Below are 72,089 nucleotides of genomic sequence, written 5' to 3' on the forward strand. Positions count from 1 at the left end.
ATGCATACTGTGAGGCAATCTTTCTATACTTTATCATCTCAACATATCATCCATAGCAATTTTTGGGGTGCTGGGCAATGAGGGTTAACTGACTTGCCCAGGGTCACACAGTTAGTAAGTGTCAATTGTCTGTGGTCAGATTTGAACTCAGGTCCTTCTGAATCCAGGGCCGGGGCTTTATCTACTGTGCTACATAGCTGCCCCCCATAGCAATTCTTCCAAACATTTTCATCACTCCCCAAACCTACCAAGATTCTCCGTCCCTATCCTCTCAGCTGAGAAACTTACCTCATTTGTTACAAAAAATTTTAAGGTTATTCCTTCCCCCCTTCTTACTTTATCACTGTGTCATATGAATGAGTCCTTACTCCTTACCAATGAAAACTCCTGTTATTATTATTACATTCCATCATGGTTTTTCCAATAGATTGCCCTTTCATCCCTACTCTTCAGTGTCTCATTGTATTCTTCCTCCCTCTCTACTATATGCAAACACACAAGTCTCCCCCATTCTGAAAACCCCTCACCTATCACCACAAACTGGTGCCCAATATTTCTTCTGCTATTTTAGGCTAAAGTAATTAAGAAGACTATCTACAATATGTTCTTTCTCTTTCCTCCCACTCTCTTCTTACATTCTGGCTTCCACTCTCATCATTAAACCAAGACTGCTTTCTCCAAGGTTACTGATGATTTTTTACTGAAGACATTCAATGACCTTTACTCAATTCTCAGTCATTTTGACCTTTCTGCAGTGTTTCACACTGTTAATCACTTTCTTCTTGATATCTTGTTCTCTCTAGGCTTTTATGACACTGATCTTTTGTAATTTTTCTCCTACCTATCTGATCACTTCTCCATTTCTTTTGCTGGATGATCATTCAGGTCACACCTGCTAATAATGGGTATCCCACAAGGCCCTATTCTAAGCTCTCTTCTCTTCTCTTCTCTTCTCTTCTCTTCTCTTCTCTTCTCTTCTCTTCTCTTCTCTTCTCTTCTCTTCTCTTCTAATTCTTCCCTTGGCAATACCATCAGCTATCATGGAGTTATAATCATCTTTATGCCAATGAATTTAAAAAGCTTCTTATCTTGCCCTAACCTGTCTGCTGGCCTAGAATCTTATATATCCAGCTACCTTTCAATGTCTCAAACTGGAAGTCAAGTAGACATCTTAAATCCTTATCCTACCTAAATTTTCCATTTCTGTTGAGGGCAATATCACCTCTTGGTCTCCTAGGCACTCAAGCTTAGTGTCATCCTTGACTCTTCACTATGTCTCTTACTTTCCATCCTATATCAAGTCTCTTTACAAAGCCTGCCAATTTCACCTTTGCAACATCTCTTTAATATTTCCCTTTCTTTCCTCTGATATTGCCACCACACTGATACAGGCTCTCAACACCTCATGCCTGAAGTATTGTTATAGCCTGCTGGTGGTTCTCACTGCCTCAATTCTCTCCCCACTTGAATTCATCCTCAACTAATTAATCAAAGTGATTTTCCAAGATCACAAATCTTACCATGTCAATCTCCACTTAATAATCTCCAACACATTTTTACCCTCACTTTACCATGATGGTTCTCCTTTGCATCTCTTTTAAAAAAATTGTAAGTCATAGTTATTTTTTAATTAAAATTGCTTATGGTATGGGAACATTTAAATATGGGTGGCACTTATTTAGATCTATAGATACATTGGGCTGAAATTCAGAGCTAAGAATTACCTCCATTGGCAGACTTACTTATTGTTTATATTTTAAATTTATCTGAAGACAGGCTAATTATAGAGCAATGTTATCCTGCTATTCATCCATTATAAAATGTAAAGAAAGATCTGTATTATTTTCCTTCTTTAATTATAGTGGTATAACACAAGTGTTAGGAACTATTTATAATTAGGGTCACATACTAAGACTCATACTGCTTTTGCCTCATCTAACATACCCAGTATGAAATGTGATTTCTACTCAGGTTAACATTTATCTTCATGATATTTATTTTATTGTGGAATGTTGAAATATTTTCTTACTCTTTACATGAGATAACACCAAAGATCCAAGTATCATTGTAAAATAAATAGTAACTTTTATTGACTGTATAGTATTTTATAATTTAAAGAATATTAATTCATGGAAATAGAAACAAGTGACTTATGTATATTAGTCATATGATAAACTTTAAATATTGTCTCTTAGAAGGTGAATGAGGGAGATTTGTATATAGGATGAAACTTGGTGAGCAAAAGAAAACAAGCATGATTTCTTTTTCCTTACCAAAATTATTAACTTTTACAAGAAGGAGCTTTTCTTCTCTTAGATAAGTACTATCAAATGTGCATGTCTTTGTTACTCGTCTGAGAGGAATTTACTCATTAAATATGTATTAATTTATTCATCTTTTCAGTATTTATTGAGAACCTATTGTGTGCAAAATGTTGTGTCTAGGAATTTTTCTATCTACATAAATTTTATGATTTTGATTTTTGATACAACTACAACATATTTGAGTTAAGCATCCAATAGAATTCCTGTTCACATTATTAGACAAAGTGAGGTTCTCTATAAATTTAGAAAGAGGTCATATTACTATTCATTTTTTCAAATAAAGACTGAAATACAATTCTCCAGAGTTCCACTAAATCTTTCCTTCTTTCTGCAAGTCTGTCCTTGTCTTTATCCATTAAAATAAACCTGTACTCATGTGTTCTCTGATGGTTCATAGTCTGGTTTTATGAATGAATGGACTGATAGATATATTTCAATCATCTCAGGATTTTTGGATCCTAAATGAGGTAAAATAGGATCTTTTTGCTTATTTTAACATTTTGTATAATTCAAAGCAAAATATTAGTTGGGGGTAAAAACTTGAGGTGAAATATTTAGTATCTCAAATAAATTTATTATTTTGCCTGTCATACTACTCATTTAAAGGATCTAAGAGAAGTCACATATACTTACATATAAAAGTAGAATATCATTTGATTTTGTTTTATTTTTTTTCTTTTAAAGGTTTATAAAATGTTTTCTTTTTAATTCAAGAAAGGCAGGGATGGGGGTGGAGCCAAGATGGCAGAGAGGAAGCAGCAAGTTGCCTGAGCTCTCCTTCTGTTCCCTCAAAAAGAACATTAAATCAAGTCTCTGGACGGATTCTGAAACTACAGAACCTGCAAAGTGACAGAGAGACACAGTCCTCCAACCAGAGATAATTTAGAAGACTTCAGGAAAAGGTCGGTCTGACTTGGGCAAAAGGGAGGCCCAGTGCAGGGCAGCAATCCAGCGCCAAGGGGGGCAGGGCAAGTCAGCAGGAGCTGCGGGCCACAGCTGAAAAACTGAGGCCCCTGGAACCTGGTTCAAAAATCTGGTGGCCAAGAAGGACAGTGGAAAAACCTACCTGCACCGGCCAGGAGGGCCACGAACGGGTCAGGCGGGAATGGACGCCGGGAGCGGGAGCCTGGCTGGCCAAGCGTACCCAGACAGGAAGTGCAGGGTGGGGGATCTCCACACACCATAAAGACCTCAGAGTAAAAAACCAGTCACACAGCACCTATACCCCTGCACAAGAAGCCCAAAACAGGGACCCTGGTGCCCCCAGAGCAGACCTCAACTTAAAAAATAAATAAATAAGCTGCAATGATGAGTAAGAAGCAAAAAAGAGCCCTCTCCATTGAGAGCTTCTATATCAATAGGGAAGAAGCCAACACAAACTCAGATGAGGACAATACCCTCAAATTGCCTACATGTGAAGCCTCAGGAGGGAAGGTGAATTGGTCTCAAGAACAAAAAGCCTTCCTGGAAGAGCTCAAAAAGGATATTAAAAATCAATTGAGAGAGGTAGAAGAAAAAATGGGGAGAGAAATGAAAACAAAACAAGAAAACTATGAAAAAAGAATCAGCAGCTTGGAAAAGGAAGCACAAAGATTGACTGCAGAAAACAATTACTTAAAAAATTCATCGGCCAAATGGAAAAAAAAGTGCATAATTTCACCAAATGGAAAAAAAGGTGCATAATCTTACTGAAGAAAACAATGCCTTAAAAATTAAAATTGGACATATAAAATAAATCCACAGAAATCATCAGCATTTCTATACATGACCAACAAAGTCCAGCAGCAAGAGATAGAAAGAGAAATTCCATTTAAAGTAACAGTAGATAATATAAAATACTTGGGAGTCTACTTCCCAAGACAAACCCAGGAACTCTATGAACACAACTACCAAACACTCTTCACACAAATCAAATCAGATCTAAATAATTGGAAAGATATCAATTGCTCATGGATAGGCAGAGCTCATATAGTAAAAATGACAATACCGCCTAAATTAATTTACTTATTCAGTGCCATACCAATCAGACTACCTAAAAATTATTTTATGCAGCTAGAAAAAATAATAACAAAATTCATCTGGAAAAACAAAAAATCAAGAATATCCAGGGAAATAATGAAAAAAAATTCACAGGAAGGTGGGTTAGCGGTACTAAACCTGGAGCTTTACTAGAAAGCAGCAGTCATCAAAACTATTTGGTACTGGCTAAAAAATAGGGTGGTAGATCAATGGAATATGCTAGGCTCAGGAAATGCAGTAGTAAATGACACTAGTAATGTAGTATTTGATGAACCCAAAGACTACAGCTTCTGGGATAGGAACTCAGTATTTGACAAAAACTGCTGGGAAAACTGGAAGATAGTATGGCAGAAATTAGGCATAGACCAACATCTTACACCTTATACTAAAATAAGGTCAAAATGGATACATGATTTAGACAAGAGGTGATACCATAGGTAAATTAGGAGAGAAAGGAATAGTCTACCTATCAGGTCTTTGGAAAGGAAAACAGTTTTTGACCAAACAAGAGATAGAGTATATTATAAGATGCAAAATGGATTATTTTGATTACATTAAATTAAAAAATTTTGTACAAACAGAAGCAATGCTTCCAAAATTAGAAGGGAAGCAGAAAGCTGGGAAACAATTTTTATGGCCAGTAGTTCTGATAAAGGCCTCATTTCTAAAATATATAGGGAACTAAATCAAATTTATAAGAACCCAAGTCATTCCCCAATTGAGAAATGGTCAAAGGATATGAACAGGCAGTTTTCTGGTGAAGAAACCAAAGCTATCTATTCCCATATGAAAAAATGCTCTAAATCTCTAATGATTAGAGAGATGCAAATTTAAAAATCTCTGAGGTACCACCTGACAGCTATCAGATTGGCTAAAATGACAAAAAAGGAAAATAATAAATGTTGGAGAAGCTGTGGGAAAATTGGAACACTAATCCATTGTGGGTGGAGCTGTGTACTGATCCAAGCATTCTGGAGAGCAATTTGGAATTATGCCCAAAGGGCGATAAAGTTGTGCATGCCCTTTGACCCAGCAATACCACTTTGGGGTCTTTTTCCCAAAGAAATCATGGAAAGGGGAAAGGGACCCACATGTACAAAAATATTTATAGCTGCTCTCTACGTGGTGGCAAGGAATTGGAAGTTGAGGGGATGCCCATCAATTGGGGAATGGCTGGACAAGTTGTGATATATGAATACAATGGAATACTATTGTGCTGTAAGAAATGATGAGCAGGAGGAGTTCAGAGATACCTGTAGGGTCTTGGGTGGGCTGATGATGAGTGAGATGAGCAGAACCAGAAGAACATTGTACACAGTATCATCAACATTGAGTGTTGATCTACTGTGATGGACTATATTCTTCTCACCAATGCAATGGCACAGAAGAGTTCCAGAGAACTTGTGATGGAAGAGGATCTCCAAATCCAAGAAAAAAAAAAAGAACCGTGGGGTATAGATGCTAAATGAACCATACCATTTCTTTTGTTTTTGATGCTGTTGTTTTTTTCTATTTTGAGGTTTTTCATCATTGCTCTGATTTTTTCTCTTTTAACATGACTAATGCAGAAATATGTTTAATGTTATTATGTGTATATATATAACCTATATCAGATTACCTGCTGTCTAGGGGAGGGGGGAGGGAGGGGCGGGGGGGAGAAAAATCTGAAATTGTAAAGCTTGTATAAACAAAAGTTGAGAACTATCTTTACATGTAACGGAAACAAAATAAAATACTTTATTAATTAAAAAAAAGGCAGGGATTTAGGAGAATATAAACATTATAGTAGAGTTAGGAGGAACCTAGCACCCAGAACTTTTCTCAGAAATACACATAAGTAAGTGCACCCAAGTTCAGCTAAATCAGACATATTAGGAAGAGGAAAACTGATAAAACACATCACAAGTTAACTTTTTAAATTTTGAATAGAATTTTTGTTCCAAAATATATGTAAAATCAAAATTTTAACATCAATTTTTAAAAAACTTTGTGTTCCAACTTCTCTTACCCCTTCCATTCACACCCCCTAGCCACAAGAACTCAACGAATTCAAAATAAGTTAAACATGAGTAGTCATGGAAAAATTCCCATATTAGCTAGTTATGAGAGAAAACTGTCAAAAAACACAAACTTCAGATTAAGGAATTGTCAAAGAGGAAATGAAAAAAATTTAAAATATGTTCCATCTGTTTTCAGATACTATCAGTTCTTTCTCTGCAGATGGGCTGCAATCTTCATAAGTCTTTCAGGATTATATTGGATCATTGCCCTGCTGAAAATAACCACATGCTTCCCAAGAGATCATCCCCCACTATTGCTGTTATGTTGTATACATTACATTGCACTCTGCTTCCGTTCATGTAGGTCTTTCCAGGTTTTCCTGATAGTATCCTGTTCATCATAACCTTTATATAGTATGTTAAGCTTGACAGAGAATTTTCTTCATAACAGCCCAGCAAAGTAGGTACCATACATTTTGCCACTATAATCAATCATCATAACTATTTCCCTCCATCCCACTCCCTTCCCATGACATTTACTCTATCTTCTTTTTACCTATTCTTCCTCAAAAGTGTTTTACTTCTGACTATCCTCTCCCTCGCTCTGCATTCCCTTTTTTCACCCTTCCTTCCTTGTTCTCTTCCCATCCTATTTTCCAGCAGGGTTAAATAGATTGGTCCTCCCAATTGGGTATGAAAGCTATTCCCTCCATGAGCCCACTCAAATGAGATCAGGGTCCCTGAGCTAATTCTGTGTTCTAAATTTATCTTCCTCCCTCCCTCCTCAACCCTCCCTATGAGATCAAGCAATTCAATATGTCATAGTGTTGTAGTAATGCAGAACATCTTCATCTTCTTGAAAGTGTTTCCTTTTTATTGCTTTTTCCTCCAATCTGCCCTTTCCTCCCTCCCTTCTCCCCCCTTTTCTCCCTCCCCTCCCACAGGGCAAAAATATATTACTATACCTACTTGAGTATGTATGTTAGTCCTTCTTTGAGCCAATTCTGATGATATTAATGTTCATTCCCTCCCCAACTCCTTCCTCCTCTTCTACTCTTCTCCATAAGCTTTCTTCTTGTTTCCTTCATGTGAACTACCTCTCCCCAGACCATGTCTCCCCTTCTCCCTCCCCCAGTTTATGCCTCCTACACCTCAACCCTATTTTAATGATGTTATCATGGATTAGTTAGGTGGCACAGTGGACAAAGTGCCAGCCCTGGACCCAAGAGGCCCCAAGCCCAAATCTAGACCGAGACATAAGACACCCCACCCAGTCTGCCTTACAAAGAACAAAACATAAATGCTTTACAGATATCATCCCTTCATATTCACTTCAGCCCTGTCTTCTGTAAATGTCTTGTGAAGACTTTTTTATTTTGTTTTGTTTTGTTTTGTTTTTTGGTGAGGCAATTGGGGTTAAGTGACTTGCTTAGGGTCGCACAGCTAGCAATTGTCAAGTGTTTGAGGTCACATTTGAACTCAGGTTCTCCTGAGTCCAGGGCCGGTGCTCTATCCACTTCGCCACCCAGCTGCCTCTGAATTTCTTACTTAGATAGTTCTCATGATTCCAAAGTATTATCTTCCCATGTAGGAATGTAAACAGTTTGATCTTTCAATATCCCTCATGAAGTCTTTTTCCTGTTTACCTTTTTATGCTTCTCCAGGATCTTGTATTTGAAAGTCAAATTTTTTATTCAGTTCAGGTCTTTTCATCACAAATGATTGAAAGACCTATTTCTCATTGAAATCCCATGTTTTCCTCTGAAAGATGATGCTTAGTTTTTCTGGGTACATGATTTTTGGCTGAAGTCCCAGTTCCTTTGCCCACTGGAATATCATATTCCATGCACCTCGGTCCTTTAATGTAGAAGCTGCTAGATCTTGATTTATCCTTATTGGAGCTCCACAGTATTTGAATTCCTTTTTTCTAGCTGCTTGCAGTATTTTCTACTTGACCTGGGAGTTCTGGAATTTGGCTATAATATTCCTGGAGGTTTTCCTTTTGGGATCTCTTTCAGGAGGTGATTGGTGGATTCTTTCAATGTCTATTTTGCCTTCTGCTTCTAGAATATCAGGGCAGTTTTCCCTCACAATCTCTTGAAGGATGGTGTCTAAGATTTCTTTTTGGTCATGGTTTTCAGGTAGTCCAATGATTTTCAAATTATCTCTCCTAGATTTATTTTCCAGATCATCTGTTTTTCCAAGGAGATATTTTACATTGCCCTCTATTTTTTCATTCAATTAGATTTGCTTTACTGTATCTTGGTTTCACATAAGGTCACTAGCTTCCATTTGTTCAATCCTAATTCTTAGGCAGTTATTTTCATCAGACAGTTTTTTAATCTCCTTTTCCATTTGGCTTTTCAAAATGTTGACTTTTTTCTCATGACTCTCCTGCATCTCTCTCATTTCCCTTTCCACTCTTTCCTCCTTTTCTCTACATCTTCTTTCTATTTCTCCTACTTTCTCTTCAAAGTCCCTTTTGAGAGCTTCCATAGCATGAGACCAGTTCATATATTTTTCTTGGAAGTTTTGGATGTTGCAGCTTTGGCCCTGTTATTATCTTCTTCTTAGGTTGTATTGTGGTCTACCTTACCCCCAAAGAATTTTTCGATGGTCTTCTGCTTTCTCTGCCTACTCATCCTGGCTTACTATTTCTTGGCTTTTAACTCCTTCTTAAAGTATGGTGCTGCTTCCAGGACACACTGTTCAAGCTACAGCATGGCCCAGGGGATGGTTGGGTTTCTTCTAAGCCTGCCTGGCCTCACTTTCATTTGATTTTAAACTCTGCTCTGGGGGTGGGGGGTGGGGGGGCTGCTTCTCGGCTCCACTCCTGTTCTCAGCTTCAGAGGGTCTCAGGTGTTTTGGGTTGGGGGCGGGGGGGGGCAGGCTTTAATCTCACTTGGCCTGTTCTCAGGTCTGGAGATAACCTCAGGCCTACTTTACTAAGCAACCAACCAGCAAAGCTTTCTGTGGTGTGGTTCTCAGCTTCCAGTGAGATTGCTCCCCTGTTCCCCTCCCCACCTGGGTTTCCCACCACTCAGAATTTCTTCCTGGTTCCCTGCTGGGGTGGGACAGTCAAATCCTTCCCCAAGTCCACTGGTACCCCTGCACATAACACCCCTCAACCCCAGCAATCAGTTTCAGAAGACGCTGGTGCTGCAGCAGATTCAGAGGCACTGGGGCAAATTCTTCTGGTGGGTGTCTGGTGTGTTGCCTAGTGAAGGGAGCAGGTCAAAGAGAACATTGTACCCAATGATAGCAACATTATATCATCAATTGTGACAAACTTAGCTCTTCTCAGTAATATAATGATCCAAGACAATGCCAAAAGATTCATGATGGAAAGTGCTCTCCACATGCAGAAAAAGAATTATGGAGTTTCAATGCAGACCAAAGCATACCATTTTTGTTTTGTTGTTGTTGTTGTTGTGTTTGTTGTTTCTTTGTTTGCTTTTCTTGAGTATTTTTTTTTCTTTTTGTCCTGATTCTTCTTTCACAGAATGACTAATTTTGGCAATGCTCAAAAAGCTTGTACACATATAATGTCTCCCCATTCTTTTTACTTCAGTTTTCATAAGTACATGTAAGTATTTCTGGATACTATTCATGAGTATTTTTAAGGCAGTTAGGTGGCTTAGTGGATAGAGTGTTGGAAGTGGAATCAGAACGACCAGTTCAAATCTGGCCTCAGATACTTACTAGCTCTGTGATACTGGGCAAGTCTCTGTAGAGGGAAATGGCAAAGAACTTCAGTATTGTTGCCAAGAAAACATGACAGTTTTGGCATTTTATGGTCTGTAGGGTCACAAAGAGTCAGACATGAAACAGTTGTGATTTTTACCTGAATAAAGGTACCCATTCCAAATTATATTAAACCAGGCTTCGATTATGTCCATCGCTACTGCCACCTAGCCCGACTTTGCTTATATACAGGGAGAGAGAGAGAAAGAGAGAGAGAGCGAGAGAGAGAGTGAGAGAGAGAGAGCGAGAGAGAGAGAGCGAGAGAGAGAGAGAGCAAGAGAGAGAGAGAGAGAGGTATAGATTTAGGTATAGGTATACACATATGCACTCATGTATACATACATGTACAAATATACATATGCACACACATGTGTGTATGTATATATGTCTTCTTAGAGTGAAAAGACATTAGTTCATCTAGACAAACTATCTGCTCAATCCCCTTACAACATCCTAAAATAGTTCTTGCTCATTATACATAATTGTGTGTATATATGTCTGTACAATTCACATCATCTTGGCTCCAAGGCCAGTCTTTTCTTCATTATGCTCCACGGCTTCTGATAATAATGTGTTTCCTTAAAATTAGAAAAAATAACCCAAAACAAAACAACTGTTTTTCATATTTTAGATCACTGAAATAGAAACACAGGTGCTATTTATAGATAGCCAAAACTGTATTCCCTGTAAGTTTCTATCTACTACTCTAGATCTTCTTTCTTTAGCTAAATAGAAAAAGAAAATCTACAGAAATTCCTTTACCAAATGAATCCTTTAAGTATCTGATAATACATACATATTATGTTTCCTCTAAATCTCTTTTCTAGGCTAAGCTTTGCAGCTATTTCAACTCTTCCACTTGACATGTCTTTGAGTCAACATCCTTGATTGACTCTTTTTTGCTAATCCCAGTTTACAGACATTCTTCCTAAAATACTATGCAAAGAGCTCAGATGTTTTGTAATTAGTATAGGATACAGAATGCTAACCTGTTGTTAATGTTATACTTGTCAATTGTTCCAAAAACCTTCATTCTTCTGCTCAGACCTTACTCTGAAAGCAAATCATGGCATGGAGATGATTCTGGGTTGCTGAAGGTGGTTGTAACAAAATTTTGCCTCTAGCAGGCTGTAAAATCTTTTAATCTGGGCAGAAATGAATTGTATGACAATCTTTTCAGGACCTGCTTAGTTAAATTCTCATGTAGGATGGTTATCAGGAACTAATCATAGTACTAAAAACAATAATAAGATAACTAATAATTTTGTTATTCTAAAATAAACTTATGAAGAACCCTTACTAAAATTTAGAGGTGTTTCATATCTAAATCAATGGAGATAAGAAAAATATTACCAGTGTAGTCACGATCCTGGAGTAATGAAATAAGATTGAATTAGCTTTTTTGGCAGCTACATTTCCCTAGGAAATGCATTGAAACATTATATGCAGCTAAAGTTTTATTTTGCCATATGCTACAATCCACCAGCTCCACACTATACCAAATGTTTTCTCTTTCTTTCAACAGCATGCAAACAGGGTTGATTTGATTGTGGCAATTCACAAAATTTCAATAAAGATGGTCCTAGTCCCACATCTGCCATTTTCTAGCTGTTGACCTTCAACAATTACTTGTGTGGAGTAGGTTCTGATTTTTCTGGCATTTTTTGCAAAATTATAAAATAGATTGATTTATATGAATGGTTTTCATGATGATCTTTGGCAATATAATTGTCTACTTCATGAACCAAAATAGCTTAGCTCTTGAAATAAGATGCTCAGCCCTTCCTGGCTCAAAAAACAAATATGTATTGCTGCAATATTTCTTGGCCATTCTTTTCCCATCTTTTTGGATCATAATATTTGACTCTCTTGTTGGATTTAGTATAACAGGAAGCAGCCTAAGGAGAGTTATCGTGATACAGTGGGAGAGTGTGTGTGTGGGGCATCACACTTTATATTTCCAGACCTAGGCCTCAGTTCATTATGCTATTGCTGAAGTAGGAGCAGCACATAGCTTATGTAGGCCTGACTAATTTTCCTTAAGAGGTAAGGGGAAGTTCCCTTAGGATTAGCTTATCCCAGGGACTAAAGTTTCAATGATTGATGAAATAAAGGAACATTGATTATGGGAAAAAATATTATCTGAAGGGTTATCAGAGTACAAAAATCACAGAGAAAAATATTCTTGACCTAGAGTTTCCATTTGTAATGGTGACTATGAGTGAGCAGATAGAATAGTAATTCATCAGAATTTTGAATCCAGGAATTATAAGCTTTTTAACTTTATTCTGAGTAAGTACTTTTTATTGTGTCCTGTTGTCTACACGTGTTATGTTTCTTTCCAGCCCTAAGACTAAATAAGTTGGCTTATTGGAGTTATGTCTGACACAATATAGCTGCTTACTAACTATATTACTGTGGTCAAGAAACTTAATCCCTCTGAGTCTCAGTTTCCTCAGCTGGCAAAGATTAGGGAGTTAAACTAGATGGCCTTCAAGTTCCCTACTATCTATAAATCTTTGATCTTCAAGCTGTGATCCTGGTTTATATCTGTGATCCTACTAGGGAGTGTGTTGGCAAAGGTTGGCCAGAGAAACAGAAAAACCTAAAATAAAGAGATAGAGGGGGAGTAAAGTTGAGTCAAATAACTTAGTGTTAATTGCTGACCCTTTCAGTGAAAGGAAGGTACAGAAAATTCAAATCTAAATCACATGCAAACTATATGAGATTACTCACATTTATGTAACAGTTTAATGTTTACAGCATTCTTTCTTCACAACAAAACTTCATAGAGGAAATAAAATAATATTCACTTAATGTTACAAGAAGAAAACAGAAACATAAAGGCAAAATAACTTGGTCAAGGTCAAACAACTATAAATTAAGTAAAACAGCCAGAACTTAAACTGATATTTTTTGAGTTGTAATGTGCTTTCTCTTTCTCTTTATCACTTTTATCTTTTTCTCTTTCTCTTTTTTTCCACTTTTTTTCTTTCCCTTTTCTTATTATAACTTTAATTTCAATTGAATGCTGATGATGACTGAGGTTATGATGTAGCTTCAGAATTTAAGAGAGTACAGATACGCTTACTTTCCAGGACTAGATTTAGTAAGCATAATAGTATCTTCCACTAGCTTTATCTAAAGAAACTCACTATCAAAGAGAATTCCTCCTCCCATGCATTCTGAATTGGAAATCTCCCTGTTGGTAATAAAAACAAAACAAAAACAACAAACAAACAAAACGCAAACAAAATAAAACTTTAGTAAACATGCTTCTCATGGGTTATAATGCATTTGCATTAATAATCAAAGAGCCAGGAGAGCAAAACACGATGTAAAGGGGTAAGGAAAGACATTAAATGAACAGAGCTCCTGACACAATTACCCCAAAAGAGCAAAAAAAACAAATCCAAAACCTGATGTGGCAAAACCCATAAAAGAGAGGCTGAGATTATTATACAGCCAAAGACAGTTTAGAAAGGGCCATGCTGAACTGCAAGCAGAGCCAAACCCCATGATCCACACCAACAGCCCAGGCAGACTGCACAGAGAAACTTAAATTCAAGGCTCTGAATCAGCTGTAGCACTGGCATCTTCTGGCACTTGGTTATGGTCAGGTGAGAGGCCTGAACAGGGACTAGGGGGAAAATACAGGGGTGTCTGCAGGGACCTAAGGAAGAATTTGGCTATCCACCCCAGTGGCAAATCACAAGAAATCTGAATGGTGGGATGCCCAGGTGGGGGAGGAGCGAAGGCTCATCTGAGTTAAAAAACCACAGCACCAAAATTTTGCTGGTTGATTAATTAGCAAGTTGGCTTGAGGTTATCTTTGAACCAGAGAACAGGCCAGGACAGAGAAAAACCTGCCCCTTCCTCAAACTGAAACACCTGGAACCCTCTGAAGCTTGGGACAGTGTAACTTGGAAGTAGGTCCCCACCTAAAAGAAGGAATTAAAAATCAAGGAAAAGATGGCCAAAATGAGCAAGCAAAGAAGTTGAGAACTATATAAAGTTTCTTTAGTGACAAGGAAGATCAAGGTTCACCCTCAAAGAGGACAGCCACTTCAGGGCACCTATATTCAAAACTTCCAAGAAAAATATGAATTGATCTCAGACCATGGAAGCCACTCACAAGCGACTTTGAAGAGAAAGTAGGAGAAAAAAAAAGGAAACAGAAATGAGACCAATGCAAGAGAGTCATGAGAAAAATAGTCAACAACTTGAAAAGCCAAATGGAAAAGGAGGTAAAAATGTTCTCAGAAGAACATAAGTGCCTAAGATTTAGGATAGAACAAATGGAAGCTAGTGACTTTACGAGTAACCAAGAAGACAGTAAAGTAAATCCAAATAAATGAAACAATAGAGGGCAATATGATATATCTCCTTGGAAAAAAACAACTAATCTGGAAAATAGATCCAGGAAAGATAAATTGAAAATGTTTGGACTACCTGAAACCATGACCAAAATAAGAGTTTAGACAGCATATTCAAAGAAGTTGTCAGGGAAAAAAATGCCCTGATATTCTAGAAGCAGAAGGTAAAATAGAAATGAAAAAATCTACTGATCACTCCTCAAAGGGATCCCAAAAGAAAGGGCTCATCAATATTATAGCCAAATTTCACAGCTCCCAGTTGAAGGATAAAATATTGTAAGCAGCAAGAAAAAAAGGAATGCAATACTGTGAGCTACCATATGGGAAAAAAGAAGATTTAGCAGCATCTGCATTAAAGGACCTTAGGGGATGGAATATGATATTCCAGGGGGCAAAGGCACTGGGACTACAGCCAAGAATCACATACCCAGCAAAATTGAGTATAGCCTTTCAGAGGAAAAAATGGGGTTTCAATGAGAAAGAGGACTTGCAGGCATTTGTGATGAAAAGACATGAACTTAATAGAAAATTTGATGTTCAAATACAAGACCATAGAGAAGTATGAAAAGATACACAGGAAAATAAATCATTAGGGATATTAACAGATTAAACTCTTTACATTCTTACATGGGAAGATAATACTTCTAACTCATAAGAACTTTCTCAGTATTAGGGTTGCTGAAAAGGAATACACTTAGACAGAGGACACAGGTCTGAACTGAATATGAAGGTATGATATCTATAAAGCATTTATGTTTGGTTTATCCTTGCTTTTGGTCAGGCAGGTAGGGTGGGGTGGCTGAAGTCTGGGCTGGATTTGGGCCCAGGGCCTCCTGGCCCAGGGCTGGTGCTTTGTCCCCTGTGCCACCTAGCTAACCCATGATGAAACCTTTAAATAAATTAAAGGGTAAGAGGAATGCACTGTGAGAAAGGAAAAATGGAGAGTTAGACTGAGGGAAAGTAGGTCACATAAAAGAAATAAGAAAAAGCTTGTGAAGGGGAAGAGAAAAGGGGGAAGGAATTGGTTACTGAAGTGAACCTTACTATCATCCCAATTGGCTCAAAGAGGAATAACATACATACTCAAATGTGAATAGTAATATATTTTGCCCAGGAGGAAAGTGGAGGGGAAGGAGATAAATGGGGGAGAGAGGGGAAGAAGGAACGCCTGACTGGGGGAGGGAGCAGTAAAAATCCAAACACTTTGGGGAAGGTGAAGATGTTTTGCATAACTGTATATGTATGACTTATATTGAATTGCTTGATATCAGGTAGAGCTGAAGAGGGAGGGAGGGAGGAAGAAATTTAGAACACGTAATTAGTTCAAAGACCTTAACCTCATCTCAGTTGGCTCAAGAAGGGAATAACATGAACACCCAATTGGGATGGTAATCTATCTAACCCTACAGCAAAGTAGGAGGGGAAGAGGATAAGGAGGAAGAGTGAAATAAGGAAGGCAGAGCAGGGGAGGGTGCAGTCAGAAAGCAAAACACTTTTGAGGATGAACAGAGTAAAATAATATAGAAAATAGAGTAAATATCATGGGAGGGAATAGGATGGAAGAAAACAGTTATGATTATTGAATATAATGAAAAAAAAGCAGAGCCAAGATGGGAGAGAGAAGCTAGGAATTTGACTGAGTTCTGCCAAGTTTCTCTCAAAGAATAACATTAAACCAAGCCACTAAATTGATTCTGTCATTCAGAAATGACAGACCTACAAAAGACAAAGAAACACAATCTTCCAACCTAAGATAATTAGAAGACTTCAGGAAAGGTCAGTTTCACTCAGGCAAAAGGAGAGCACGGCAAAGCTCAGACCATGTAGCACCGCACGGAGGGTGTCTGGTCAAGTCAGCAGGAAGCTTAGGCCACAGAGGAGCAATTGAGGCCCCCTCTATCCTGGCTCAGCAAGCTGATGGAGCAGTGGGCCCATTGTGAGTTGCAACAGCATCAGCAGAAAGGGCAGGCTACCAGTTGGAGGAACAACTACAGGAGAGGCACAACTGGCTTGGCCATCCCAGTACCTGGAGCCAGCCCAGGGACCCAAGCCCAGGGTAGTGAGGGATGCACAACTCACAGAGCCTCAGCGTAAAAAGCCAATGACAGGCCCTTCAAACCCCCCCCACCCAGCACAAGACAATGGCAACAGTCCACTCTTGTGCCCCTAGGAATAAACCTCAACTTAAAAGCATAAGTCAAATATGAGTAATAAAAAGATGATGCTCTTACCATGGAGAGCTTCTGTCTCAGGAGAGAAGTGCTAAACACAAATAAGATGAGGAAAATTCTCTCAATTGGCTACATGTGAAGCCTCAAGAGGGAAGATAAATAGTCTAAAGATCAAAAAAGCCTTCTTGGAAGAGCTCAAAAAGGTTTTTGAAAATCAGTTGAGGGGTGCTAGATGGCACAGTGGTTAAAGCACTGGCCCTGGACTTCAGGACGTTACCTGAGTTCAAAATCTGGCCTCAGACACTGACACTACTAGCTGTGTGACCTTGGGCAGTCCCTTAATCCCATTGCTACAAAATAAATCAATGAGAGAGGTAAAATACAAACTTGGGGGCTGAAAATGAAAGCAACACAAGAAACTTATGAAAAAAGAATCAGCAGCTTGGAAAAGGAAGCACATAGATTAAGGGAAGAAAAAACTCCTTAAAAATTCATTGGGGGCAGCTAAGTGGCACAGTGATATAGTACTGGTCCTGCATTCAGGAGGACCTGAATTCAAATACAGCATGAGACACTTGAAGTTACTAGCTGTGTGATTCTGGGCAAGTCATTTAACCCCCATTGCCCCCCACCCCCATATATATATATATCTATATATATTATATATATATATATATATATATATGTGTGTGTGTGTGTGTGTGTGTGTATATATGTATTACATGTATACATATGCATGTATATATACATATCTATACACAAACACACACATATATACATATATACATATATATATATACATACATTATATATAATTTGACTAAATGGAAAGGGCAGGTGCAAAGAATTACTGAAAAAACAAACAAACAATCGGCTTAAAATTTTGATTAGGGACAGATATGAAGTTTAATGAAATGATGAGGAAAGCAGGAATCACTCAAAAGGAATCCAAAGAATGAAAAAAATAGAAGAAATGATGAAATACCTCATTGGAAAGGACAAGTGGTCTGGGAAAATAGCTCCAAGGAGAGACAATTTGAGAATTATGTACTACCTGAAGACATGATCAGAAAAGAGTCTAGGACACAGTCTTCCGGAAATTATCAAAGAGTATTGCCCTCATATTGTGGAATTAGAGGATAAAATCACCAATGAAAGAATCCACTGATCAACTCCTGAATGAGACCTCAAAAGGAAAACTCCAAAAAATATTGTAGCCAAATTCCAGAATTATCAGGTGAAGGCGAAAATACTCCAAGCAGCCAGAAAGAAGCAAAATCATGTGATTATCTCAATAGATACAGAGAAAACTTTTGACAAAATAAAGCACCGATTCCTATTAAAAACACTAGAGAGTGTTGGAATAGGTGGACCTTTCCTTAAAATAATAAGCAGTATCTACCTAAAGCTATCAGAAAGCATTCTATGTAACGGAGATAAGTTAGAGACATTCCCAATAAGATCAGGGTGAAACAGGGATGTCCATTATCACCTCTATTATTTGTTATTGTACTAGAAATGTTAGCTTCAGCAATCAGAGAAGAAAAATGAATTAAAGGAATTAGAATAGGCAAGGAGGAAACAAAACTATCAGTCTTTGCAGATGATATGATGATATACTTAGAGAATCCTAGAGAATGAATTAAAATTACTTGAAACAATTAACAACTTTAGCAAAGTAGCAGGATAGAAAATAAATCCCCATAAACCACCAGCACCTCTATACAGACCAACAAAGTCCAGCGCAAGAGATAGAAAGAGAAATTCCATTTTAAGTAATGGTAGATAATATAAAATACTTGGGAGGTCTACTTGCCAATACTAACCCAAGAACTCTATGAACACAATTACAAAACACTTTTCACACAAATCAAATCAGATCCAAATAACTGGAAAGATATCAATTGCTCATGGATCGGCCACAGCTAATATAGTAAACATGACAATTCTATCTAAATTAATTTACTTATAAGTGCCATACAATCAGACTACATAAAATTATTTTATAGAGCTAGAAAAATAATAACAAACTTATTCTAGAAAAAAAAAAAGCCAAGAATATCAAGGGGGACTAATGAAAAGAAAATGCACAGGAAGGTAGGCTAGCTTACCAATCTGAAGCTTTACTATAAAGTGGAAGTCATCAAAACTATCTGCACTGGCTAAGAAATAGAGTGGAGGATCAATGGAATAGGCTAGGCACAGGAGACACAGTAGTAAATGACATTAGTAATGTAGTGTTTTATAAACCCAAAGACTCCAGCTTCTGGAATAGGAACTCAGTATTTGACAAAAACTGCTGGGAACAACTGGAAGATAGTATGGCAGAAATTAGGCATAGACCAACATCTTACACCTTATACTAAAATAAAGTCAAAATGGGTACATGATTTAGAAACATAAGAGGTGATACCATAGGTAATTAGGAGAGGAAGGAATAGTCTACCTTTCGGATCTTTGGAAACGAAACAGTTTATGACCAAACAAGAGATAGAGAATATTATGAAATGCAAAACTGGATGATTTTGATTACATTAAATCAAAAAGGTTTTGTAATGCATCCAAAATTAGAAGGAATGCAGAAAGTTGGGAAACAATTTTTGTAGCCAGTACTTCTGATAAAGGCCTCATTTCCAAAATATATAGGGAACTAAATCAAATTGATAAGAATCCATCATTCCCGAATTGAGAAATGGTCAAAGTATATGAACAGGAAGTTTCTGATGAAGAAATCAAGCTATCTATTTCCACATGATGCTCTAAATCACTATGATTAGAAAGATGCCAATTAAACAACTCTGAGGTTACCACCTGATACCTATCAGATTTGCTAAATGACAAAAAGGAAGATAATAAATGTTGGAGGAGCTGTGGGACAAATGGAACACTAATGCATTGCTGCTGGAGCTGTGAACTTATCCAACCATTCTGGAGAGCAATTGGAATTATGCCCAAAGCTGTGCATACCTTTGACCCAACAATACCACTTTTGGGTTCTTTTTCCCAAGGAGATCATAGAAAAGGGAAAAGGACCGACATGTTCAAAATATTTATAGCTGCTCTTTTTGTGATGGCAAGGAAATGGAAATTGAGGGGTTGCCATCAGTTGGGGACATGGCTGAACAAGTTGTGGTATATGAATGTAATGGAATTCTATTGTTCTGTACGAAATAATGAGCTGGAGGAGTTCAGAGAAACCTGGAAAGACTTGCATGAACTGATAATGAGTGAGATGAGCAGAACATTATACAGAGTATCATCAACAATCTGTTGATAATCGTAATAGGACTGGATTCTTCTCACCAGTACGATGACACAAGAAAGTCTCCAGGGGACTCATGATAGAAAAGGCTCTCCAAATCCAGAAAAAAAGAACTGTGGAATATGGATGCTGATTGAACCATACTATTTCCATAATCTTTCTTTTTGTTTTTGGTGCTATTGTTTTTCTGTTTTAAGGTTTTTCCTTATTGCTCTGATTCTTGTCTTATAGCATGACTGATGAAGAAATATGTTTAATGTTGTTATGTTTATGTATATAAACATGTGTGTGTATATATATATATATATGTGTGTGTGTGTGTGTGTGTGTGTGTGTGTGTGTGTGTGTCCAGTGTTTAAGGAATGGGGGGAGGGAAGGGAGGGAGGAAGAAAAATTTGAAATGGAAATCTATATATAAACAAATGCTAAAAACTATCTCTACATATAACTGGAAAAATAATAAAATACTTTTATTTCAAAAAAGCAAATGTTGAAAACTGTCTCTACATGTAACGAAAACTAATAAAATACTTATATAAAAAAAAACAGTGGCAAAAGCATGGTACCTTTTTGCTGGGATATTGTGTAGAAAATTCTTTGGTCAAGTTTAAGGTATATATAAAAGTTATGATGAACTATGCTCTAAGAAAACCTGGAAAGACCTCCATGAACGAATCAGAGTGAACTGTACAGTATACAAATTAATAGCAACAGTGGTAAGATGATCTGCTGGGAAGGACGTGGTTATTCTCAGCAATGCAATTGATGCAATATAACTCTGAAGGAGTTTATGAAAATTGGAATCCATTTATAGAGAAAGAACTGATGGTATCTGAATACAGATGAATTAAACTTAAAGCATATTTTTATGTTGACAAAAAATTGAAGATTCATCAATATGGTATGTTTCTTTGTCAAGGACTTTATGATTTTTACTAATGCGTGGAAAATTTTTGTTATCATTTTGTCTGTAAAAATGATTTTACTTTATGAAATGAAGTACCTTTAATATAGTCAGCCAACAGTAAGTGAAGTCTCATCTTGTATGTATTTTATACCTTTTAGTTAAGTGTATGATGATCAGGATCAATCAATTAACCCATATGTGTTTACTTAGGTGACTACTGTGTGCATTGTACTGGTTTAGGTACTGAGGATTCAAAGACAATGATGTAAGAATTCCTTCACTCAAAAAGTTTGTAAATCACTAGGGGAAACCAATATTCCGGAAACTAAAATAAGTTCAGGGACCAGGAACATACTTCATCCACAAAGTGTCCTTTGAGCAAACTGTTGCGAAAAACAATGGATCTAAGAAATGAGAGTAATGTGGAAGTGCATTACCAGCATGGAGGGCCATAGTGAAAGGCATGGAATAGAGAAAGAAAGAAAGAAAGAAAGAAAGAAGAAAGAAAAGAAAAGAAAGAAAGAAAAGAAAGAAAGAAAGAAAGAAAGATAAAAAGAAAGAAGAAAGAAAGAAGAGGAAAGAAAGAAACAAACAAAAATGAAAAAAGAATGAAGTGAGGAAGGTAGGACAGAAAGAAAGAAGGTTAAAAAGAAAGAGAATAGAAAGAGTGAAGAAACACTTCATATATAACAAAGTCCGTGAATATATTGACACATGATAAAGGAATATTCTGATCCTGTTATGTTTGCATGTTTTAGAATAAATAGCATTCCTGATATTTTCTGATTCTCAAGGAAAAACTTCTATTGGCCTTAGTGAAAGGAGATTTTTATGCAATGAAAGGCAAAGGACCTAAAAAAGAAAGAAAGCAAATATGAATGGTAGTATCCACTGCTGATTTTCTCTTTCTCTTTAAAATTTTTTCATTACATTTTCTTTCTGTCAACAAACTTCACTTCCTCCTTCACTTCTACCTCTTCAGGTAATGACCTTTAATGAAAAAATGAGGTCATTTGTTATGAAATCCTCTCTTCTACTTTTTTTTCTCCAACTCAAAAACCCTAACTCCTTCTACTCTTTCTGCTTTCCCTCAGGCTCTTGAAACAGGTGTCCTTTCTCTTTGCAAGAAACCCGTTTTTTTAAATGTGGCTTTTGATTCCTTCACCTCTTATCTTTCCAGCAGTCAGTAGTCAATAAACATTTAAGAACCTACAAATGTCATGCACCATGCTATGGATTTGGGAATACACACACGCACACACACACACACACACACACACAAAGTAAATTTTACAGGAAGTGACAGTGAAATGCGGACGAAAATATGCAAACAACTATGAACAAACAAGCTATAAAGAAGTTACATTGGCAATAATCAGTGAAGAAAAACACTAGAATAAGGGTGCTTGGGAAAGACATCCCATGGAAGGCAGGAATTTTAGATCATATTGAAGCAAGTCAGGGATGCTAGGAAAGCAGAGACAAAAAGGGGAAGTATTTTGTACATGGAATAACCAGTAAAAAAACAAAAACAAAAAACCCTCCAGAGTCAGGAAATAGAATATCTTGTATGAAATACAGTAAGGAGGTGTGATGAAAAAGGTATGAGGAGCTTCAAATATCAATAGAGGCTTTTATATTTGACACTGAAAGTGATAGGGAACAGTAAGTTTTATTGAGTAGAGGCGTGACATGGTCATAACTGTGATTTAGGAAGACCACTAAATCAGTAGGCCTTGTTGGCAGATTGAATATAGGGGAAGGTGAGAAAGGGGACTTTGTTGATGGTACCTAGATTACATACAAGGGATTTGGGAAAGTGACAAGTGACCTTAATAATAATAGGGAAAAGGGGACAGCTTGGTGGCGCAATGAAATAGAGCACCAGCCCCTTGATCGAGGAGGACCTGAGTTCAAATCTGACCTCAGATCCTTGAGATTTACTAGCTGTGTGGACCGTAGGCAAGTCACTTAACCCCATTTGCCTCACCAATAATAATAATAATAATAACAATAACAATAATAAAAATAATAATAATAAAGAAAATTAGGAAGCAGGTAGATTGGGCAGAAAAATAATGAGTTTAGTTTTTGGTCATGTTCAGATTAAGATGACTTATAGGACATCCAGACAAGATGATCAACATCCTTGGAGATTGAGTGTGTCTGGAGATCAGAGAGAAGTTAGGTCTGGAAAAATAAACTTGACATAATTTGTAGAGAACTGATTGGGCCATCAAGGATAAATTATAGAGGGTTGAGGAAGGTTCTTAGAAGACCTGCCTGAAGTGATGAAGATTTAGCAAATGAGGCTGAAAAAGAAGAGATAATAGTTATAACAAGAAAGACTACTTCATGAAAACCTAGAGAGAAGCAAATGTCAAGAAGAGTTGTAGTCAACAATTTCAAAGGCTACAGAGAGGTAAAAAAGCCATAAGCCACAGAAAAGGTAAAGAATTTGGCAATTAAGAGATACTAATCACTTTAGAGAAAGCAGTTTAAGGTGAATGATGAGACTGGGAACCCGACTGTACAACTTTATTTTATAATTTAAAAAATATATTTATTTTTAATTTTTGGAATGAAGAAAGCTTTGTATAATAATAATAATTTTAAAAGATGATTAGACATGAAACTGATATCTATTATGTGTAAATTATATTGCTTTTAATTACATCATAGTCATGTAAGTGTGTGTATATGTATGTATGTGTGTGTGTATATATCTATGTATATGTATGCACCCATGATATATGTGTGTATGCATATGCATGGAATATCACTCTAGATTCAAAGAACCTAGATAGACTCAAATAATCATATTCAAATTAGGATGTGTACTACTAAGGAGATGTACAAGATAATTCACTGAGGTGTGAATTAACCTAGCTTATTTGCTTGCTTTCACAATACAGTGACATATTGCAATTTGCATGTGTAAAGAAGAGTAGATTTGAGTCATATTTTAACCAAACTAATATTAACAAAAAAGAAAGTGACTTTAAGAACGTCCGTAAAAAGTACAGGTAAAAGGTAATAGTGATGATTTAAGATGAAGAAATAAAAATAAGATATAGAAGTTGACACTTTACTACATATGTAAACATTTAATTAGCCAAATGAAACTTAAAATATAGAATAGGCATATTATAAACAAAATATTTGGAAACATGTCCATCCTCATAGGATTTTGTTGGCAAAAATAATGTGTCACCAGTAAAATTTAAAAACTAAATTATTCACTCAAAACACTCTTGCAAACAGAAGTGTCTAATTTCTTTACATTTTCTTTTTTTAATGAAATGTTTTAGCAAGTTTTCAACCCATTTTTATGAACATTAAAGTACAACAGTTCATGCTTAAATTGTAAAAAACAACTAGAGGGTTGCATATTTTCTAGTAAAATTTCACCAAACATATTTGCAATTTTTAAATTAGGTTGAAAAACAATATCATGAGTTAGTACGTCCAGAAATGATGGATCTATGTATTGTAGAAATATTTTGACCTACTAGCTTAATTTTGGGGGCTAAATTGACTGGGGTACTTAATCTGGGACTGTGACTATTTGGTTATCTGACTGATGTTAACTTAGTATGGGCCATTTATAAAGTTCCACCACTCTGCTCCCAAATTGATAAGCTAAAGATTAAGAAGCCTCTTAACTAAATAATCAAAGCAGAGTTTATTTATGAGATACTATTTAAAATTTAGAATACAGGGAAATAAACTGTACAACCTGACTGCATTGTGGTGCGTCTCTTTCCACTGCATCTCTTTCCACCTACTGTGCGGAACTTCTTTAATAAAATAAGGGCCTTAGCTGCTTCTTGCCTTAGGGCACTCAGGTACTGTATTCTAACTTCTGAGCCCCTTTTACTTTGTAAATCCCCTTGATTCTAACTTTCCCCTCCTTACTGCCGCTGAACCCCTATGTTTCTTTCTCACCAACCTTCTGTCTGTCTGCTCCGTCAGTCTGCCCTCTGACTCTCTTTTCTCTGCTCCTAGTCCTTCTCGTCTTGTCCTTCATCCTTGTAGCCCCATGTCTGTCTTCTCCAACCTTTGCCATCTCTTCAGCAGCCTCTTGACCTCTTCTTGTCCATCTTCTTCATCGTCCTCTCTAAGTCTAGCACCCAGGTCTATATATACCTTTTCTTCTCTTCACTCAATCTCAGGGCTTCCTGAGCCCGAACAGACAAAGCTAATCCTCCAGCCAGGTCTGCAGCTGGGGTGGGGGGGAGCTTGCACTAGAGCCTCACGTGCCCCAGCACAGACCCCAGCACAGGCCACACCAGAGTCCAGCATCTCTCAGATACCTCCGCTTAGGGAGGAGGGAGCTGGGGCCTTCTTCCCCACAGCTGTCTGACCCTGCATCTTGCACAGCCCATGGGGCTTTCTGGCTCAGCTGAAGCAGAGGGGGAGGGGCAACAGCCCCTCCCACACAGAAGAGACCCTGAGAGCCTTAGGCTTTCCAATCTCAGCCCAAAGGCAGGTTCCCCAAATCAAAATAAATTTCCACAGTATCCATTCAGATACATGTATCTTTATATGACATATTTTTCATCTATGACATACATTAAAATTATGTACTGAAATGAAAATTTGGAAACCAGATTTTTCAACTTGCTGTGTCAAAGTAGTATGTATTTCCAAATAATGAAACATAATAATCATGAGTAAAATTTTATATCACTAAGGATTATAAAAAAGAAATTCATATACCTTATATTAGTCACAGTGATCTCATGTTAGATAAACATAGTAAATCTTTATTTATTTTTACTTGACCCTTTTCATGTCTTTTGTTTGTTTTATCAAATACTTATTATTTTATTATGTATTTACATTAGTAATTAGACATGATTACATAAATCCGTTAATTTCAAGAATAAAAGCTCTCAATGTTATAGAGATGAGTGTAACATCTAATCACAGTCTAAGTGGTCTTAGCATTGTTCTGAATCAAATAGATGAAATTGAATAAGGGACAACTGAAAAGCTTTTTAATTTTTTAATTTAGGTTCAAAATCTTGGTTTCTCAAAGGCTAACTGGAAAGTGACATTACAGAGAAGTTTATCTGACAACCATCTGCGCTTTTTATATGCTGTAAATTGAATATGAGTCAATCAGTTGGCTTTACAACCAAACAAAAACTAATATATTCTAGATTGCCTTAAGAGACAACTTTGAGAAAACAAGAAGTGAAAATCATCCTCTAGTCTGCCTGAGTTAGACCATGTGTTTATGTATTTCTGGATAATGCTGTTTAGGAAATTCCCTTGATCAAGCCATAGGTTTCGTGATAAAACAAAATAGTAATATTTAGGGTGGGAAAGAGAAGCCTTGGTGTATGGGGAATTGGAGATCATGTTATGTGATAGGATTAAACTTATTCTGCTTTTTTTTTTTTAAGTAAAGCAGAATTAGGAGCAACAAGTTCCCAAGAAACAAATATTTCAGGAAAAAACAAACAAGCACCTGTTCTTCCTAATAATAAGTACTATCCCAAAATTAAATGAACAATCTTAGGTTCTACTTTGCTGTCCTTCACTGGGAGGTTTTAAGCAAAACTTCATTCCTATTGAATAACATGTAGTGAAGATTATACTGTGGATATTGGTTGAAATGAATGGTGACTGAGTTCCATTTGAAGCCTAAAATTATGTGATATTATGGACTGTACACGAAAGAGAACAGAAGACGTTTCGCAGAGGACATAGACCAAAAAGGCCATTGCCGGTATGAGAATGAAATTGTTTGCATATCTGTCTCCCATTACAATTTTAGCATATGAGAGCCAAAGGACTTTGTTACTATTGTCTGCTGTTGATTATCTGTCTGTCTATCTTCACACATATAATGTATAAGAGAGATATATCTCATATGATGTAGTGTGTGTGTGTGTGTGTGTGTGTGTGTGTGTGTGTGTGTGAGAGAGAGAGAGAGAGAGAGAGAGAGAGAGAGAGAGAGAGAGAGAGAGAGAGAGAGAGAGAGAGACAGCAAGAATGAACCAGGGGAAGCAAGGACTCATAGCATTCTAAGTAGTAGCTACAGTAAGTAAAGAAGCATTGAACCTAGAAATGAAATATGATATGCAAAGAGCAGCAAGAAGATCAGTGTCACTAAGTTTTGAAGTTCTAAAAGAAAATGTTTTGATATAAAATCAAAAGTATGTAGATTCATATTTGGAGGTCATTAAGTCTTTGACAGATGTTATACGTTTTTCTAGGCAATAGGAGACATTATTGCATGTTTTGTAAGCAAGGAAATTCTATATTCAGACTTCTCTTTTAGGAAAATTAATTTAGTGGCTCTATGAATGATGTATCACAGAGCAGACACTGGAGGCTAGTAATAAGATCATAAGACTATTTATAAAACTACTATGAACCAAGATATAATGAGAGTCTGAACTTGGGTTAAGAAACAAACATATTTTATATATATATATGTATATATACATATATTATACATACCTTATGTATATATGCACATATTATATATGTATAATATGTGTGTGCACATATATACATATATATATATTAAATAAAAGGAGTTACTTCAATACAAATATCAACAAGAATTATGTGATTTAACATTCACTATAAGGCTAGGAGGAGTTAGCTCCAGTTATTATCCTAAGAAAAGTAAGAATAAAATTTTAAATTAAAAAAAAGATCACCTATCATACATATGATAAATGCAAATTATATAAGCTGAATTGATAATTTTAAAGAATTAAATCTACTGCCCATAATTCCTGACAGCAATGAAATGTTAAAACCTGAAGACACTAACAGTAACTAGGAACTCATGTTTGGCTCATTAACTCCGGAAAACAGATAAACCCCATGGTGAGTAGGAAGGTTCAATACCAGGGACTTTATTGCATCAGAGGAAGTGAACTTCCTGAACAAAGAAGCTCATAGAAAACCAATCTTTTCATCAAAACAGTGAATGGAGCCAGTCTGGCAGTTGGCCCAAAATCACCCATGATCACTGAGATGATAATGATAGTGAATGTATGTTGTGTGACCTGATATTTTAGCATGACCAAATCATATTTAAGATACTATTCTACATGTATAATGGAGGGAATTTTTTCCTCAAATAATACTACATTCCTCTGGAATGAGTTTTAAAATTGCTTCTTTCTTTAAAACATATTTATTCCTCATATTGCCTTCTCCATTAAAATGAATAAGACCAGTTCATTTAAAGCTGTTTCTACCATTTATAATTCCTAGAAAGCTGGGCTTAATCTTTGCCCTCACCCTATGTATGGATCAACTTCAAAGAAATAACAATTTGCTGGGTAGATATTCTTTATCTTGATTGGAATTTCATGGTCATATAAAGGTGTGAATGTACTTTAGCCAAGTACTTCTCTTGAATAGTAATCAAGGTAAGCTTGGTCAGAGTGTCAAGTGGTGAAAGTAAAAAACAACTCCCCAAAAATAGTAAATCTGAAAATAATCTTATTAAAGCAATATAACATTTCAAATAATTTTCTTCATTTTTTCTGAGCCTACTAAGTAAGAATGATAGCACTTGTGAGCAAACACTTCTTATTTCCAAAAGCTTCTCACAAATTATTTGCCACAATCAATAAAGCCAAGAACCCGCACTAAAAAACAACATAAATAACAAAAATAAATTCAGTGATGGCATTGACTATTCCATGTTTTGAGGGGCTCATTTCCCTTCTATGACTATAAACATGATTCTCATGACAGGATATAAAGGTAAGTCCTAAAAGGAGTAGAGACTCTCTTAACTGCACTGTCAATAGCCATTGTAAACCTGGTCTATAAATGAAAAATAATTCAGTATCCAAGTAAGGAGCAGAAAATATCAAAATATAGATGTAGAAAGTAGCTTGCCTGATGCCACCTTTTTCTCTTGATATTTGTGAGGAAAAATGAAGTAATGTTTTAAAAAGTATATTGAACCTATAGAATGTATTTCAGCAGGCTCAGGACTGAATAGTGGGGACTTGGGCCCTGTCTGAATTATTATATGAATGCAACTAAATCAAGTATTTTGCTCTTATACATAACATAAAAAGCAGAAATCTTGCATTCATTTAAATCTCTGGAATAGTGATATTAGAACAGAGCAGCTATTAGTATCCTAACATCTGACCTTAATGACTGTGTGCATTGTAAATAGTAGGTATAGTAGGATACTTTCTTTTAGTTTGTCGTCTGACAAGTAAGATGAAATTATGTATAGAATCAGTAGTGGTTTTAGCCAGGAAGATACTCAGATTATATTTGATCTCTACTACTGATAAAATTTTAAATATATAGCCCCACATTTAACAAACATTCAGTTTTGTTTTTGCATTTTCTGTGATATACAGAAGGAAATCTGTTGGTAAGCATTGTTCAATTCAATATGCTTGGATCTTTTTCTTTCCTTTAAGTAACTTCACATGTTTACCTCTCACAAATTATCCTTCTCTTTCTTTCTTTCTTTATTAATTAATTTATTAATGGTTCCATTATCAGAAACATATTTTTGACATTATTATTTGTTCTTGGAGCCCATATTAGGAACTTTACAGACATATTTTTGTCTGAAAAGATAACTTGCATAATCCAAACTCAGAGTTTCAAGTGTTTCAATAACACAGTCTAAGTGAAGTATATAATAATAATTATTATTATAGTACAATATATATTCCAATATATAGCCTCCACTAAAGTCCTATTCTGATATTCTAATATGGTCATGATAGCATCATTTGGTTTTTCACTGTTACACATTTTCAACCCTCATAGTAATATTTTGATTCTTCATTCCTTCTCATCCCCTCATCTAATTAGTTGAAAGTCTTACATCTCTTATATCTATATTCTTTTATCCATTCAAGTAGTCAGAACTGTAGGTCATGCACTTCTCATCTATTTAAATGGACTACATGAATACCATGGTCTCTGTGTTGCTCACTTTTCTCCAGTCCATTCTCACAAAGCTGCAATGCAATATTCCTATTCTGACCTTAATAGTAGCACTGAGCATTTCCTGGTACTGAGAAGGTGGATCACTTCGCTTTGAAGTTCTAAATTGCCAGTAGGGATTTATTAATGTCTGCACTAAATCTGGCACCAATATGGCAGCCTCTCAGTGGGTAGACAATCCATCTAAGGGGATATGAATTAGACAAGTTAAAAACAGAGCAGGTTATAGCTCATGTGTGAAAGAATGGTGATATTGAACCTGTGAATGGCTGCTGAACTTCCAGTATATGTGAGATAGAGAAATTCAGCCTCAAAAAAGCACGCAAGCAAACAAACAAAACACACACAAATTGAAAGCAATATTCTGAAATCCAGGGGTCTAACTAAGTCATCAATTACTCAAAAATTTCAGTACTTTCTTATTATTGCTAAGATAAATATTACTTTTTCAAGCTGTTATTTAAAGTCCCCTATAGCTTTGTTGATATCCCCCACAGTTAGTTCAAACAAATATTTTCAACTTTATTTAACATCAATTTCATGTGTATCCCAGCTAGCTAGCTGGTTATGACATTACATCTCCCACCCCTATGGATTCAAACCACCTGCCATGGATCAAAAGTCCCAAAATATAAGTTGAAAGGAATTTCATAAACCATCTAGGCCAAAATGAACATGAGGAAGTATCTCTTCTTCTAGAGTTTAAGGATTTATTTGAAGATTAATAATAAATAAACAAGCAAATTAATAATTTCATAAATAAATAGATAGATAGATAAAGAAAAATAGAGTGATAATAATCAGTATTCATTTCTCTTAATATTAGCCCTGGGGCTAAAAAAGAATAAGGACAGTCTATTACCCATGGTACAGCTATTCACTTGGTTATAGAGACGTTGTATACTTCCTAGAAATTCTCCTATATAGGCTAAATATCTTCATTTTTCTCCCTAAGGTCTTTACATATTATTGTCAAGCTTTTAATCATCTTGTTTTTTTCTTTTCTCTGAATACCTTTCAGCTTACAAATGATACTCCTAAAGTATGGTACCTCAGATTGCCTTACCTTCTATGTTTTCATTCGAAGCATTGATAAGAATGTGAAATTAAAAGGACAAAACACTCAAAAGAGACCTTCTTTAATGATGATTTTGAAACAGAAATGACTAATATTTGAAGCTAATCATACTAGCACTCTTTCAAAAAAATTAAAATTAATAAAATTAATTTCTCTCAATTACATGTTTTGGATTTTTTGTCTCTGGCTTTTTTATTTATTCATTCATTCATCCATTTATTTATTAATAATTCATTCATTTATTCATTCATTCATTCATTTATCTATCTATCTATTCTTTATTTATTTGTTTTGTTTGTTTATTTAAGTTTCAATGTTTGTTTAGATAGATTTCCAATTTCAAATTTTTCTTCCTCCCTACCCTCCCTCACTCTCCCCTAGGACAGCATGTAATCTGATATTTAACATTAAACATATTTCTGTATTAGTCATGTTATACCAGAAGAATCAGAGCAAGAAGGAAAAATCTCAAAATAGAAAAACAAAGCACCAAAAACAAAAGAGATCAGTATGGTCAATCACGGTCCATATTCCACAGTTCTTTTTGCTTTTTTTTTTTTTTTCTAGATTGGGAGAGCCTTTTCCATCTGAGTCCTATGGAACTTTCTTGTACCATTGGAATGATGAGAAAACTCAAGTCTATCACAGATGATCAACACACAATATTGATGATACTGTGCACAATGTTCTCCTGGTTCTGCTCATCTCATCATCAGCCCATGCAAGAGCCACCAGTTTCTCTGAAACTCTTCCTGGTCATCCTTCCTTAAAGAACAATAATATTCCATTACATTCATATTACACACTTGTCTAGCCATTCACCAATTGATGGGCATCCCCCTCAATTTCCAATTTCATGCCACCACAAAAGAGCAGCTATCAATATTTTGATGTACATGTGGGTCCTTTCCCTTTTCCATGATTTCTTTGGGGAAAAGACCCAAAAGTGGTATTGCTGGGTTAAAGGGTATGCACAGATTTATCACCCTTTGGGCATAATTCCAAATTGCTCTCCGAATGGTTGGATCAATTCACACCTCCACGACAAAGCAATAGTGTTTCAATTTTTCACAACTTCTCCAGCATTGATTATTTTCCTTTTTTGTCATATTAGCAATCTGATAGGTTGTCAGGTGGTACTCAGAGTTGTTTCAATTGCATCTCTCTAATCAATAGTGGTTTAGAGCATTTTTTTTTCATATGGGAATAGACAGCTTTTATTTCTTTATCAGAAAACTGCCTGTTCATATCCTTTGACCATTTCTCAATTGGGGAATGACTTGGATTCTTATAAATTTGGTGTAGTTCCCTATATATTTTAGAAATGAGGCCTTTATCAGAAGTACTGGTCATAAAAATTGTTTCCCAGCTTTCTGCATTCCTTCTAATTTTGGATGCATTGCTTCTGTTTGTACAAAACCTTTTTGATTTAATGTAATCAAAATCATCCATTTTGCATTTCATAATATTGTCTATCTCTTCTTTGGTCATGAACTCTTCTCCTTTCCAAAGATCTGAAAGGTAAACTATTCCTTCCTCCCAAGTATTTTATATTATCATATTTAAGATTTTAGCATCAATATTCATTAGGGAAATTGGTCTATAATTTTCTTTCTCTGTTTTTGCTCTGCCTGGTTTTGGTATCACCACCATATTTGTATCATAAAACAAATTGGGTAATACTCCTTCTTCACCTATTTTACCAAATAATTTATATAATATTGGAATTAATTGTACTTTATATGTTGGTAGAATTCACCTGCAAACCCATCTGACCTATCAGATTTTTGGAAAGGAAAACAGTTTATGACCAAACAAGAGATAGAGTATATTATAAAATGCAAAATGGATGATTTTGATTACGTTGAATTAAAAAAAAAATTGTACAAACAGAAGCAATGCATCCAAAATTAGAAGGGAGGCAGAAAGCTGGGAAACAATTTTTATGGCCAGTACTTCTGATAAAGGCCTCATTTCTAAAATATATAGGGAACTAAATCAAATTTATAAGAATCCAAGTCATTTCCCAATTGAGAAATGGTCAAAGGATATGAACAGGCAGTTTTCTGATGAAGAAACTAAAGCTATCTATTCCCATATGAAAAAAATGCTCTAAATCACTATTGATTAGAGAGATGCAAATCAAAACAACTCTGAGGTACCACCTGACACTTATCAAATTGGCTAAAATTACAACAAAGGAAAATAAGAAATGTTGGAGAAGCTCTGGGAAAATTGGAACACTAATGCATTGTTGGTGGAGCTGTGAACTGATCCAGCCATTGTGGAGAGCAATTTGGAATTATACCCAAAGGGTGATAAAGCTGTGCATACCCTTTGACCCAGAAATACTACTTTTAGGCCTTTTTCCCAAAGAAATTATGGAGGGGCAGCTAGGTGGCTCAGTGGATGGAACACTGGCCCTGGAGTCAGGAGTACCTGAGTTCAGATCCGGCCTCAGACACTTGACACTTACTCATTGTGTGACCCTGGGCAAGTCACTTAACCCCAATTGCCTCACTTAAAAAAATCATGGAAAGGGGAAAGGCACCCACATGTACAAAAATATTTATAGCTCCTCTTTATGTGGTAGCAAGGAATTGGAAGTTGAGGGGATGCCCATCAATTGGGGAATGGCTAGACAAGTTGTGGTATATGAATACAATGGAATACTATTGTGCTGTAAGAAACGATGAGCAGGGGAAGTTCTGAGAAACCCGTAGGGTCTTGCATGGGCTGATGATGAGTGAGATGAGCAGAAGCAGAAGAACATTGTACATAGTAGCATCAACATTGAGTGTTGATCTACGGTGATGGACTATATTCTTCTCACCAATGCAATGGTACAGAAGAGTTCCAGGGAACTCATGACAGAAGAGGATCTCCAAATACAGGAAAGAAAAAAAACAGAACTGTGGAGTATAGATGCTGAATGAACCATACTATTTATTTTGTTTTTGGTGCTGATGTTTTTCTATTTTGAGGTTTTTCGTCATTGCTCTGATTTTTCTCTTATAACATAACTAATGCAGAAATATGTTTAATGTTATTATGTGTGTATGTATATATATATATATATATATATATATATATATATATATATATATATATATATATATATATATATATAAAACATATATCAGATTACCTGCTGTCTAGGGGAGGGGGGAGGGAGGGAGATAAATATGAAATTGGAAAGCTTATATAAATATAAATTGAGAACTATCTTTACATGTAACGGGAAAAAAATAAAATACTTTATTAATTAAAAAAAAAAAGAAGGACTTAGAAGCCAAGAAATAGTAAGGTAAAATGAGCAGACATAAAAAGCACTGAAACATTGAAAGTTTCTTTGGTAAAAAGGTAGATCAAAATTCAGGATCAGCTTCTACCTTTTTTTTTTTTTTTTGGTGGGACAATGGGGGTTAAGTGACTTGCCCAGGGTCACACAGCTAGTAAGTGTCAAGTGTCTGAGGCTGGATTTGAACTCAGCTATTCCTGAATCCAAGGCTGGTGCTTTATGCATTGTGCCACCTAGCAGCCTCCTCATCTGCTTCTAACAAACACCAAATGGTGTACAACACTGGTGCTGCAGGAGTAGCTGGAGGCCCTGGGGGCCCTGAAGTCAGAGGCTGAGTAGTCTTCCATGGTGGCTTTGGCAGTGGTAGCCGAGGTTGAGGTTGGCGCTGTGGTCAAGGCTGGGGCTGAGGATGCGTGGCCTGAAGAGGAAAGGCTGTGGATAAGTAGTGGGTTCCTGTCACCAAGCTGGGCCGCCTAGTCAAGGACATAACAATCAAGACTTTGGAGGAGAGCTATCTTTTCTCCCTTCCTATTAAGAATTCTGAGATCATAGATTTCTTCCTGGGATATTCACTGAAGGATGAGGTTCTGAAAATCATGCCTGGACAATGTACCAGGTTCAAGGCTTTTGTGGCCATTGGCATTTACAATGGCCATGTTAACTTGGGTATCAAGTGCTCCAAGGAAATAGCCATAGCTATTCATGGTGCCATCATTCTGGCCAAGCTGTCCATCATTCCTGTGAGACATGGATACTGGGGGAATAAGATTGGCAAACTTCATACAGTGCCCTGCCACTTGGCACTGTGGATTGATTTTGTTGCACCTGATCCCTGCCCATTGAGGTACTGGCATTGTCTTAGCTCCTGTGCCTAAGAAGCTCCTGATGATGTCTGGAATTGATGACTGCTACTCTTATGCTAGGGGCTGAATTGCCACTCTGGGAAACTTTGCTAAAGCTACCTTTGACGCCATCTCCAAAACATAGCTACCTAACCCCAGACCTATGGAAGGAGACTGCGTTTACTAAGTCTCCCTATCAGGAATTTACTGATGATCTTGTGAAGACTCACACTCAGTTGTCTGTCCAGAGGACCCAGGCAGCTGCTGTGGCAACCACTTAAGATGTTTTTGTTTTTGTTTTCTTTTTTTTAAATAAACAATGAATAAACTGAACTAGGCTTGCTTAAGAAACAAAACTAAACAAAAACACACTCAGAACATAATTTTCTTGTGTAACTTACATTGACCTCATTTCTTTTCCCATTTTTTCTTTTAGTTCTCTCAATTGAATTTCAAAATCCTTTTTAAGCTCTTCCAAGAAGACTTTTTGGTTTTGAGATCAATTCATCTTTCACCTTGAGCCTTCACATTTAGTTATTTTGAGAGTATTTTCCTCATTTCAATTTGTATTTTGGTCTTCCTTGTTGACACAAAAGCTCTTAATGGAAAGGTCCCTTTTCTATTTCTTACTCATACTGTGACTTTGTTTTTCACTTTTAAAGCTGGGGTCTGCTTTTGGGGAACAGGGCCCACTGCTCCAAATTTCTTGTGTTGGGGAAAAGGGACAGGGTCACTGGCTTTCTGCTCTGAGGCCTCGTGGCTTGTGGATTCCTCACAGTTCTAGACTTATTCCCTGTGCTGCCATTGCTTGGCCAAGGTGCACTTGTCCTGTGGGTGTTTCTCTAGCTGGTAGTTTGCCTTCTCAGCTGTTGCTGGCAGGTCTCAAAACTGGCCTGCTCCACCACCAGCCTGCTGAGCAAGGACCACAGGACTGTTGCTATGTTGTGGACAAAAGCCTCTTGCTGATTTGCCCAGACCTCCTCCTTGCTGCACTGTACTGAGCTGCACTGTGTCCCCCTTTTGCCCAAGTGAGGCCAATCTTTCCTGAAATCTTCAAAATTAGCTTAAGTTGGAAGATTGCATCTTTGTCTTTTTGTAGGTTCTGTAGTTTCAGAAGCTGTTCAGAGGCTTGATTTTATGTTATTTTTTGTCGGACACTCAGGAGAACTCAAGCAACTTCCTGGTTTCTCTCTGCCATCTTGCCTCCACCCTTTCTGAAATAACTTTACCTCTCTTACTTGGTTTATGAAATACTTTTTGAGCTCTGCAAATATGGCTTTTTGGTCTAGAGATAAATTCTTCCCCTTTAAGACTTCAGATGTAGGTATGTTAATCATTGTCCTCATTTGAGTTTATATTTTGATCCTCCCTGTCATCATAGTAGCTGTCAACAGGGTTCTTTTTTGTTTCTTATTGACATTTTATTTTATTTTTTATTTTAGCCTCCTTTGTACCTTTTTAAGTTGATTTATGCTCCCATGGTACAGCATACATTGTCCATAGCTTCTTTTGCTGGTACTGGGGGCCAAGTCACCAGCTTTCTGCTCTGAGGCATCAGCTGTGTTGGGGCTGGAGTCCTCACAACTGGCCTGATGTGCCACTAGCTTGCTGAGCTAAGGAACCTTGGTTGCTCAGCTCCAGTTATGTGCTGTGACTAAGAGTCTTTTGCTGGATCACCCAGACACCCTCTGACTGAGATGTGCTCCCCTTGTACCCAGAAGAAGCAGACCTTGACTGAAGATTTTCTAGGTTACCTTAAGATTGTTTCTCTCTTTTTCTTTTTTTCTTTTTTTCTTTTTTTGGGTGGGGTGGCAGGTTTCACAGCTTAAGAGAGGCTTAAGTTAACATCGTTTCTGAGGGAAATTTGGGATAGCTCAGGCACCTTCCTGATTCCACTTTGCCATCTTGGCTCTGCCTCCAGAACTCCCCCAGGCATTTTCAAATTTAATATTGTTCTATGTGATTCTTGTTCTTCATGTGCTAGTTCTCAGTATAGTGCCTGGCACATTATAGGCACTTAACTTTTTTTTTATCATTATTGACAGCACATGTATAACATGAGAGCTTTGTGAAGTGCTCTGCTAAAATCCAAGAAAACCGTTGATCTCTCAGTCTAGTAACTTTGTCATGAAAGAATGCAGTAATCTGACATTATTTCTTTTCCATTGTATTGGAGCAAAATTTCTAGTCATCTTCATAGTAATTGCTTAATACCTTTTGCTAGGTTTAATTTAAATTAGTTTGTGTGTTCCTGGTTGTTGAAATCAGCAAATTTTAAACAAATTCTTTCATGATAAAAACACTTAAGTCCTCAATTCAGTCAAAAGTTCTTTTTTTTTTCTTTTTCTGGCATTCGTAGAATCTTAGGCCTTGCCTAGCTACATTAGAAGAAGCTCATCATCTGTACCAGATAATTAACTTCTCCTCCATTTGTATTCTCAGTAATTAAGTAGTCAGAGTTGCAGAGGGATCATAATCAGCACTAATTTATGTTTGTTTGTTTTTGCAGGGCAATGAGGGTTAAGTGACTTGCCCAGGGTCACACAGCTAGTTAAGGGTCAAGTGACTGAGGCTGGATTTGAACTCAGGTCCTCCTGAATCCAAGGCCAGTGCTTTATCCACTGCACCACCTAGATGCCCCAGCACTAGTTTAAAAAGTGTCAATACCACTGAAATATTGAATTCATCCTTCTGTGTAGATTACATATTCTATCTAGCATACAGAAGAGTTATTATATGATGTATGTAAACATATACATGAAATCAATATTCTATAAGTTTTTTATATATTTTATAAGAGCATGATTACTGACAACAATAAACCTAGCTTTTGTCTTGGTCTCTTAAAACTAAATAGCATTGGAAAAGTTGAGAATTATTTTTTTCCATAGAGAGAGGTTCCTTAAACTTTAATTTTTCCACTGGAATGACCAAATGAAGCTGAGATCACTTGCTTGTCATATTGTTTCTGTTTCTCTAGTCTGCACACTTTATCCCTACCTTTAGGAGAAAGGTATTGGAGATGACTTTGATGTTAGAGGCTTCAAAGAGAGGACAATACAGCACAAGAATATCTGGGATTGTAGTACATGCTGGGACTTTATAGAAACAACATGGAGAGATGTGATCTACTTTACCTGAAAAAGTTACTGCAGACATGATGTTACATCTCTTTATGGTCCAAATCATTTAAATATCAAGAGAGTAAGATTTGGAGTATGTAGGAGCTAATAAGTATCTACTTATAATTACAAGGATTAAAAATAATATTAATGCAACATCAGCTTCAAAAGTCACTCCCATAGAGACTATTACTGGATCTTTAAAATTATAAAATATGAAAAGGGATATAAAATTATGTGGAAGAATAAAAGATCAAGAATGTCAGGGTAAACAATGAAAAAATGAGCAGGAAGTGTGTCTTTCAGATTTTCTTCTATTTACTGTACATTTTCCTTTACATACTCTTTTTCTCATTCAAAGTGAGCTCTTGAAGAACAGGAAGAATATTTTTGCCTTTCTTCATATTCCAAGAGGTTAAAAAGCTTTCTGGTGCATAGTAGGTGTTTAATACTTATTAACTCACTCTCTGACTGTAATGACAACTATAAGTTAGCTATAGTATAAAGGTTCATACAATCTTATATTTGGAAGGAGATTTTGAGATCAAATTCTTTAATATATCTACCAACTGGTCTATATTTCAATAGTTAACGTGAGGAAATGTTTATTCTGTTATGACACATTTTGTCAGTGCAACTCGTTAGAAATTCCTCTCTTGTACTTAGCAAAACCTGTCTCCCTCTAACTTCCAACTGTAGACTTTGCTCTAATTTAACATGTACCTTTTAAAATTCTCAAGTTGATCATTACCTTCTAGCTATAGTTTAACTTCTTGCATCCTTGATGGAAGTCTTTGACTTTAAAGAGCTTACTTGTGAAAACAAAATTAATACTGCCAAAATAATATCAAAGCTTTATCATAGATTGGTAAGTGATATATGTAAACCATTGTTAAATGATATCACACAATAAAGTTCTGCAAAATCTCAGACAAAAGATCTCTATTGATCATTGAAAGTAAGGACTGCTTCATGGAATGTGTAGTAGATTGTTGAATTTTGAGGGCTTGCTAAGATTTTGAAAAAAAAAAACTAAAATGATTATTTAAGCAATAAAGAAATTTATTTCTTCTAGTTACAACCATCCTTGTCAATGTCCCTTCTGTTTGATGTTTGCACAAATGAAAGGTGATGAGAGGAACTCAGATTGGCATGTGGCAGCACAGCAGGTGCTAAATGAACAAAACCCATCATGCACTTGCACTAAATATCATGAAGAAAACACCTTCTCCTACTTCCCATATGCATGGAAATATACTAGGGTATGGATTATCTCTTTAGAAGCGGATTAAAAGCCAGCCCCAATTTTAAATGGTTATTTGTATTTGATCCAATAATTTATGTTCACATAAAATAACCAAAAAGGTTTTCTGAATGCTTATGGGCAGACCTTGAAGTAAGTAGGAAGTGTGACAAACACATGCTGTTCAAAATCATTGCATTCTATGAGGGATTCTATGAGGTAAAGAACAAAAGTAATTTGGGTACATGTACAATGTGAATGGTATAGTTTTTGAAGTATAAATAAATCAGTCCATATGCCATAGTTACATAGGAGATGCTTTCTTTTATTTTTTCCTTTTAATACCTAACACTTCAGTGAAACTCAATAATGAAGATGGATCTTGATATGTGCTTAGATTACAGCATTCATCGGAAACAAATTAATGCTATTAACTTGGCAAGCACAACAGATAATCTGTCTACATTTATAATAGACTGGAAATTACATTAAAATATAACAGATTTTAATTTGTTCTGTTATCATACTTGCAAACTACTATGTGCAGGGTAAGACATATGCCAGTTATTGTGAAAATAAAGCTTTTAAATTAAAGAGTATTATCTAAGCAGGGTCTAAGTAGCATTTCTCTCTCAATCCACTACCTCTTCTGACCAGGCATGAGTTGGTCTAGAGGAGACTTTCTCAGTTCAATTTCTAAAATCAAGGAGGATAGACTAGGTGATTTTTTTTTGGTGAGGCAATTGGGGTTAAGTGACTTGCCCAGGGTCACAGAGCTAGTAAGTGTTAAGTGTCTGAGGCTGGATTTAAGTCCTCCTGACTCCAGGGCTGGTGCTCTATCCACTGCACCACCTAGCTGCCCCTAGGTGATTTTTAAGTGATCTTTTAATCTTAAATCCATACTTCTTTGAATTATGCAAACATAATTTTACAGTATTCCCTATGACTTCATGTTGAAGTTTATTTTGGTTTTAGCTATTACTGTGTTGATGAATGAAATAAGTGAAAAGTCAGATAGTCTATAGAATTTTAATATATTTTAGAACATTATTTATCTGTGAGCACCAATTTCTAGAAGAGAAATACCAAAATACAACCATATGGCTATGAATAATGGAGCCAAGGTGAGAGTACATGCTCAGTATTCCAAAGACAGCTTTCTTTTTCTGTTTACAAAAAGTCAACATACATTAAAAAAACAAACAAACAAACAAACAAAAAAACAATAGCAATGTCTTGATATAGAGGTGGTAATGTGGAAAAAGCTACACCATAGTATTGGCAAATAATATCAATAAATTTCTTTCACAGTTGAAAAATCCCTATATTCTACAATGTCACAATAAAGCAATTGTAACATGAATCTTTGAGGATGAGACAAACGTTGGTGTCTCTACAATTAAAAACATCTTTTTGTTGCATTTTGTGAACACTTTTTATTTTGTACATGACATGGCTGCCTATGCTTAAACATCACATTTCTTCCTTGCTTAATTATTTAATATCTATAGAGACTCGATTTGATTTAATTAAGTAATTATTGAATGCCTGCAAAAGGCACCATGCTGGGTGTTGACATGGTCCCTCCTTTTCCCTCATAATCCAGTAGGGGAAGCAAAACAAGTTAAAAAATTAATAAAATCCAAAATAGGTTGTTATAAACACTGCTGAAGAAGTTTAAATGAGAGGTGGTATCTGAACAAAGACTCTGAGAACTGATGGTTCCAGTAGCCAGAGAATGGAAAGGCATTCCAGGAAGAAAGATAATTTTCACAGAGTTTAGAGAAATTAATGTAATCAGCTTCATTAGAACCTATAGACCGTGGAGCAGAAAGATAAATAAATATAAAATAATAGGTTGGTGATACAGTAGATAAAACACTTTCCCTGGATTCAGTAGGACCTGAGTTCAAATCCAGATTCAGACACTTGACACTAGATGTGTGGCCCTGAGCAAGTCACTTAACCCTCATTGCCCTGCAAAAACAAAAACAAAAAGTAAAAAACAAAAAAAACAAAAACAAAACAAAAAAAGAATAGGTTGGCTCAGTGAAATTGCAGGAGTCTTTGAATACTATGATAATAAATTTAAGCTTTACTCTATGGACAATGGGGATTCATTGAAAAAATTTGAGCAATTTAGTAATGTAATCAGATCCCCTTTTTTTAGGAAGACTGTTCCTCAGAAAAAATGGCACCTAAGTAAATTTATATTATATTTTCCCTCCCCAAAAAGAGAAATAAATTTTACATTTTCTTTGTCCTTTGTGTCAGTGGTAGCAGTAATAAAATTAGCCTATCAAAAATAGAAATAACTCATTTTGGATAATAGTTACAAGCTTCATTCCTCAAAAAACTGATTGAGAGATATCTTGACAAGAAAAAAATATATGATTTGAATTTTACTCTTCCCCTTCATAAGACCTATTAGATATTGGTATGTTTAGTTTTTTGGTTTTTGGTTTTTTTTAGTGAGGCAATTGGGGTTAAGTGACTTGCCCAGGGTCACACAGCTAGTAAGTGTCAAGTGTCTGAGGCCGGATTTGAACTCAGGTACTGCTGATTCCAGGGCCAGTGCTCTATCCAGTGTGCCACCCAGCTGCCCTGGTATGTTTAGTTTTGATAGAGCACAGAAGATATCTATACTTTGAGAACAATTGACCTGGAAAGGTTGTAACATTTAAGGAAGGCAAAAGTAATGAATGAATAAGGACATTTAGTTATTAATTTATTGGCAATTAAACAGTATTTGGGGAACTCAAGTGACAAGACTTTAGATCTTTGCTTTTTTTTCTCACTTTAAGTACTTCTGCTCTTTTTTCTACCTAGGCCTAATCCCTTCTTATCTACTCTTTTGATTTGTGATTTATCAGTCTAGTGTAGAAAGCTAAAGAACATAGAATCTTATTCTCAAAAAAGCACACTGTGAGGGAAGTTACGTGGCACAATGGATAAAGAACTAGCTGTGCCGGGGCAGCTAGGTGGCGCAGTGGATAAAGCATTGGCCCTGGATTCAGGAATTCCTGAGTTCAAATCTGGCCTCAGACACTTGACACTTACTAGCTGTGTGACCCTGGGCAAGTCACTTAACCCCCATTGCCCTGCAAAAAAAAAAAAAAAAAAAAAAAAAAAGAACTAGCTGTGGATTCGAGACAACCTGGATTCAAATCTGGCCTCAGACACTTGACACTTACTACCTGTGTGACCCTAGGCAAGTCACTTAACCCTCATTGACCAGAAAGGGAAAAAAAAGCACATTGCCAAAGAAATCCATGCTCAGAGACACTTTATTGTTAAGTGCATATCAGACATGTGGATAATGTTTTATAAGAATATTATAATTCATAATTTACCTGAACAGGGAATGTGATTCTCAGTGATTCCAAAGAATCTTGGCTCTTGTAAATGTAGGCTTTTTCTCTATATAGATCCAAATCAAAACAATGTTAAGTACTGGTTTTTCTTTTTTTCTTCTCAATAAATCTTGGCATATTCCTTAAAATATGACTTATGAAGCACCTCTATTAAAATGAAATCAAATCTGAAAATTCTAACATTCATCTTCCCTGAATGCTAATCATCAACCTACAAAGCATAACTGCAAGTTAATGAGTACCTAGATGACTCCAACTAGAAAATCCCTCTGATTTCATTATAGTAATACCTTGTCTACTAAAAATGAAGAAAAGTTATGACTTTCCTTACTGTAAGATATTTTTGCTAAAGTTCTAAATTACTTTCATCTTGAACCATTGTTCCTACTCATGCCTTCATTCAGAAAAAATGTCACCAGAAACTTCTCCATTAAGTGATTAATAGTATTTTTTTTCATTTTAGAGGATGCAAAGGTTATGCTACTAGGGCATAAGCACTAGAAAATCCTAATGAACTAGAAATGATTGAGAAAACACCTTCCAAGGATAAACTAAAATCATAGAAATTGCAATAGTCCCCCACCCCACCCCCCACCCATGCTGAACATTTTTTTAAGGCAGAACAACTCTCAAGATGTCTGTAAACATGACATGTAAACATAAAAAAGTCCCCCTTATACTTGAAAAAAAAATTTCAGTAAACCCTACAATCCCATTAAGCTGTATCTTTTCTCCTATTTTTAGGCAAATTCCTAAAAAAATGTTCTTTATAAAAACCTGTCAATTTGTGGCCAATGGTTTTGTTATCAACTATTTAGTATAAAGATTGTTTACTATATTTAGTGAGAGCTTTTATTCTGGGGCTTAAAAAAAGAAAAAAAAGTTGTTTCCTCTTATTGCCTCCACTTATTTTCCTCTCAGTCAGACTTCACAATTAACAGAAAGCTACTTATTTTCTCAATCTTTCCTACACATATGTCATCTGCAGGATATGAGGATGAGGTACAACTTGAGAGTATTACTTTTAAATATACAACAGATATTGTATAACTTTGTTTTTCTTATTTTTATTCTTTTTTTCTTCCCTCTTCACCCCACCCTTGAGATGGCTATCATTAGACATAAATATGTATATAAAAAGCCATTCAGTACATTTTCCTATTTAACAGTTCTTTTTCTAGAACATCTTCTATCATCAATGCTTTCTAGTTAATTTGATTATAATATTCAAAATTGACAGTCACTGAAAGTTGTTAAAACAATATTATTATTACTATATACAATATTCTCTTATTTCTACTTATTTTTCTCTTCATTATTTTACACATATGATGTGGTCTAATGTTGAAAATTCCTTCCAAAGACTTTCTTTTTCTCTACTCAAACCCATATTAAAGATAAATGGAATTTGTGTTTGATTATGATGATGATAAATATTGGCATTTATATAACACTCAAGATGTATAAAGTACTTTACATATATTATCTCATTTAATTCTCCCAATAACCCTAGAATAAGGACTTATTTTTTATCCTTATTTAATAGATGAGGAAAGATTCATAGTGATTAAATGATATGCCCTGATTAATAATCTAGTAAACATATAGATTGGATTATTTTTGTTTGTTTGTTTTGCAAGGCAATGAGGGTTAAGTGACTTGCCCAGGGACACACAGCGAATAAGTGTCAAGTGTCTGAGGCTGGATTTGAATCCAGGTCATCCTGAATCCAGAGCTAGTGCCACCTAGCTGACCCTTATGGATTGGATTTTAAGGCTGGTACTCCTCACTCCAATTTTATCACTCTATTCACTGTGGCATCTAATTTTAAGATAGATTTTATAAAGGTAAAAGAGTATAAACACAGATTTTTATTCATTTATTTTCAGTAGGTAACATTATATTTTGTTTTTTCTTTTGTTTTTTCTTTTGGTTGGACAATGAGGGTTAAGTGACTTGCCTAAGGTCACACAGCTGGAAGTGTTGTGTCTGAGGCTGGATTTGAACTCAGGTTCTCCTGACTCTAGGGCTGGTACTCTATCCACTGTGCCACCTAGCTGCCCCCAAGTAGATAACCTTGTATTGGTATTAATAAAGTCTAAGATTTTTTCCATGCTTTTTATCCTCCATAAAAATCATATTTTACTACATTTTCAAGACATGGAGATAGCTAGGTTCTAGGTTCTCCAAAGCTATGCATGTTTTACCAAGTTGGAAAGGCTAGGAATAAGGTCCCTCTGACAGATGAAGTCTATTTTCTGAGGATCAATGTAAGTAAGGTTCCTTGCAGCTTCCAATCTATCTTCTTATGAACTACAAAATATAATATAATGAAGAATTTTTTAAAGTTGAATATAAATTTATTTTTCATATTTAGACTATGTAAATATAATAAAATGACAATAATACTTCAAAAAGAACATATATTGAGCATCACATAAAAATACTGAGAAATCACTTTATACAATTATGCCCCAAATAACAAAAATCATAAAGAAGTAAAGGATTTTTTTTAAAGTAGAAATGAAAGATCAGGTAGCAGCACAAGATCTCAAATTTTATGACATAACTGATCATTGAAAATATTTTCTACTGATCACCCACCATCAAAGTTGATTGAGAGGATACTTTAAATGAAAAAAAAACATACCTAGAAGGAGGCAGCTAGGTGCCACAGTGGATAAAGCACTAGCTCAGGATTCAGAAGGGCTTGTGTGAAAATATAGCCTCAGACACTTGACACTTACTAGCTGTGTGACCCTGGGCTAGTCACTTAACCATCATTGCCCTGCCAAAAAAATACCTAGAAGCAATCAAACACAGTGCAATCATCTTTAATAAACCTAAGTTGATCATTATAATAAATATTCTTTATTTGCCAAAAACAACTCATGAGAAAATTTGAAATCAGTCTGTCATCCCATTCTGAAGCTCATTCTATTCTGCATGTCACATCCCCTACAATTACACTATTGACTTCTTGCAAAATGTCTATAGAACAATGACAAGGCCATAGGATCCTTGAGAATTAAGGGCAACTTACATGCTTATAAGTAAATTTTCCAGTATATTTATTTCTGACATTACTTTTTCTGAGCATGGGAAAGCCAGATTACATGTAGATCTAAGAATCATCTTCCCACTAATTTTAATTGAAACTCTAGAAACAGTTATGATCACACAGATTAAATTAGAAGAAATGCCAGGAAAGGAAGTAGATCAATATTTAGGAAAAAGGAAACAAATGCTGTTTGAATTTCTGGGGATTTCCAGGATACATCTCTGGGAATCATAATAATACCAAACATTTGGAGTTCTTAAATTTTGCAAAGCACTTTAAAAAGGTGGTCACACTTGATTCTCACAACACTGTGGGGTGTTATGTTACATTATTACTTCATCTATTTTTCAAATGGGGAAACCAAGGCTGCAAGTATAAGTGTGCTACAAAGTTGGAAAAAATAGCGATAGTCAATTTTGGAACGGTTGCGGAAAGACAAAAATTAATACACTCTTGGTGCAGCTAAAAACCAGCACCACCATCCTGGAAACCAAGTTAGCACTATGCTTAAGAAAGTACATCACCTTTTGAGACAGACAGCAAGAGAGACAGAGAGAGAGACAGAGAGAGAGAGAGAGAGAGAGAGAGAGAGAGAGAGAGAGAGAGAGAGAGAGAGAGAACCAAAATATATTACTTTTTTTTTAAATTAGCAGATCTTTTACCTCTGAATGGACATAAACAGTGCCCTTTGGATTCAGTAAAAAGCAGAAAAAGCCAAACATGCTCAGAAACACAGATACACAACTGTTGTTGTTGTTTGTTGTTTTTCTTTTGTTCTCAAAGAGGACCATGATATCTGGGAGGTGATGTCATGACTTGTAATGAATTGGATTTAAGTGGGATAGGGCTGTTCATGGTCACCAGCCTCAATTGCTTCTCTGGAGCCTTCTGGGTCCAGGGGCAAGATATAAATCAGGGTAACTGGACATGCCTAAGGTCTTTCCCAGGTCTCAGTTTGTCTTAGGCAAAGTTCATTCAGTGATTAAGGCTAGGTAAGAAATGAGACAAAGAATGGCCTCTTTTACCTAGTCAAAACCAAAAATAAACAAATAAATAAATAAATCCTGGAGGCAGGAAGACACTCAGTGCTTATGACCAAAATGGAAAAAATTTCTATTTCTACCCACTCTGAGCCATCAAGAAACCAACAATGGCCAAATGAGGCTTGGGCTGGGACCTATTATTGCCCAACGAAGGAGTGCCAGAGTTATTTAGGTGTAAGGTTTGATGTTTAAAAGAAATGTTATCTGTAAACCCCAAAATGTCTTGTGATGTTTCAGCAATGAAATTTATGTTCCTTTAGGCAAAGTTCTGCAGGTCAAGAGCATGATTTCTTATGAACACACCTTGACCTATCGCCTTGTTCACAAGGGCCCAATATGCTCATGAGCCACAATAAATGAAGATACCAAGGAATATAAACCCTGAGTCCTGGATCTACCTTAGCCCTTCAGTTCATTTATCCATTTATGCATTCATTTAAATGTTAGTTTTCTTATTTATTTAAAATAGTATTTTATTTAATAAAAATTGTATTTTTCCCAATTAAATGTAAAGCTAGTTTGCAACATCCACTTTTGTAAGATTCTGAGTTCAAAATGTCATGGGGGGTGGGCAGCTAGGTGGCACAGTGGATAAAGCACTGGCCTTGGATTAAGGAGGACCTGAGTTCAAATCTGGCCTCAGATACTTGACTAGCTGTGTGACCCTGGGCAAGTAACTTAACCCCCATTGCCCTGTGCAAAAAAACAAAACAACAAACCAAAGTGTCATGGGAAAAATAGGATAAGGGGTTCAGGATAGGGATAGGAGTATGGGAAAGGGGTTAGGGGTTTGGAGTCCTTAGGAATTCCTCTTTAAAGAATTACACCCTCTTGCGCACACAAGCAATTAGAATAAGATAATAGTTTATTAGGGGCTGAGGAAGGGAAGGGAAACCATGAAAGAAATCCTCGGATTTCTCATGGGGAGAAAGGCATGGCACAAAGCGTGTGGCTCTGAGAAGCTAAGTTCTGTGTAAGGCAGTGTCTGTCTACATTTTAGGGTCCATCCCCGATCCCCACGACTTTGTGCCTTGATTGAATGGTAGGACCTGAACAAGAGAGTAAGACAGATGTCACCCCTGAATCATCCCTAGACTTGCCTCCTATGTCCAGCTTGGCCATGGGCTTGGCCCTGGAGATGTCAGTGACAAGGGGCTGGCCAGGAGACCACACTGCAGGGAGCTGCGTTTTTGCTAGGCCAACCTTTTGGGGGCTGCACTGGGGACAAAGAGGTAGGATAGGTGGTCTCACCTTTGTGGGGCGTCCCGCACTCCCGTGTCCCAGTTTACTGCAGCTGCCAGAATCTCAACCACCCAGAGATCTGCTGGTAGCAGACATGATGGCTCCTGCTATTAAGGAGGCTTGTTCTATTGATTGGGCATGAGCCATCTTTTCTCTCTCTTTGGCTTCCACAAGGTCCCTGTTATTAAAAATCTTAAAAGCAATATCAAGGAGTTGTGAGGATGGGGTCTGGGGACCACAGTCTAAATTCTAGAATTCTCTCCTAAAATGAATATTGAGGACAATTATTCCTATATCTCTTTCTGGATATTTCTTGGTATATTTCTTCATAGAGTCCACGAGGCAATTCATGAAAAGAGCTGGTTTTCCTCAGGCCCCTGTGTGATCTCCTTCACCTTCTCATAATTGACTTGTTTCTTAACCCCCTTCTCATTCCCTCAACCAGGCAGGTGACCATGTGGTTCCTACAAGCCCTGTCGTAGCTATTGTGATAATCCCATCTTGGGTATACAGCTGGAACAGCTGTAGTTCTAGGAACCCTAGCCCAATTTCCAACCTGCAAGTATTCGTCCCTGACTTGTACCACCAGGTTCCAAACCTGTTTTTTCTCATTGGGGATACAACAACTGGCAAGAATAATTTGCAAATCGGTCCAGGAAAGGTCAAACTGCATTGTCACAGACAACACCATCTATGAACTTTGTGAGGTTCTGTGAGTAACAACCCAATTTCTCTTTAATCTAAGATAAACTGCTCATGGAAAAAGGAACATTCATTAGTGTTGCACAAATTTTCTCCCTCCACCTTTCTCTCCCCCCTCCAGAAGCCAGATTATATATTAGAATCATGTTAAACACACTTCCACAGTAAAAAAGGGAAAATACACAAGAAAGAAGAAATAAACAATACAACAACAAAAGTGAAAATACTATGCTTCAATCTGCTTTCAGACTCCATAGGTCTTTCTCTCCATGTAGAAAGCATTTTCCATCATGAGCCTTTTGGAATTGTCTTGTATTGCTGACAAGATCAAAGTTCATCACAGTTGGTCATCAGACAGTGTTACTGTTTCTATGTATAGAGTTCTTTTGGTTCTGTTCACTTCACTCAGCATCAGTCCACTTAAGTCTTTCCAGGTATTTCTGAAATCTTCCTGCTCATAATTTCTTACAGAAGAATAGTATTCCATTACATTCATAGACCACAACTTCTTCAGCCATTCCTCAATTGATGAGCATCCCCTCAATTTCCAATTCTTTGCCATCACAAAAGGAGAAGCTATAAATATTTTGTACATGTGGGTCCTTTTCCCTTTTTTATGATCTCTTTGGGTTATAGACCTAATAGTGGCATTGTTGGATCAAAGTATATGGATGGGTTTATAACCTTTGGGGCATAATTACTCCCTCAGTTTAAACAAAAGAAAGGGTACAGGATATCAGAGTGAATAATGGGTAATAAATCAGGAATCAGGTGTTTTTAGTCTAGATACTTGGCAGATAATAGCTGAGCTTTACATAAGCATAGATTTATCTCTTTCTCTAAAGAGTTAAGAAAGCAAAGATAGTGAAGGGGATTTTCTGGTTCCCTTTCAAACAAACAATCCCCCAGGGCTGTGCTCTGAGGATAAGAAGGCTTTTGTTTAGCCTCAGATACAAACATATTTCTAATGTTTCCAGCTTCCCCCACTACATAGAATGACTAATCCTCACTTCATTTCTAAGGGACTGTGGCCCAGGTACTTCCTGGTCTATTTGGGACTAAATTCTAACCAAGATTTGTGTTTAATTCAGTTCAGTGGAAAGAAAACTATTTGGAGGCAGATGACCTATGTTAAAATCTCTGCTTGGGATCTTGGGTAAGTCCCTTTTCCTTTAAGTTTCTCCTGTTTTACAAAAATGGAATTAAACTTTTGAAAATGGATACCTTGATTTGCTTGAGTCCACCAATTATCCAGGTAATCAGAAAAACTGTTTGAGGACTGGCTGCATTGGTTAACATACCAGCAATTATTTGCATGACCTAGAGTAAACCTAGATGGATATGGAAGGAATCAGTAACTGAAGTTAATCCAAGATTTAGCTAACCACAAGATATGTGACTATGACTATATCCTGCTTATGGTCTTTTTGGAGACAACCTTATTGTCAGTGACACCCTTAACTTGGGAATAATCCTTTATTTGAGATGTCTTCTTATCAAGACTTCTCCTTATAAGGCCTTGAACTGAACTGCTTATCACCAAGGATGCCTTCTAATTTGTGTACCAAATGCTATATCCTTGACCCTTGGAATTCCTTTCTAAGCCCACCTTTCCCTTCAGATTCCTTACCTGCCTTTGTTTAAACTGTATATAAACCACTGCAATCTGTTATCTGTTGTTTTATCTACCAATAAGCCAGATAGTATCCATGATCATGTTAAATTTTCTACCCTACTTAATAAAATATTTCTTTTAATTTTACAAGCACTTGTCTTTTTCTAGTTTCCTTCCATTTGGTAAAAGGGAGGGGATTTAAATCTTAAAAACTGGCTTTTGCATTCTTTACTCTTACCCTTTGGGGAAAGAGAAAATTAAATTCCCTGAAGAAAGAGTTTGCCTTGGCTTACAGACTTTAAAATCCTGGCCAGGTCTGAATCCTCTGATCCGAAGGAAATTCATTCTTCAAAAAATTTCTGTGAGTTATGTAGAGAAAGAATTTTTGTTCCCATTTTCTAGTTGTGGAAATAATAGTGCATGCCCTGCCCCCCAAAACCTTTTCTTTTGTTCCTTTTGTTAAGGCATACCTTTCTTATTAATATTCCAATATTCCAGTCATAACCTTATTCTACCAAATGTTACCTACTAAAATGCACATTTTGAAAGTTAAAATAATTTCTATATTGAAATTATTTTGTTTTTGTTATAAAGTTAGTTTCCATGTAGAATAATGTGAAAAGAATCAGTCTCAAAGTCACTGATCTGTGTTCAGGTCCTACCTCTAAAATTCATTGTTTGTGTATCCCTGACTGGGATACTTAACCTCTCAGTGCTTCTGTCAATGGTCTAAGATTATAAATTGGAGAGTGGTTGCCAATCTGCATGGCCAGAAGAAGTCATCTCACTGAGAATTCTCTATATTAATGAAATACTAGGATAGGAAAATATAAAACCATTAAAATAAAAATACATATAATTTGTATGTAGTTACGACCTTGTCATAAATGTGAGTCATTTTTAATTGCATCACCCTGACATTTAAAGAATAACAATTTCTGATGTTTCAAAGTGCAATGGAAAAGACATATAATGGAAAGAAATCGGTTCCATAAATTAAAAACTTTAACTTTCACATAGAGTAATGTAAAACATATCATTCAGCAAATGTATATTGTAAAAAAGAATGTGGAAGAGCTATGTATGGGAAGGGAGGCATAATCTGTGGATGATCTGAATGCTGCTGTGGTGCCTAGAATATATTGAAATCTATAGGAGGTAGCTTCCAGAATATTGAGTTTGATTTTATATGGAAGATTATAGACAAAAATCAATTGTAATTAAAGGTTGTACAAGGCTTTGAATCTGCACTATTGGAAGCAGTAAGAGACATATAGCAAATACAATATAAGAAATATTTTTATTTCAGATTCTCAGTAAATTATTCAAAGTTTACTATTCTGATCAAGGAGAAAGATTTATTTTGGGAGGGGCAGGGCAATGAGGGTTAAGTGACTTGCCCAGGGTCACACAGCTAGAGAAAGATTTTAAACATATTTGAAAAACAGTGAAAATGTCAACATGAAACAATAAAATCAGTAATTCATAAAACCTAGAATAGCAAAATGTTCATTTAGAAGTGATAGTTAGGGGGCAGCTAGATTGCGCAGTGGTTAAAGCACTGGCCCTGGATTCAGGAGTACCTGAATTCAAATCCGGCTTCAGAAACTTGACACTTACTAGCTGTGTGACCCTGGGCAAGTCACTTAACCACCATTGCCTGCAAAAAAAAAAAAAAACAAAACCAAAAAAAAAGAAGTGATAGTTAAATATTTTATTTTGATTTTGAGAAAGCAGATATCAAAATTTTTAAAGAAGGATCAGGCATGATTCCTTTTCCTGAGATTGTAAGAGGATTAAGAAGAATATGAAGTTCTAAAAATTGGATTTTGTCTATACCTTTACAAGATATAAATATATAAAAAATATGAATGCATTTGTTGTATATATGAGATGGAAGTTAGCGCATTAAAAAGGATAAACATAAAAAAGTTGTACAAACCTATAAGAAATTGTGTCCACAAGGATAACCTAGGAATCAAGAATGATAAAGTTTGTAAAAAAAAATAATACTCCACCTCAAACTAGTTCTTCTTGTTGTGATTTAAATAAGAAGAGAAATAAGGACATTTATTTTTTAGGGCATATGATGTAATGTTAATAAGCAGTGGAGAAAAAAATAATTTCTTATGTGCTATTTTCTTTCGATAATCTTCATTAAATTATCCACATCTTCTAGTTTGTAAAGGGTAAACTAACAATCTGTTTGAAAAGGATTTCAAGGCCAAAGTGGGTCAATAGGAAATAAGAAAAGAATTTAATAATATCATTGATATTCTCATTAATAAATTATAAATGAAAGTGGTTTTGCTATAGGAGGTTATTTTATGGAACTACAATCCCTTGTTTTCTGCATATTTCTTGAGGATTCTAGTTATTTATTAGACTATGAAACATTTCACAGCATGAAAATAGGCCACTTACATCTGAAAATTATAGCCTAAAGTCATGAAAGAACAAACATCCTAATTACTTGTAGTTCAAGTGTGTGTTGGTAAAGTCTGTTTCTATATATACTATGTTTTTATAGTGAAAAGTGTTACAACCCAGTCAGAAATGACTTTTCTCCACAGAGTACTTTCCTTATTGTCCTGTAAATAGTACTATAACTTCTGCAGAAACCATTTATATCCTGCTCTATAATTAGCCTACATTCAATAAATAAACATTTGCCTAGTGGTGTGTCATTGTTGCTTTTGTCATTCTCTGTGGTAGATAGTCTTATGCTCTAATATCTCAGTACTTGGAAATCAGATGACCAACCATGTTCTGGCTAATTTTCTGACATTTGTGCTTTTTGTGCATACCTTACAATTATGTGAACACAGATTTATATATTTGATATCCCCCTTTTTGTTTCTTTTAGGTACTATTATTATGTAAAACTAGAAAATAACCTTTCATTGACATGGTATTGGGTTATAATTTACTTTCTTTTGTGTGTTGTTGCCCCCCTAATTAGGAATGCTTTTTTTTTTTTTTTGTATTAAACAATGCTAAGATCCCCAGGCAGGCAACTTTCATGCTATAATCGTCTGTACCAAAACTTGCAGGATAAGTTTCAAGTGTATGTAGGGGGAAAAGAATAGAATAATGGTCTTAGAATTCTCAATGATTCTTTCTTTGATTCCATATGTTGCCTAAGAATAGAAACAATTATATATACATATATAAAGTGTCAGAGAGGTAGTTTCAAGTATAGAAAGACAGAGCCTAACATTAGGCTTTTTTCTTCACAATATACCTACTGAGATATAAAGATACAAGTAGGGAAACATCCAGGGACACTATCTGTCTCACATAGTTTAGTAAAATATTAAGAGGTGGGGGCAGCTAGGTGGAGCAGTGGATAAAGCACTGGCCCTGGATTTAGGAGTACCTGAGTTCAAATCTGGCCTCAGACACTTGACACTTACTAGATGTGTGACCCTGGGCAAGTCACTCAATCCCCTTTGCCCCCCCCAAAAAAAAATATTAAGAGGCAAAGTGTTTCCATGCTCTTGGTAACCAACTTCCACATAGCTGTAACTACTATATGTTGCTGATTTTCAGTCCTTCCCAAATTTACAATAACTGATTTGAGGTAATGGAATATATTCTCAAGTAGTAATCCATGTAGGTCCCTCTATATTCCATGTGCTAAATTTATTTTGCACCCACTGGCATGTTTGATATTTCCTTAGAATTAATTATTATGTAATAATTAGAATTATTTTAAAGACATCCTCAAATGTCTTATCATACTGTGGAGGTGACAGTGAGTTCCTGAAGTCCATCATGGTAAAGGACAAGCTCTAAGAAGTGATATAATTCTAGAAATGATTTTAATACAAAGCAACATTGTTGTAATTTAAGGAACATTTTAGGTAATTTTGGAAATGTATATCACCAGGTAGAAAAAAAAAATTAAAAACACAGTGATTTAAAATATCTATCTAAACATTAAGAATTTTCTTAATTGTGGGCTCTGAGATGTTATTATTTTATTAATAGTTGTGTGACCTTGAAAATAAATAGATACACATATACTAGAGGCCATTTTACCTCCTGGTCATTTTCCTTTATTTCTAAACTTACATGAGCTCAATTGCTCTAGCTAGCTGTAATTGCTTAATTGTCATAATCTGAGAAAGAATGTTGGCTTTGGATGGCAGTACAGGGCAGAACCAAACAGAGGTTGTAACCTTTGGGACAGAAACAATGGAATTTAAAGTGGTGGTCTTGGACAGATCAACTCCCGTTCTTCCTGTTAAAAGTATAAAAGAAAGAACATTCAGGCAACTGTGCACCATTGCGGTAATTTAAGAGTAAAAGTAGAAGGAGGATAACAACAAGATTATATAAATTACTCAAAATCATTCTTATAATAATTTCTTTTTACCATCAAGGAAACTATAGTATCCATGAAGCACAGTGCACTAAGGTACTTTATTTGAGTTTGTAACAAAACAGTTCCATATGTATTCAAAGAAGCAACAATGAAAGGAAAGTATATAGGAAAAGCAACTGAATTAGAACTAGTGGGGAAAACAAGGAAATCCATGATGGAGGTGACAAAATCTTGAGGGAATTATAAGATCAATTCAAGAAGAATCTAAAGGATGGAGAAAAATCAATAACATGGAAAAATTATAGACCTTATTAATACCAACAAAAATAATAACTGAACCTGATATAACACCAATTATAAGTCTGCATTGCCTATATTCTGATAAATACAAAGTTTTTTATGAAAATAATCTGTATGCTTTTAGAATTGATAAATCTTATTTCATTTTATAGAGGAGGGAACTGAGGCACAAACTAAGTGATTTGTATGAGGTTACACAGCAAACAAGTATCTGAGGTGGAAGCTGAACCAAGCTCTTCTTAACTCTGAGTCCAGTGCTCTATACATAATGCCAATTTATCCTTGCTGAAACTGCCAGAAATGAGAGAATAAGCAGGCTTTACCAAATAACTTTTCACAGCTGATAACTTTACCAATGCTCATATTACTAAAAACAAGGAGAATATAAGATCTAATTATACTGATTTTTGGTAGAATAAAATTTTGTTTGAAGAATATCTTCCAATAAAGTGCATCACATTTAAACCTAGAAATTTTCAAGATTAATTTTAAATTATAACAAAAAGAAAAAAAATATCTTATTTGATGAATGTCTGAACAATGATATTAGGATTGTTATAAAACAGCTACATATATGTTACCTAAATCTGTTCAATATTTATTGTCTTGGATGAAATACAGTAGATCTTATACTGAAGGATTCCTTATGAATTGTGAAGTCCTCCAGATGTTACTCTTTTTGAGTTATAGTCTGCCATTTACATCAAGCCCTGGTACATTCCTGAACTTCCTGGAAAAGGTTGTAAACCCTTTCAAAAAGATCAGCAACCATTTAAGTTTTCTTTTTTTTTCTTTTTTTCATTTAAGGATAAATGAAAGGGAAGAAATAATACCTATTGTTCATATGATATATAGTAAGATGGAAAATCTGCAGTCCTCACTGTAGTCTGACAGAATTGTATTTATTTCTTAAAATTAATATTAATCATATAAGCAGATAGTTCTCCTTCTGTATTTTATTCTTTCTTGGTGTGGGTTGCAGAACTATATTTGCCACACAAAATGATTTTAGTAGAGTTCTCTTTTTCTTAATTTTCAAGAATAATTTGTATAGCATAAGTACTACTTTTTCTTTCAAAGTTTGATAAAGTTCTCTAGTGAATACATCAGAACCAAAAGCATGCTCCCCTCCCTTCCTAACTACCCTGCTTTGGTGTTTCCTTTATTTAATTTCTTCACCCTTTGCTGAGATTGGGTTATTTAAAATATCTATTTTTCCTGTTGATTTGTATATTTTTTAAAAAGTATCCTCTTTTTCATGTACACAATTTTTTGCATACAATAGGTCCTGATTTTTTCTTTGATTTCTTCTATTTTTTTGTGGTAATTTCACATTCCTCATTTGCTATTTTGTTTATTTTATTTTATGCCCTCTTTTTAACCAGATTGGTTGATGGTTTATTGTTTTATTAGTATTTTCAACAGCTATTTTTAGTTTTATTTAGCATTTCTATATTTTTCTTTCTACTGTATTTCTCCTATACTGTCTAAGATCCCCCTTTTATTTATTTGCTTTAGGTATGTTTCTAATTTTTAAAAATTCACATTCAATTCATTAGTCCTCTCTTCTTCTCTTTTGTCAGTGCATTCTTTTAGGATTCCTCTGAATCCTGCTTTATTTGACTTCAGAAATTTTTATTGTCTTTCACATAATTCTTTCTATAATTTATGCATTCACCTATTCACAACTTAAGATCTCACCATTAAACCTCCATTTGGTTCTCTATCTTTTCTTTGCACTTCCTGAAGTCATTAGAATGTTTGTCATGTAAAGATTTATATGTTTTTTTAATGATTTATTTTACATTTGTATGCAAAATATTTATGCCCTAATATATGATCAATTCTTGTAAAGTTTCCTGTGGGTTTTAGAGAGGATATTCCATCATGGGAAGAGTCTTTTTAGGTCACTAATTGTTCAATTCTTTAAGGACCTTCGACTTTCTCTTAGTAACCCCCCATTTTTTTCATATAATTTCTTCCCTGAGTAACCCTTGCAATCTTCTTGGTGTTTGTTTTCCCCAGAAATTCTGATTAAACTTCTTCTAAAGCAGGATGGAGAATCTTTTTAAGCACCAAATCCTCAGTGTGTGTGTGTGTGTGTGTGTGTGTGTGTGTGTGTGTGTGTGTGTGTGTGTGTAAACAGACACAAAGAGAGAGAGAGAAAGAGAGCAAAGACCTTGGTTTAATTATTATTTCTAACATACTGCCTGCATGACCCTAGGCAAAACATTTTAATCTTCCTGAACTTGGCTAGTAGAAGAAGGCTTCTTGGAAGTTTATCATAAAATTGAAATCAAAGATACACACATACAAATATGCATACTACCAAACATAAATTTATATAAGCATAGGCTTATGTACATATGACACACATAGATTTTCATGCTTTAAGGCCAATTATCTCTCAATCACCTCATAATATCTGAATTATATTAAAATGCACATAAAAGAAACTAAAGAGTTGAAATACCCCCCAAAAAAATTGGGATAAAAATGCACTACATTTCTATATTTGCATCTATTTTGCAATGTGTAGTCCTAGAAACATTCCAGATTAGTGTATTTGTTTCTGTATACTTATATGAATGCAAACACATAAAGACATTTATTCTTTTGATGACTTCAAATGTATTCACTGAAACCTGTATTTAATCTATGATATTTCTCTTAATTTTGAATGCTTTCCAATCTTCCTTTTATTATTGTTAGTTGTGGTAATTTAATTTTTATTTCTCCTATTATTCATTCAACTTACTATTTATTTATTGGTTAAATTTATCTTTTTTTCTATTGTTAATTCTGTAATATATATTTACATCTTAATATTTGACTTTTTCATAGAGAAATACCCATAGTTTTTATCTAAAATAACTGGCCGAAATAAGGCTAAAAAGGGAATTATAGGTTAATTAATGAATGATGTAGAAAAATGCTAAATAATATTTGAGGTGTTCTTTGTCAATTTTATTATTTAAATCTTCTTGTTTGATATTACTACTGTTAGTTTTGAGGAGAATCACAGAAATTTCCTCTTTAACATCTACTATTTCATCAGATTCTTAAAGGCCTGAGAGTTTATTTTTGGTTGATATGATTTATGTACACTAGTTCCTAATAAATGTGTAATTAAACAAAAATTGAGTCTAATTTCCATCCTTAAAGGATCTAGGTATTCTTCCCATCTTTGACTCCTTTGTAAACTTGATAAGAATATTTTCTCTGTCTTTCTATATGCAATTGATTAAGATACCTACTTTTTTTCTATTTTTTCTTGAGACAAATAATTGATAAGTCAGAAAAAGAGCCTTGTTTCATCTTACCAGTAGAGAACTTTAGTGGTGGTGATGATGATTATGGTAATGATAATCATAATAATTTGAGAGCGAGGGTTGCTAGCAGTTGAAGGTTGTTGCAGTTGATGTTGTTGTTTGTCCTTCATTCTTATAGAGGTACATGACATCAGGGTGATATCATGACTTGCAGTGAATTGGATTTAAGTGAGGCAGGGCTGAGCAGTTGAAAGTAGAAGGCTTGAAGTAGATTATGATATTTGAACTTTCTTAAAGGAAGAAAACAATTCTGTATTGTATTTGTGAGTAGAAAGTACACTCCATGCATGAGGAACGGGCAGTCGGAAGAACTGTAAAAGGGAAATAGATTATCTTATGTGAGAAACATATAAAACACCATTGTCTGTATTTCAGAGTATAGAAGGGGAGGCAATTATTTTTATCTTGTCCATCAAAAAAAGTGAGAGAATTTGAGAAATATCTTTTAGAAATCTAGATCCAATGTGTTTATTTTATTCCCTTGTAACTACCAGGGAAGTCATTCTATTAATTTATCTGATGATTTGTCTTCATAAAGTAATCTAAATGGGCAATACAAATACATCCCAAATTGGAAAATTGGAAAGATTTGCTACTTATAAAGTTTCATTTTAAAAATTAAATGAAAAATAAGAAACTATAAGTGCTCAGGGGAGTTCCAAATTGTTTGTGATTTTCAAAGTTTCAAATTTACATGTAGTGAGAGTATTCCTCTATCAATAATAACAAAGATAAAAAGTGTTCACCACAAGGATGAATACTAAAAAAGAAAAAAATAAATGTTCCAAAGTTTTGAACATGATTTTAATATGACTAAATGATCATTTATTTACATCTTTTCAAGATCATTATGCAGATAGATTACCTTTATTTATCTTTGCCTGTATGAGAATATATTAATTACTGATGTCCTACTCTGGCACATAATTATATCTTGGTGATGTTGCATAAACTTTCAAATGTTCTACCGAACTGAAAAAGTTGTGTGTAAAGGAGATAGATTTGATAAAATACCTATTTTGTGTGAATTAGTATAAATCATCTCTTATATTTTCATTGTGTATGAAATAACGGGCTTTTGTCAATGCCCTAAGGCCCCAACCAGAGATTGAATTAAGTGATACTTACTGAGAGTGATTGATTGAAACCACACCTGGCCAATCCTCAGGGGTTATTGTTCTCAGAAGCTGAGGACTTTGAGTTCAACAAGGAGACCACCCTCAAGTCCAGTGAACCAGTGAATTTGGTGATGCTGACCAATAAGCTTGAAGCCATGTGTAAAGACAGCCTCTTCCAGGGGAGGCAGGAAGGGTGGTTGCCTCTCTCAGTTCATGTCTCTCGACCAGGTTTGGTGGCAGGAGATTAGAGAGAAGAACCAGGTCAGGCTGTGGGTGGGTGAAGCTGAGGATGCTAGGTTTGATAGGTCTTCTCCTGGCTCTCTAACCCAGGTGTTCTCTTTTTTCTCTAATAAATGCCTAATGCCAAACTTGGTGCTAAACCTTCTAATTTATAAGTAAACCCTAGTAGTTTTCCCTACACTTGGGACAAGAATAAGGGTAGTACACATTAGATTTTACTAGTCACAATTGCTACCTTGATCAATGGGTTATGGAAATATCAGTCACAGTACTTTAAAAATGCAAAGTCTATTGATTCCTAAGGATTATATAGAACCTTTATTTTGAAAGATTTACTACTTAAAATATTTTGATATAATTCAAAAAATACTAGATTTAAAGGAGAAAAATCTAAATATGAGTTCAGGCACCAAAAATGAGTTGATATAAAACTCTGGACAAGTCACTTCCCCACCTTGGACTTCAATTCCTAGTTCTATAAAATGAGAGAAGAGACCTCAAAGATCCCTTATAGCTCAAGCCTTCTTTCTCTCTATGATTCTATTTCAAAGCTTCTTAAACTATGGGTTGCAACCCCATATGGGGTTCTGTAAGTGAATGTGGTGATTTTGAAAAATTTGGCAATAGTAAAAGGTATATTGAGCTATTTTATATACCTATATAACTGGTGTCCCACAGAAATTTCTCAGGAAAAAAAGGGTCATAAGTGCAAAAAGTTTAAGAGGTCCTGGTCTATTTGACTTCATTGTTAGAACAGTTTGTGCTGACTTAGAGAAGTATTTTCAATATGCTTAGATAAGATTTCTGGCAGAAGAAAAAATCCCTATTCAAAATGCTTTGTCTCATGGTAAAAATAGCCAAATGCAGGCATTTTCAAAAGAAAAAAATCACATTTATATAATCATAAGAGTCAGAGAGGTGGCTTACTAGACTGCATTTCAGGTAGACTTCTAAAGTCTGAGGTTCTAATCTCAGCAGATCTAGCTAGGCCTTCATCTTTCCAACAGAGATAAATTGAATACCATACACTTTGCTGTATAGGGATCTTTTGATTGAAACCTTCTAATTTAAAGTCCACTTTATTCTTCTTGTAACTAAAAGGACCCCATAGCATTTTCTATAATGTTATGCCTTAATCAATTTTATAATCAATTTAACATTTTTTCCTTTTCTTGATATCATGAATACCAATAAATGGCAATGATTATAATTGTATTTTACCCAGATTTTTTTTTAATTCTGGAAATCAAAATTATTTAACCAAAGTTATCCATAGAAGTCTTAGGTTATTTTTAGAAGAACAATATCATCTATTATTATTAATATTATCTATCAGGGGGTAGGGAAAGGGGATAGAAGGAAGGAGGCAGAAAATCAATAAAAAGAAAGAATGATAGAAATCACTGAGTGAGCCAAATGATATACAGCAGGGAAATAAGCCATCATCTTGAAAAAAGTAAGACTATGATACAAAAACAGAATCTTAACATCTTACATGTGTTTATATGTATATATATATGTATATATTCATATGATTATATAGCTGAAAGGGATTTTTGTATGCACACATATGCATATGAATATATGTGTATACATACATGCGTACATTGTTTTTGCTATACATGTAAAATAATACTTCATGTATGGCATAATAAATCATAAATATCAGAGAATTCTAAAGGATTTGAAAGGCAAAGAGACACATTCAAAGTTTCATTTACAGGATATTATGTTTATTCCCTCCCTTCCTTCCTTCCTTCCTTCCTTCCTTCCTTCCTTCCTTCCTTCCTTCCTTCCTTCCTTCCTTCCTGTAAAAAAGAAAATACATCCTATGACAGCAAAAGAAGCAAAGGTGATGGCTTCATTGTATACCTAAAGTGTGAGTTTTGATTCATTTACCTTTCCCAAATCTAAAAAATAAAATAAAATAAAAATGTGTTTTTACTAAATCATAACTAACTTTTTCTTTTTTTTGAAGGGCTGCAAAAATATTTATTAACACTAGAAAAATATTTTTTAAATGTTTGAACTTCCCTGAAAGATGTTCTGCAATTTGTACTCCCACCATGGACAAAGACAAAAGGATAGTGTGTGAAATATAAGTTAGGGATAAAAAGCCAAAAGGAAGAACATAATTGGACCACCGTGTAACATAGTAAAGTGGGGCAGTGTTTCCCGGGGTCTTTGAAAATCCCAGTTGGCAACCCAGATCTACTCTGAGGCCAAGTCACCTATCATAAACCAAGAGCAAAATACAATTTCAAAGGGTCAGGTTACCAACAGTTCTCAAAGGTGGCCTATCTGTTTCCCACTAAACCAGTTTTACCCAGGATTTTCTGGCTGCATGAGCCTCCAACCACCTGAGCCCTTCCCCTGTGGATGTTTGTGGAGGGTCCCTCTAATGCATGCAGAAATCCCTACTTGAGATCCATGAAGCAGTTATCCATTATGAGGAGGAAAAGCTGGTGCTCCAGGTCCACACTAGTCACCACAATGAAGCCAGTCACACTGGTCTCAGAGATGCTCTCCTCAGTGCCCTCAGCCATGCTGCCACTCAAGAGGTGATGCACCGTGTCTCACCCTGGGGTGACTGGTACCAGTTTCAGCTGATTGTCCTCCTGTATGGTAGGAGCCCCCACCTTGTAGATTTTCACATCAGAAAATTTGACATTGAAGGAATGGGGATAGAAACAGCCTCGAAAGCCATAGAAATACTCTCAAATATGCTCATCCTTGTATTCTGGCGGAAGTCCTTGGACCGTTCCACCACTCCTCCTGACTCGGGGAGTAGAACAGTGCGAACAAAGTGGGGTAAGTCACGCTTCAACTAACTGTACAGTCCTTCCTGGTCCAGCACCACCACTACATCCACCTCAAAAGTAGAAGCAGCATGCACCAAGGCTTGGTAGCCAGAGCCCTTGACCCACCCACAGGTGTTAATGAAACAGCCACTGACAGAGGCTCGGGCGGTTCACCTCTCAATGCTGATTGAAGACATAGGCAAGGCGTGATGTGATCTTATTGTAAAGCTTGATCTTGGTACCAGGAGCGGTGGAGCCAAAATGATAGACCAGTGGAGCCTGGATAGAGAAACCCTCCTCTACATCAGCAGGTCGCTCAATGTAAAGGGCTCCCATAGTTCCAGGAATGGACACAGAGCCTTGGCCAACATCCAGCTCCACATAAGTGAGTCACCGGCCTAGTAGCACAGAACAATTGAGTAACAAGTGGCATACTGTGGACTTGCTCACATCTGTAGGTCCAACAACTATCACCCAAGGACCTCGTTCTTACTCACGTTCTGCTTGCCCTCTCATTTGTTCCAGGGCTGTGTGAGTGTTAAGATAAAGAAGCATGGGAGTATCCTTGGAAACATAAGCCACCTCAGTGCTCCCACTCAGCTGGAGAGAACAGCCAAGCCAAGTGAAGACAGCAACTTTGGCACCAGCGTCAAAAGTGAATTTTTTGTTTCGAGTCAGTTCTGTGCCAAAGATCTCTGCCATGCCAGCCAATAATTCCAGCTGGGATGACTGGGAGGCCTCCACCTTAAAACTTAGTTCTGTCTCCCGTTCTAACTCAAACTTAGCCACTGGTTTCTTTTCATCATTGGATTCTTCCACCATTTTCTCTTCTTCAGGGGCATGGTTTCCAGAGCCTCACAGGAAACCAGAGCCCATAAATAACTTTTTCCATACCTGTATCAGTTGCTTCAATTAAAAGAGCAAATATACATAAAATAAACCACTATATATTGGGATATTTTTATGGGGCTCCTGGGTACCTCAGAAGTTTTCTGAGGTAAATCAAAGAACCTTCTCCTTGAGAAACTAAACCAAAGGACAGACACACCTAAAGAGATAAGTGGCATCAGATCAGGACTGAGTTAGCTCCAGGACCACCACCTTTCATTCCAGTCTCCCCCACCCCTTGCTGCAGTTAGATTAAGTGTGCCTGCTGCCTTGTGGCATGAGGAGGACAGAGATGACTTGAGAGATCCAAAGCTACCCCTCACCCCACTTCCCCTAACCACCAGCAGTGGGGGATGAACTTCCCCCAATAAAGGAACTTTCCAAAGCCAGATGATCACTCCCATCAGTACTCTATGCATGGAATTCCCTGTCTCCTGCTCGAAGAGAAAGGTATCTCAGAGAGCCTTGCCACTGTGCTATGCCTTCTCCCCATAAAAAGAAGTAAAAGGATTTCTTTCTTGGTTTCCTTTCCCTATCACCTAAATAAACTATTATTTTATTCTAATTGCATTTGTGTGCAAGAGGGTGTAATTCTTGAAAGAGAAAGTCCTCAAAACCCCTATCACAAACACCCACCAATTTTCCCCATAACAGTTTTCATTGTATTTGGCAAAAAATAATATAAATTATTTCAGGTTTTTCCAGAAAACTTCTGTGACAAAAACATGTTAAACCATCATAGTATTTTACCTAGTTCTCTTTTCCATATAATTTCGATTAAACAAGCATTAAGTATATTCAAGACCCTGTGATAAGAACTGGAATTATAATGATAATAATAAAAAAATCTCATTTGTGAGAAAATAATAATTAATAATGGATTTCTTTGTGGTGGGGGGACCAGAGATCAGGTTTTCAGTACTTTCTCCTCCCTCCTGTCCCAGTCCAGAAAGTTTATATCTTGCCTGGGACAAATCGAAGGGTACAAAAGAAATGCAGATAGACCTTTTTTATAGCTAAGTGAAGCATCACACCTAGATAATAGACTTTGCTTTAACTTGAGTGAGGGTCATGTCATTGATGTTATCTGTAGATTTTATTTTAATTTAGACCACCCTCAAGTCATGTCAACCAATGGAATTGAATGATGCTGAATGATTAGCTTTGATTACTGTATAATGACCCATGTCTATCAAGAGGATAAAAATGGGAAGAGGCCACAAACTCACTCTTTCTTAGGTACTGTTTGATTTCTTCTCCACCTATTAGAAAAGGGTAGATTTTGTAGGTCTTCTGAGGTCTCCTTGAAACCATGTGCAATGTCTCTGAGAGACAGCATGGGACTTCTGGGGCATTTGTCCGGCTCAAGCTAACTGACACTAGGTGAGTTCTTTACTGGCATATCTATCATTCTATCTATCTATCTATCTATCTATCTATCTATCTATCTATCTATCTATCTATCTAGTAAATGCTTACTTTGAAAACTGGTGCAATAGCAATTAATTTAGAAAACACAGTTTAAGCTAAAATTTTAAGACAGCACACATTGATGTAGCACTTCAAGTTTTACAAAAAACAATCATCACATATTTTGGCTGGCTCATACAAGTGCTTTTCCTAATTTATAGATAAGAAAATTTAGGTTCACCATGTTATAGCCGAATTTGTCCTCATATTCTTATTTTCTTTGATATTTTCACAGTTAATAACTAATATCTCAAAGCTAGGACCAATTTCTTTCCAGAATAGTTGAACCTATTTCTAGTGCCAAGATGGAGGAAGGAACGCTCTGGAGCTCTCCCAAATTGCCCCTCTAAATAAATACAAAGCTGCCTCTGAATCATCCCAGGAATGCAGCCTAGCAGCCAGGCAGGAAAGGTCTATCTTACCTGGGTGGGAGGGAAATGAGATCTAAGAACAGCAGCAGCAGCAGCAGGTTCTGTGCTCACAGTAGGGAGCCTGAAGCAGGGATCTAAGCCTGGAGCCAAACACCAGTGAGATTCTGCCCGTTTGAAAACCAGCAGACCACAAGGCAAGTGAACAGTCTGGGCAACATCATAGGGACCCTCACCAGGCACCCCACAGCTAGCACAAACCACCAAGGAGGCCTTGAGTCCACTGATGACCAGTAGTGAAGCCCTGCCCAAGACTGGAACACAGTAAGATCCTTCCCCTGAGGTCTACAAGCAGAGAGACTCTTTCCAAAGCAAATCAGCAGCAGGGGATATATTACCTCACACACACATACACACACACACACACACACACACACACACACATACACATAAAAGAAGCATGAAAGAACTCTTATAATGGAGGGGCAGAAGGGGTAGAGTGGTGGGAAGAGATTAAACCTTTCTCAAATCAAAGTTGGCTCAAAGAGGGAATAGCATACATAATCAGTTGGATATAGAAACTTCCCTATAAGGAAGTTAGAAAAGGGATAGGGATAATAGAAGGGGGAAGGGAGACTGATTCAAGGGAGGGGATGTTTAATGCTATATCAATCATACTATCAAAACTATATAATAGATCTAGAATCAAGAATAACTGAATTCATCTGGAAAAAACAATAGCTGAAGGATATCACAGGAATCAATTAAAAAATACAAAACAAGGTAGTCTAGCAGTACCACATCACAACCTGTATTATAAATTGTTAATTAGTAAAACAATATGGTAATGGCTAAGAAATAGAGAGGTGGATCAATGGAATATAATAGGTAGAAATTACATCATAGTAAATGATAATATTAATCTAGTATACAATAAACTGAAAGATCCAACCTTCTGGAACAAAAACTCATTATTTGACAAAAAACTACTGGGAAACCAAGAAAACAGTATGGCAGAAACTAGGTATAGACCAACATCTCACACCGTATACTAAAATAAAGTCAAAATGATTAAATGATTTACACATAAAGGATGAAACCATAAGGAAATTAAAAGATAATGGAATTGTTTATCCTTCATATTTATGGGCAGAGGAAGAACTTAGATCCAAAAAAAGACATACAGAGCAAAACAAAATGTAAAATAGATCATTGTGATTGTATACAATTAAAAAGGCTTTGCACAAAGTAAACTAATTTAAGCAAGATTACAAGGGAAGTAGAAAACTGGGAAAGAATTTGTGAAACAAGTATCTCTGATAAAGGTCTCATTTCTCAATTATATGGAGGACTGAGTAAATTTTATAAAAATATACATCATTCCCCAATTGATAAATGGTCAAAAGATATGAACAGGCTGTTTTCAGACAAAGAAATCAAAGATAACTATAATCATATGAAAAAATGTTCTAGAACACTATCAATAAGAGAATTGCAAATTAAAACAACTTTGAGGCATCACCTCACACCTATCAAAGTGGCAAATACAACAAAACCAGAGAATTTTGGATGTTGGAGGGGATGTGGGAAAGCTGATACTAATCCACTGTTGGTGTAGTTGTGAAAAGATCCAGTAATACTTGAGAGCAATTTATAACGATGTCCAAAGGACTGTAGAATTGTACATATACTTTGATCCAACAATAACACTGCTAGTTTCATATCCCAAAGACATCCCCAAAAGAGAAAAAAAGATCTATTTTTTTCAAAAAATATTTGTAGCAGCTCTTTTTGTGGTGTCTAAAATTGGAAATCAAAGGAATGTCCATCAATTGGTGTATGGCTAAACAAGCTGAGGTATGTGATGATAATAGAATGTTATTATGCTACAAGAAATGGCAAGCAGGATGATTTCAGAAAGGCTTAGAAAGATATATAAATATGATTTATAGTGAAGTTATCAGAACCAAGGGAACATTGTGCACAGAGACAGCAATATTGTTTGATGAAGAACTGTGAATGACTTAACTATTCTCAGAAATATAATGATCCAAGATAATAACAAAAGACTAATGATGAAACATACTATCCACCTCTGAAGACAAAACTGATATTGACTGAATACAGACCAGCATGGTATTTCACTTTCTTTCATTTTTTTCTTTTATTCAAGTTTTCTTCTACAAAATATATAATATGGTAATCTTTTACATAATTTCACATATATAACCTATATCTGCTTGCTTACCAAGTCAGGGACAGGTAAGGGGAGACACTGAAGGAGGGATAAAAATTGGAGCTCAAAACTATAAATAAAATATTTATTATTAAAAAAGAATAGTAGGGGGCATCTAGGTGGCACAGTGGATAGAGTACCGGCCCTGGGTTCAGGAGGACCTGAGTTCAAATCCGGCCTCAGGCACTTGACACTTACTAGCTGTGTGACCCTGGGCAAGTCACTTAACCCCAATTGCCTCACCAAAAAAAAAAATAGTTGAAACAAGTTGTTCTTCCACTACTTGTGCATTAGCATCTATTTTATATTTAAAATTTATTCATCTCATTGTTAAAGATCCTTCATTTCTCCAATTTGTTCATTGCATTTTAAATTCTGAAATGAGACCTCTAAGTTCTGATATGTATTCATTCCCATTTTTTTTCAATTTCACTTCTCTTTGAACAATTTTGTAGTTTCTTCTTATTATTCAATGATCACATTGGAATTGGTGGTTTCCTCTATTTCAGCAGGCACTGATTCACTTTCCACTAATTTGTAATGTGATAGAGTTTAATGTTGCCTTTGAGGACTTACCATTCACCCCTCCTTCTTGTTTTCAGGTACTTTCCTCTTATTTACTTCCTTGCACTCTCGGTTTATCTTGAGACTTTTGCTTTGATAACTTTTGATGTTTCATCTTTTTTTTTTGTTTTTATTTTTTCTTGTAATCTCTTATTAATAATTTTTGTTTCCTTGTCCCTCGTTGGTGATCAGTACACCCTCAAAGTTTGGCCACATAATTGATCAACCTTGATTTGTTAGGGAATTTCAGTTCATCTGCTTGTGTCATTGCTCTGAATTTCCTCTGCAGGCATTATGGCCTATGGCTCTCGGTGTAGTTCAGACCAAGGCTTAGCCCACAAATAAACTGTCCATTGATTCTTTCCTTGATGATTTTCCTTTCTTTTTTAAAATCATTTAGAATTTTATTATTTTCCCAAATTACATGAAAAAACAATTTTAATGTCAATTTTTAAAACTTTGTGTTCCAAACTCCCTTCCTCCCTTCCCATCCCACCCTTAAGAATGCAAACAATTCAATAGAAGTTGTACATGTGTAGTCATACAAAACATTTTTACAATGTGAAAGGTTGTGAAAGAAAGCAGACAAAAAAATTTAGAAAAAGAACTAGAAAAATTATGATTCAATCTGTATTCAGATGGCATCAGTTCTTTGTCTGGAGAAGGATTGCATTTTCCATAGGTCCGTCAGATTTATCTTGGATCATTGTATTGCTGAAAATAACTAAGTCATACATAGCTGATCATTGTACAATATTGCTATCACTTTGTATATAGTACATTTCACTTTGCATCAGCTCATGTATGTCTTTCCAGGTTTTTTTCTGATAGGATCCTACTCATCATTTCTTATAGCATGATAATGTTACATCACAATCTCATCCCACAATTTGTTCAGCCATTCCACAATTGATTGGGACCTCCTTAATTTTGAATTAAAGTTTTAAAATCTCTTTTAGGATACCAAACTAGTAGTCAAAGTGTATGAATGGTTTTGTAGCCATTTGGCCATAGATACAGGTTCTTCTACAGAATATTTGAATTAGAGCATTTTTTCATATAAATATAAGTAGCTTTTATTATTTCATCTGAAACCTTCATATCTTTTGATCATATATCAATTGGGGAATGGCTCTTATTTTAACAAATTTGATTCACTTCTCTATGTGTTTGAGAAATGAGGCCTGTCAGACAAATGATTCAAATTATTTTCATAGTTACTATTGCTAGCTTTGTTTCCCTCTATCATCTTCCCTCCTCATGAAAATTACTCTATTTCTATCTTCTTTCACCCTATCCCTCCTCAAATTCTGACTGCCTCCTCCTCCAATACGGCCTCCATTCTATCACCCCCCCCCACTTATCCCTTCCCCTCCTACTTTCCTGCAGGGTAAGATAGATTACTATATTAAATTGAATGTGTATGTTATTCCCACTTTGTTCCAATTCTGATGAAAGTAAGGTTCACTCACTCCTTAGCCCCTCCTCCATCTTTCTGTCCACTCCATAAGCTTGTTTTTGTTTCTTTTATGTGAAATCTTTTACCACTTTCCACTTCTCCCTTTCCCATTCACTAAATTCCTCTCACCCCTTCATTTTATTTTTTAAGATATCACTTCTTCATATCTAACTCACATCTGTACTTTCTGTATAAATATATTCCATCCAGCTGCCCTAATAATGACAAAGTTCATATGAATTACAAGTGTCATTTTCTCATGGTAGGAATGTAAATAGTTGAACCTTTTAATATACCTTATGAGTTCTTTTTCTTGTTAACCATTTTTATGTTTCTCTAGGGACCTGTACTTGAAAGTCAAATTTTCTTTTCAATTCAGGTCTTTTTATCAAGAATGACTGGAAAAAAAAAGAATGACTGAAAGTCCTCTTTTTTTCATTGAATTCCCATTTATTCCCTAAAAGACTATAAACAGTTTTTCTGGGTAGGTGATTCTTGGTTGTAATTCCAGTTCCTTTGCCCTCTGGAATATCATATTCCAAGCCTTCTGATACTTTAAAGTAGAAGCTGCTAGATCCTGTGGTATACTGACTGTGGCTCCACAGTAGTTGAATTGTTTCTTTCTGGCTGCTTGCAATATTCTCTCCTTGACCTGGGAGTTCTGTCATTTGGCTATAATATTCCTGGAAGTTTTCCTTTTGCAGTCTCTTCTCAGGGGATGATTGGTGGATTCATTCAATTTCTATTTTTCCTTCTTGGTTTTTATTTGGTATTTGGTTATCAGGGCAACTTTCCCTGACAGTCTCTTGGAAGATGATGCCTAAACTTTTTTTTTTTTTTTATCATGGCTTTCAGGTAGTCCAATAATTTTCAAATTCTCTTTCCTCCTAGGTCTATTTTTCCAAATCAGTTGTTTTTTCCAATGACATTTCAAATTGCCTTCTATTTTGTCATTCGTTTGGTTTTGCTTTATTGTTTTCTTGATTTCTCATAACATCAATAACTCCCATTTGCTCAACCATATTTTTTATTTTCCCAAATTACATGTAAAAATAAAAATTGACATCAATTTAAAAAAAGAAACTTTGTGTTCAAAATTCTCTTCCTACCTCACTTTCCAAACCCCCTGCAAAAACTCAAGCAATTCAATATAAGTTATACATTAGTAGTCATGCAAAACACTTCCACATTATCCAGGTAGTAAAGGAAAACCAATAAAAACAAAACTTCAGATAATGGAACTAATAAAAAAATATGATTCAACCTGTATTCAGATTCCATCAGTTCTTTCTTTCTAGATGGATTGGATTTTCCTTAAGTCCTTAAGTCACTGAAATGCTGAAAATAATCAAGTCCTTCACAATAGATCATCTTACAATATTGCTATTCTTTTGTATACAGTACATTTCACTTTTTACAAGCTTATGTAGTTCTTTCCAGGCCTTTCTGATAGTATTTCGCTCATCATTTTTTTTATAATAAAGTAGATTTGTACAGTACTTTAAAGATAAATTTCCTTACAATAAATTCATGAGGTTGATTCTTGCAAAAATAATAATAGATGACATTTATGTAATACCTTATACCTAGCAACAAATTGACTTCACACATGCCCAGCAAAGTAAATACCATGTTTTATCATAATTATCATCAATCAATCCTCATCCATCAATCCTCGTCTTCATCCAATTATCATCAATCCATCCATCAATCAATCAATATCATCATCATCATCATGATTATAAACTTACATTGCTCTTGCCTGTGTTTCAAAAATTTTTTATAGTTACTATTGCTAACTGTCTTTCCATCCATCCTATTCCCTCCCCAAGATATTTACTCAATTTTCTATCCTCTTTCACACTATCCCTCCTTGAAAGTGTTTTGCTTCTGACTGCCACCTCCCCCAATCTGCCCTTCCTTCTTTCATGCCTCCACCCCTTATCTCCTTCCCTCCTACTTTCCTGGAGGGTTAAATAGATTACTATAAATAATTGAATGTGTATGTTCTTCACTCATTGAGTCAATTCTGATGAGAGTAAGGCTCACTCACTCCCCAACACCTCCCCTATCTTCCCCTGCATTCCATAAGTTTTTTCTTGCTTCTTTTATGTGAGATACTTTACCTATTTCCACCTTTCCCTTTCCCTTTCCCTTTCTCCCTGTGCATTCTTCACTCACCCTTTAATTTAAATTTTTGAAAATACCTTTGTTTAATATTCAACCCATAACTGTTATATCTGTCTAAATTAAATATACTCAATCCAGCTGCTCTCAAAATGAGAAAGGTCTCATGAGTTAAGAATATTATCTTCTCATGTAGGAATGCAAACACTTTAACATTTTAATATCCTTTATGGTTTCTTTTTCTTGTTTACCTTTTTATGCTTCTCTAGGATTTTGTATTTGAAAGTCAAATTTTCTATTTAGCTCAGATCTTTCATCACAAATGCCTAAGAGTGCTGTCTTTCATTGAATTCCCATTTTTCCCCCTGAAAGAATATACCCAGTTTTGCTGGGTAGGTGATTCTTGGTTGTAATCCCAATTCTTTTGCCCCCTAGAATATCATATTCCAAGGCCTACGATCCT

The 72,089-nt window shown here is 35.8% G+C and overlaps 2 pseudogenes; one reads left to right on the forward strand and one right to left on the reverse strand.

The window, feature by feature from the left end:
• Positions 1 to 3,429: 3,429 nt before the first annotated feature.
• On the forward strand, positions 3,430 to 35,272 carry LOC122747335 (annotated as a pseudogene).
• A 26,858-nt stretch (positions 35,273 to 62,130) lies between these two features.
• On the reverse strand, positions 62,131 to 63,336 carry LOC122747336 (annotated as a pseudogene).
• Positions 63,337 to 72,089: the final 8,753 nt, after the last annotated feature.

The sequence above is a fragment of the Dromiciops gliroides genome, chromosome 3 (genome assembly GCF_019393635.1).
Source record: "Dromiciops gliroides isolate mDroGli1 chromosome 3, mDroGli1.pri, whole genome shotgun sequence".
Taxonomy (NCBI): Eukaryota; Metazoa; Chordata; class Mammalia; order Microbiotheria; family Microbiotheriidae; genus Dromiciops; species Dromiciops gliroides.